Genomic DNA, 72,089 nt, shown 5'->3' on the forward strand with positions numbered 1-72,089 from the left:
TCGCATCAAATACCGATAGTAGGCGCTTATCTTACTCTCGTTACGAAATCTTTGTTGAAAATGTAGCTTATGCTCGTCGCTCACAACGCCCAAGTGAACATAAAAAAGTGTTTCTAAATTACCTTTTCTAAGCGAGCCAGTGTTGTTAACACCTCTTATTACATCTCCGGCACGTTCGTGTAATTGAAATTAAATATTACTTTTCGGTGAAGTTTACTTTTGCTAGTCATATAAATTCTATTTCATGTTTGCTTTTGTTGGGCGTCATTTTTTCGATTTGGTCGACCCTTATACGCTGAAATCGAAAATACGAATCCAGAAAATAGTCTTACATTTCCAGTTGCGTAATTTACGCCCTTCAGATCTTATTCCTACCTACCCTTATTGAATAATTTAAAGTCATTGCAGAACAGGAGAATAACCGCATCTTTCTCTTTCATTTTTGATTTCATCCAAAGCTCTTCGTAGTTCGGAGTTTTGCTATGTTGGTGTCTCAAAGTCTCTTTATGCCCTTGTTATTAGAGCCTTAAATGAGTTTAGTAAAGTCTTTAATTTATTGGGATCGATTTTTCGTTTTCAAAATATCGCCTTCTGAAATTTTTGAATATTTATTATATGCAAATAGTTTAATTGTACCTACTTTTTTCTTAATGCATATTAACAATAATTTATTATATTCATGGGCTTAATAAATAAATAAATAAATATAAATTAAGATACTAAATATTATCAATTATTTCCGAGGACTTGCAAAGTTACGGGGAACGCTGTGAATAGCACTTTAAAATTATGCCCACGCTGTCGTTTAGTAAATTTCACTCCTAACTAAAGAGGTTTATTCATTAATACTAGGTTGTTGAAAAAGTTTTGCAGTTCAATAAGAAAAACACAATTTTATGGTTCGAAATATACTTTATTATTCAGTATAGTCTCCCTGAACATCAATGCACTGTTCTAACGTGATTCCAGTTTATTTATTCCAACTCTGAAGCGAGGATCTGGAAGGGCTGCAAAATACGCTTCCACAGCTGTTATGGCCTCATTATTTGATAAATAAAAAATAGTTTAAAAAAACTAAAAAACACGCTTTTATTGCTAATCGAACTAAAAAGTAGATAATACATTTTAATGACAAAGAGACCTATAATGAAGTAATAGCAAATCGAACGATCAGTCATAGTCAACTACCTCAGAACAGAATTATAACAAAAATTAAGATACAAATAGAGTAATTCAAATTAGAGTTAAAAGCGTGGGATGTTTGATATAGTAAATATTACAATCATTCTATTGGCAACTACCTATGTACAGAGGGTTATGAAAGTGAAGCAAAATGCATCCCACGCTTTTAACTCTAATTTGAATTACTCTATTTGTATCTTAATTTTTGTTATAATTCTGTTCTGAGGTAGTTGACTATGACTGATCGTTCGATTTGCTATTACTTCATTATAGGTCTCTTTGTCATTAAAATTTATTTTATACTTTTTAGTTCGATTAGCAATAAAAGCGTGTTTTTTAGTTTTTTTAAACAATTTTTTATTTTCTACTTTTTAGTCCGATTAGCAAAAAAGCGTGTTTTTAGTTTTTTTTTTTTTTAACTATTTTTTATTATGAATGAAAATTATTGATATCATTGCAGCCAGTGAATAAATGATTCGATATATTCGTGTTATATTTAATTCCTTTCTTATCGACTGTGAGTCTAAAGATATGCAGTTATCGGCCGTGATAAGGAAGTAATCGGTATGAAGAACTTATTTCGTGGAGGGAGCCTGAGAAACTGATTTACAAGAATAAATAAAGATTTTTCATTTTACAACCAAATTCACCTTACTTTTTGCCCACAGTAAAAAAAAGAAAATATTAATCCTGGCAGTCCTAATACGGATAATGGAAAACTTTTAGTAAATTATTGCATTGTCATCGGTCCTTGATAGGTGTGCAAAATTTCAAGTCGATCAGATTTTTAGAAGCCAGTGAAAATTAAGCTCAAAGATTCCGTTACATACATACATACATACAACCCGACCTAATAAAAGTGTGTTAAAAACAAAAGTAGTTCAGTAAATAATGCAGAAATGTTAACTGCTAAACGACAATTGTTGTTGCAAAAGAGGGTTCAACTATGCTTACTCAAGAATGATAGAAATAAGATTATGCCCATCAGAGAGTGCGTGACATCACGTTTGCCAAGTTGTGCAGTGTTGTCAACCATTTGCTCTTCACAATAAATTTTGTGCTTTTTTATACCCAAAAAGCGAAAATTTTTAAGTTTGTTTCTTTTTATTTTTAATTTAAAGCTACCGAAGCTGTAAGTTAAAAACATCTGTATTATTAAACAAAAGAATGTTAAAAAAGGTCAGTCTGGGAAGATTTTAGTGCTAATGCAAATTTGTTGATTCTTATAAAGTTTGATATTTTGAAAGTGGAAAAATTTCATTTTTTGCTCCTTGTAAGTTAATGCAAGAATATTAAATGTTATTTTTTCAACTTTCCTTAACATTGAAAACCTTTTTACACATTTTAAAAAGCGTTTGAACTTACTGAATGCGAATTAAAACCATAGCGGTGTAATCGTTTCTTCTGGTCATCAATCCTTAGTGGGACTTAGGGCATTAAGAGGTGAAGCAAAAATAAGCAAATGAGCAATAAGCAAATAAGCGAATTCCAGAAAATACTGAAAAAACTATAACGACAAAGGAGTACCTTATTTTGTTACATAACCTGAAATACAGCAAATAAGTGGTTCCATTAACAAAAGAGTTTCTTTCAAAAAAACACTTATAAATTAAATTGTACATATCCATAACATATTTATTAAAAAAAAATTCAAATTTTAAAGACGATTTGTCACGCATACAAAGTTCTTTAAGTAATTCAATAAAAATTTGGTATTTCATTTTCTTTAAATGGGCATTTTAGTGCGTTTTTATATCCAAAGCTAGGCAGCACTGCAGTAGCGTGAGAGAGATTTGACTGCTGAAACGAGAAGAACACCAACAACAATTGCAATCGTGGGCAATGCGACCAGATGTTAAAAAAAGTAAAGCTAAATAAAACTGAGTGAATTATTGAACTAATTTAAAAAAAATGTAAATTTTACAAAATTATAAACATCACATTTTAATTAGAACAGGTTAGAAAAATGCCATGAAGAAAGAACTAAAGCCCCGAGACTAAATAACAAACAAAAAAATGCTAAATCAAGTTACGTAAATGGTAATCTGGCCATACTGGCGCTAAAACCACGTAACCCATTGTCAAATTCGCTGAGAGCAAAGTAACGGTACAACGATAGGCGCCATCTCATTATTCTTTCCATCATGCCCTCAGCTGCTATTTCGAATATAACCAATTATAATAGGAATGCTCTCTCGGTTTTATCGAACGCATCGGTGCTGTCACTTCTTTAAGTAGTTCTGCCGTTCTTGTCATTGCTGCTGTTGGTCTATCGCCTTCGCGCTCTCTTTACTATATGTATAGTAGCTGAGAAAGCTACACTGATGTCCGGCGCTGTTGTTGCTAAAGTTGATGTAGATAATGCTGTTGTTTCTGATTGTCAGTATACGAATGCTCTCTCGGCTTTTCGCATTTTAGTTCATAAAATCTACATGAACAGAATCGAAATAGTTGTTTAGGTATTTTAATCATGTGCGATAGTTTTTCTACTTTTCGTTGCAATTAGTATCTAAGAAGCTTGTGCTCATAGACTACTAACCAATAAATAAATAAATAGATAAATCAATCGTCCAGGATGGAGCGCTTTCACGAAGTTCTTTAATCAATACGAAGATGCAAATCTTTCTCCCTTAAGGGGCATAAAAGCAGACTTTATTCAGCCCGTTTAATACTTACTGTTGTATTTGTATGGTATTTGATTATCCCCAATGTGTTTTATAGGCATTCTCAGTGCATAATAAAGTAGCGCAATAAAAATAAAATATTTCAAGGCCTTGAAAATTACAGAATTCCTCATAAATAAAACACAATAATTAAAAACTCAACAACTCACATAGCAGCGAATTGTTTTTCCAAACAACAAATTCTGGAGCCGTGCCCCTGCCCACTTAATTGCCACCCAACTGCATGAGAATATAAGTGCGTCAGCGGTAATTAATTTAATTTCAGTTTTATTTATCATAATTATTATTAATAATAATAATTTGTTTCAAGTTTAAATAACAATCACATTTACTTTGTCCAATTTTTTGGTTTATTTGATTTTCCATTCACAAAATTAACCCTTATGTTGTTTGCTTACATTTCGCATTTCGCATTTTGCATTACGCATTTGGCATTTAATACATTTTGAATTGTGTATTTTCATTTTCTTTTGTTTTTGTTTCTGTTTTTTATTTGCTCAATTTTTTGTGCGAACTCATTATCGCCATCAAAATCATCCGTTATGAATTAATAACTACTTATTGTTAAAATTTAAAAATTTATGTACGTAATAAACACTTTTTATTTATTTATTTTTAATTTTTTTGTCATTTCTCACCCATTCTTGTAACATAAGAAAACGCCTTAATATGTAGCTGCGTTTGGAGCGAGTGAATCGCGCGGCTCGCCGTCTCAATATAATTTTGCTGTTGTATTTTTAAAGAGAATTCTCTCATGTCATAGCCTTGGAGATTTCCTTTTGCTAACGGGAAACGTTTCTCAATGTAACATTAATAGTTTTTTCTTTTTACGCTGAACAATTTTTTCTCCTACCTCTTTCTTGTTTCTCTTTTTCGAGTTTTTTTGTATGACTTCATTACTCTATTTGCTCTATTAATTGCCGTTTTTTTATTTTCTTTCAATATTTCTTGCTGCTACTTTTGCTTTCATTCGCTTTCCTTTTTGCAAATAAAATTGTCTTTAAATGTAAACTTTTTGTAAAATGTAAAAATCGGCACATTTTCATTCCTTTGCCTAGTTATTTTAAGTGTGTGTGTGTGTATATATATTGATTTGCTCATTTTATACTAATTTTCTGTTTAATATCGCCTAAGTGAATTATAAGTTTCCCCGAAATATTTACTTCATTTCTTTCATTCTATTTGTTTTTTTGTTTTTACATTCTATCAGTTAGCGGAATAGTACAATAGAATAGACATTTAAATAGGGTGTTATTCAAGTATTCTAAGGTGAGCTTGTATCGATAGATTGGAATAGCGGTAAGTCAATGGTTGCCTCCACTTCGGTGGTGCTTTTCAACATGACAGAGTCTTTCTACTAGCATTTCAAGTGTGAAAGCTTAGCTCTACACTCACTCTCTCGAAAGTGAAAGCACAGAACTTATTCTCACTATTCGAAGTTCCGCTGTCGTTTTAATAAATTTATAGTTTGGATTCAATAAATGGCTGACAAAATTTGGCTACTTTGTTTTGGTACTAACGTTCAACAAATGAACACTGTTTCACTTGAAAGAATTCCTCAGGTTTGATTTCCTCTATTACTAGACATCTAATAAATACTCGTATGTCCTCTATTTCGAGCTATAATATTTTGCAAATGCGATTTACGTAATCCCTAAGCGCAAATATAATGAAACTTGCTTGGAATTCTATAAAACTACTTGCCAACTTGCTAATTAAAGGTCTCACATAAGTAAGTATTGGTGTGTGGGTGTGTGTGTGTGTACGTATGGATGTGTAAGTTTGTGGCAATTGAGTGACAGAAACTTCTTTAGCGGCCATTTCTCTGTAAAATGTTTTGGCTACTGTGATTGGCATGCATTTTCTCAGTTCTTGATAAGATTTCTGGCTAAATGTCTGTATACTTTGTTTATTAATTATCAATTATTATTATTTCTTTTTTTTTTGGATTAGTATATGATTTTGATGACTGATTCTTTAATATTTGAGTATATCTAGGTGTTTATGAATGTGTATATTCCGTTACGACTATATATTGGCAATTCTCATTCCATCCCTTTTCATATTTTTTTGGGTATTTCCCCTCTTTAAACGGCTACTGCATGCATCATATTTTTATTGTTAAGCATTTTCTTCGGTACTGTACAGTAAATGCTTATGAACTGTAAATATCTATAAGTAAACTATGGCAAGCAAAAACTCGCGAGTCGCACCTTTCTTCGCGCTATAACTTGACTTAGTGGATCCTAAACAAATTCGTAACGAAATTTCCTCAGAGGAAATGCTTTGTGTCTGAAAATTTCTGCAATTATAAAAAAAATAAATAACTGGCGCGTACAGTTCTGTGAGGTATTTGACCTTCTCTTCGGTCTATCTCTTATTTGTGGTGTGCGTTTTGATGTGGGGCCACAAATGGAGAGACCTACAGTTTTAAGCCGACTATGAACGGCAAATGGTTTTTGAGGAGATTTTTAATGGTAGAAATACACTCGGAGGTTTGCCATTGCCTGCCGAGGGGCGACCGCTATTAGCAAAAAATCTCTTTGTTTAATTTTTTGTTTCATGTACGGAGGTTCAAATCTATGTTCTTCGAATGGTTGGGACCAACCCATTTGGCTACGACGGCCACCGACAATTATAGTAAAACCAAAATCGAGTCGCACTTCACTACGGAGCATCAACTAAATCGGTGCTTACCGACTCGCTGCATTCCGAAGCCTAATACCGTATTGTAAGAGAAAAATCAAACCAAAAATTTGAAGTGAGATATTATAAAATTAAAAAAATAGTGGTTTACAGGATGATGCAGCTGAAAGTTGAAAAATAGGTATAACTTTGTCTCGACGTAATTGTGGATGAATTTTATGATGGAACCAAAAAAACAATGTACAGTGTACGAAGTTTTAGTGCTCGTGTTTTTATTTCATAAGCTCAACCCCGCCTTAGCAATAAACAACAACAAATAAAATTGATTTATGGCTTTTACTTATGTCAGCGAGCTGGTAGCCCTGCAACTAGCTAGTGTGCATTGTGGCCTCGCCATATCCGAATTGCAGCGTCGGTCGACGAAGATATCTCCTGACAAATCGAGGAGAGACGAACAGAACGCAAACGGAGACGGTCGCCACACCAGTAGTGGTGTGCAACTAAGTTTTAAAGGATTTAAAACATATAGTAATACTAGTGTCAAATTGTACTGAGTATTTGTGTAACGAGTTTCATGTGAAAGCGTCATCATTAAGTGTCGTTTCTTAGTTTGCGTAATTTCGTCGAAGTGTAAACAAAAAATTTTTGTGCCTACAAAACTTCATTCGCGGGAAGCATTGCTATTTTGCTTCCATCTGAAGAAAAGTGCAGCGGAAAGTTATCGGATGCTGTGTGAGGCTTGCGGTGAGAATGCTCCATCAATTTCAACCTGCGAGTACTGGTTCCGACGATTCAAAAGTGGTGACTTTGACACAGCCGACAAGGAGCGCGAAGGAAGGCCACCAACTTTTGAAGACGCCGAATTGGAGACAATTTTGGACGAAGACCCGTGTCAAACCCAAGAAGAACTTGCGACAACGTTAGGCGTGACTCATCAAGCCATTTCAAAGCGGCTGAAAGCCATTGGAATGGTCCAGAAAGTCGGAAACTGGGTGCCTTACGAACTCAAACCAAGGGATATCGAACGCCGTGTCACTGCTTCCGAAATGCTGCTTCAACGATACAAAGCGAAGTCGTTTTTGCATCGCATTATTACTGGAGATGAGAAATGGATTCACTACGACAATCCGAAGCGCAAGGCAGCGTATGTTAAGCGTGGCGAACCCGGACCATCGACGCCAAAGCCAAATATCCATGGCAGCAATGGCAGCATGCTCTGCGTTTGGTGGGACCAGAAGGGAATCGTTTACCACGAACTACTGAAAAGTGGTCAGACGATAAACGGAGCACTCTACAGACAACAACTTATGCGGTTGAAGCGAGCAATTGCGGAAAAACGTCCGGAATGGGAAACCAGACATGAGACATTGATCTTTCATCATGACAATGCTCGGCCGCATGTCGCACAAGTGGTCAAAACCTATCTCGATGGTAGCGGATGGGAAGTTCTACCCCACTCGCCTTATAGCCCAGATCTTGCACCATCAGATTACCATTTGTTCCGGTCGATGCAGAATGCCCTTACGGGAGTGCGTTTCACTTCGGTTGAAGGTATCCAAAATTGGCTTGATGAGTTCTTCGCCTCCAAAAGCGAGCAGTTTTATTGGGACGGAATCCATGCATTACCAGAGAAGTGGGAAAAAGTTATAGCTAGTGATGGACAGTATTTTGGATAAAATAATTAGGTTGTACCAATTTTTAACAATAAATTTTTGAAATGGAAAAAAAACCTTTAAAACTTAGTTGCACACTCATATGTTTATATATATACGTTTATTAGTTATATATACTTTTAAATAAAATTTGGTGAAATCTCAGAAAAACCTTTAATTTTAGTATTGTGGACACTTGTGGACCTGACACTTATCTGTCGTTATTTCGACCGCAATTGGAAGTCATCTTCCTGAAGAAAACGAAATATTTGGTCAGTTTATAATCAATCAAAACAAAGTTTTGTAAACAATAAAAGTTGGAAAATAATATGTCGAAAAGAGGGTAGAAAAAAAGAAAAATCTGCAATGAGATGCGTCACTTCACCACTTTATTCTGTCAAATTTAAAGAGCGCTGAATAGGAGGTGACGAATGGGAGTTAAGCGCAATCCTCTCTATTCCCTCAACTAACTTTATTTTGGAAACTTTTTAGTACTTTTACCAGATTAAAGAGTTGTCACTTTTATGCAGAAAAGGGCATACATACATATTTTCTTAGAAAACTATGTATTGTTTTAGTGGTGGTGCCAAACCCTTGAGGAAAATAATATGCAATTACCATCGATTATTATCTGCCGTTTTCGGTCCGACGAGATTTTCGTTATATCTTCTGCACACAAGGCTCGAAATTGCAAATTCTACAATCCACTTTTGGAAGTTGCAACTTTATTCAGGCCAAAACATTTTCTCTAGGTTTGGCATCGGGTAATTTTGATAGCCAAATTAAATGTTCAGAAACTGTTTTTTTTAGATATTTTGGCATATTTTCTTGGGCACTTTTACGCAGGCTCAACGTTGGAGTTTTCAAAAACGGAGTGGTAATCAGTTTTACACCTTTTCCAGATACTTTTTGGCGCGCTTTGACGACTTACGAACGTCTGCTGACGAACTTCCGTCAAGAAATCGAAGTGCTCTATTTTCTTATGGTGAAAAGCACATCCTTTTATTATTTCATGCTTTTTTTGGAAGTGGAAATTTGCATTCTTGCCATTTAGTACTTTCCCATTTTTTTTAGTAAGAACCATTTTTTACTTCTCGCAGATCCCTGCCATTAGCTTTAAACCGTTACTTCCTAAAACCTCCCATTGGAATATTTTTTCTGCTTCTTAGGTCCTGCTTACGACTAGTGTTGAACAAGTTTTTCTCACAAAACTAAAATTCATTAATTTACCGGATCATGCAATTTTGACTAGATTTGCAATTACTTGATTGACATCATTCACGATGCAACTTTCTTCCATTTTTTCTTGCGGCAAATAAGTATGTAACCAATTTTCCGGATCATTCACTATAAAGTCGCTAGTCCCTATGAGTTCAATAGTCAGTTTTAATGATGTCAGTGTAAACTTTATACGATGACTAATACCCACTTGAAAATCAAAGCGATTGATTCCTCTTCTTCTATGCCTCTTCATCTACTCTCCATTCCATTATTTCATTCTCTGTCTGCCTACTATGTGTCCTTATTGTGGAAATATGCGCTCCTTAAATCTTAAATTTTGTGTTTTTTAATTTTCTATACCCCAGTTTTACCCATCTTTTTATTCATCGCCATTTCCGGACTAGCTTTTCTTGTGGAGAGTTCATACTTAAAATTGTTTGGTTTGTTATCGTTTATAAAAGAGACCACTGGCTTTTTGACTAAGTATCGTAAAAACTTACAGGCTAACATACAAATACGCGTTTTTACTTGCTAAATATTCTAAATCATTTTATTGCATACTTCCCTCCAACAGCTTCCCGCCGCCACTGCACATTGGCGTGAATGGCTCAATTGGTTCGTTCGTTGCATTGCTCGAGAAATTCGACATAACCGTTATGTGTTCCACGCATCCTTTGAAGTTCCATAAGCCAATTGTTGCCACAACTACGAGTACATCACTTGTAATGGGCAAACTGTAGAGTAACTTAGCTCATGGCCTGTAGAGAGTAGTTGGTGCTCAACATACGTATTAACTACCATTGACGTCCACGACAAGGGGTAGTGGACCACCGCAAATACCCCCGTTCACACTATTTATGCCGTTAATAGCACTAACGCCATTGGTGTAGTGTACGGGTGAGGAAAGCGGTGGCGATTCTGGTGGTGTGAGTGGAGTTTGTGGCACCTTTCTAGTACCCGCGCTGTCTTCGGTGTTGGGAGCCGCAGTTGGGTCGCGCTCAAAAGGAGCTGCTAGCATCTCGTCTCCATTAATCGTTTCGTGACCATTTACATCGATACCATCGGCACCATTCTCTATGATATTTCCATTGGTGGTGTCGTGGCCTTTTCCATTGGTGAGTAGTACTTGGCAATGCTCAGTTGCTGATGAATCTACGGGATTGTGGCTTAAGATCTGTTTCAATTTCAACTGTGCCGTTATGGACTCTTCTTCGGTGGTAGATGTGTTGGTGGTGGTTGTCGCGTTCTTTGTGGTAGCCGTGTTGTTGTCATTTAAGTCAGTGGCAATCGGTGGCGGGGGTGGCGAAGGTGGTGGCAGCGAGTCTAATTGGTTACTCTCAATACCGACAAGGTCTCCCAATTGTTTTATTTCTTCGGTGGATGGTGGATCAGGCAAGCTAATGATGCTATCGTAGCCATAATTGCAAACTATTGGCTGTGGAAATGCATGATGAGCTTCATCGCCTCCATTCATGAGCTCTTCATTGTCACTTTTTCCATCATCATCTTCTTCCTCACAGTTTTCTTCCTTTATGGTACATTCAGAAATGGGAAGAATTGTGCTGTGGTCTGTTTCATTGGGAGCTGGTAACTCTGCCTTTTTTATGGTATCTTCAGAAATGGGAAGAATTGTGCTGTGGTCTGTTTCATTGGGAGCTGGTAACTCTGCCTTTTTTATGGTATCTTCAGAAATGGGAAGAATTGTGCTGTGGTCTGTTTCATTGGGAGCTGGTAACTCTGCCTTTTTTATGGTATCTTCAGAAATGGGAAGAATTGTGCTGTTGCTAGCTTCATTGGGAGCTGGTAACTCTGCCTTTTCAAGCGCATTCTCTCCATTGTGGTCAATGTTAATGTCATTAGAGACTGACAACTCTGGCTCTTCATTCACATATTCTGATAAATTGTTGTTGTTTATGCACTCCTCACTTACCACCTGATTGGACATGCCACTTTCTATTTCTGCCTCTTCTTCAGTGTGTATGTCTACTGCTTGCTCTTTTGATTCTACTTTTTCTTCTTCCATCTTGACTTCAGCTTCAGCTTCTGCTTCGCCTTCGACTACTTCATTCACCCCTACTTCTGTTCCCAACGCAGATTTTTGTGTTGGTGACATCCGCTCAGCAGCAATTGAAGTCTCCGCGACAATATTACCTGCCTCAGCATCGATCTCACTTGCATGGGACGTTTTCATATCACTTTTCTGTATTATCTGCTCAGTGGGTTGCTCATCATTAGACAGCTCATTGCAATTGACGCTGTCCTTGGCCATCGTAGTTGCGGCATTTCCCTGGGAAGCCGGCGAATGTTCGAGACAATGCCCATTCTCTGACCTGTGGTCATCATCCTCGGTCGCATTATGGGCGGCGGAATGTGTAAGCGGCATATTTGTAGTTGGCAATGCCGCTGCGCACGTGGTCGACTCTATGGTGTACAGCTCTTGGTTGCCGTAGGAGTATCGTTTGTTCGAGTTAGTTGAAGATGTGGAACTCAAATCGGACTGCGACAGACCGGTATTAGAATTGCGTACGAGACTGAATTTCTCTTGTGCGCGTGCACCGGCTGCTTCGGCTCTAAAAGAGTGAGGCGAAACAGAGGGTTCTTCCAGTTCCACGATTTGGTGTAGGCTACGTTCGGGTATTTCTTCAATGCAGCTGGGTGGCTGCTGTTGTATAGATTCCGGTGGTGGTTGGTGGATTTGTATCTCCTCGAGATTTCGCAAAACCTTCTCATCCTCTGACCTCAAGGAAGTTGCGGCCGCAGCTGCCGGTAGTGTTTCATAGATAGGACGGGGATCCTCGGTAGTTGGGCTGCCCGGAATGCTTTTGGAGTCGACCCCGCGAGCAACCTCCACGACGAATACGCCATCTTTCTCGGAGGTATTGTAATGCATTGTAGTTTCGCGAGCGACTCGTGAAATATCCTAGAAGATGTAAGCAAACAAATGAAGACGTTATTGGGGTTACTTGACATGGAGACGGATTATGTTGCATTAGAAATAGTATTTCAAGGAAAAAAAGCATACACACTTACAAATGTTATGCAGTCAGGTGCATGCACACATTAATCAATACATTTTTATTAACTTTATGTATATTTACACACACACGAATAAATGGATAAGTGCGCCCGATAGAAGATGAGGAATTGAAAAATATGAATGAATGAAAAGAACTCTCAAATAGAACATTTTTGCATGTAATGAGCTTGAAAACTTAAAATGGTAATACAAAACACAAATATTGTTAGGATGAATTTTTGTATAACAATCTGGTAGATAATTTCATGAGATTTATTTTTTAAACATGATATCCCTCATACATATGTCCGCCGCCGCTGCGAATTACAAAGTTCATTCGTAGACTATTTTTTGCAATGAATCTGAATGATAACTCTAAGTGAGCAATATCAGCAAAAAATCCGACAAATTGTTAGAGTCTATTCTCTTCGGCATAACATTTCTTTGTCTGGATTATGGTTTTGAATCTGAAAAGTAAGATTAGTGTGAAAACTAGCAATAACTGCTCACTCAGAAGGCCGATTAACTTTTTTTAATTAAATTTCCACAATTTCGAAGCGTTGTTCTGGCGTTAAACGATTCATGATGATTTGCCAAATCTTACTCAACAAAAATTTCTTGTCCGAAAAAGATGGTTTTATGAGAAGATTCTACATTCCTCGTTGTTTCGACGCCACTCGATAGCAGTTTCCTCTTTATTATTTCCTATAGCTTAGGCGTTCGTGAGCTTACCTTGTGTTCGTACGTTCAGCTGCGCTCGTTGCTAGACGAACAATTTCCTTTAACATATGTGGCTTTTGCTAACAAAGCAATATTTTTTTAGGATTTATAGGATAATATGACATAACAATGTTCATGGAAATTGAAAAATGTCTGGCTAAGGACGTCGACAATATTAAATTTGACGAGGATGGTGGTGCGATGGACGAACTTGAGTCTTACTTGGGAAAGCAAAGTGAAGACGAAAATTCTTTTGAACACTTTTTTTAAACGATATTGATATTGTGGGCCGACTACAAGTTTTCAAAATTTTTATAAGTGACGTTATATGTAAATGGATAAATTATTCAGCGGAGGAATGTCGAAATCAACCAACGCTCGTGTATTAATTCCACTGATGTCACTCCTAAGTGGTTTCATAGAGGGCTCTAATGTGCAATTTGAATACAGATCTTGAGACATGATGAATGTATATGACCTCTTACTATTAATCTCCGAACTTGAATCCTTCTAGGGGTGAAACTGTTAACTCCAAACTGGGTACCTCACAAAGTGGGAAAGCCCAGTTGAAGGAAAGGGATCAAGAGAAGAGGGTAATCTGGCTCTCCTAGACGGGCTGGTTCTAAGGCTGATAACCTTGTACTAGTCGTCATTGTCGCGAATCCACAGAAACTGGTACTATTAAAATATACAGAAAGGAGAAAGTCTGCAAAGGACTGAAGTGCTAATGGTGATGCAGCTCAAAGGAAAGAAACATTCGCTGAGGAAATTGAAGCCTTGATTGTTATGTTAGTCCTAACAGCTCCCATGGAGAATAATCACCTCACATGCGCAGAGTTATTTGATGCATCCCACTCTGGGTCTAAATATCTTTCTACTCAAATCTGATTCAAGCGTACATACAGCTTACAGCAGACGGATTTGCTCCACTAAGGAATTTTTATTTAGAAATGTCGGAATAATTATACATCTGGGTTCTATATGACCATTGACCGGCACTTGGTTTTTTTCAGAGGCAGACGCGGTTTTAAAATATGCACGACCAACAAGCCAAATGCCAAAAAAGCTTGGGTGGTGACAATAAAATTGATGGTTTGGTGCGTGACTACCATTCGGAAGTGCGTTGGCTCGAATATCAGTGCATGAAACACAAAAATGGTAAAAGTTTTTCTAATAGCGGTCGGCCTTGGCCGGTAGCAAACCACCCGATTGTATATCTGTCTTCAAAACATAAAAAACAAGCATTTAAATGATTAAATAAATATTCATTTTTATTATATGGTGTGAGGGTCTAGGTGCAATCTGGCGTAAGTTTAAAGGTGGGTGTCACCGTTTCAGCGAAGAATGTTAAAAAAGCTTTCCACTCAAGCTTTCGAAACTCTTACACGTTTTACATTACTTCCTTTCCTTTCCGCAGTCTTATACTCGTCCTATTTTTAACGAGTACTCATCTATTCAAGTAATATTTATTTATAAAAATTTGTTCCAGCGTCTGCAATGCGGCCTTTGGGCTTCTTAATCCGTCATTTTTCACCTTCTCTAAATATTCATGGTTCTGCATGTATTTGTGTGCGTACCCATCCAGTAATGCTAGCACTTGAATGCTGAGATAACACAAATATACGTAAACACACTAATGGATGTCACAGTTTTCAAGCTCCGGAATATTGAATATTCGCATTTTCCTCGCACTGACAAAAGTCATTCGAAATCAAGAAAAAAATATGCAGGCAACTAGGACAGGGCAACAATGAATAAAATTATGTACATTTATGTATTTGCAAGCAACCGACTCTGGTAGAAAAGGCGCTGAACCACCCGCGTAGACACAAATTTACAACATCCAAGTGCAGAGAGAGGAAAAGAGATAGACGGAGAGTAGTAAAGGTAGCATAAATGACTTTGAATGTCAACAACGATATTAAGGACAAAGTCACCGACATCGACTACAACAACAACAACAATGAAAATGACAACAAGAACAATTACGGAATATGTTAAATACAATAACATTAACAAGCAAACAACAACGGCAAATACAGTACCAAGAAAGGCAAGAATAACAAAGACTACGATAACGACAAGAAGAGCAAACAAATAAGAATAAGTGCAGAAAAAGTATGTAGAAGAAGAAGTAAAACAAACAAACGTACGTTGTTGAACCGTTTGCGTGCATAGTTGGGTGTGAGCGTGCGTGTGTATGTATCTATGTACGTGTGTGTAGGTGCAAATGGGCTTTTTTTCCAAGCCAATCGACTGTCAATTGGCAAATAAACCCCAGCAAATCTTTTAATGCCCAACAATTGTTGCCGAGCATCGAGAACAACACACATTTTCGCCCTTCACCTACACAACACAACAACAATAACAACCACACGTAATGCTCAATACTCACATACTGAACACTCAACACCCTACAATCAACGCCCAACATCGAACACTTACGTGTCGCTCTTCAGTCTCAACGATCAAATGATTGTTTTTCAAAGTCATCTTCGTGACAGAACCATTTGGACGTGCAAAGTTGCCTTGGACGGAGTTGTTGGATAGATTGGCTTGAGTTTTCGATTTAATGTTGTCGCCTGAACTTAGTGTCGATGGTACAGAGTGTGAAGAAGGTGTTGCAACTGGCTCCCCAGCCAGCAAAAGCAATACTTCATTCGTCTTCTCATCGACACTGACGCATGTGGCATCACTGACGCCACTGGCACCATTACACAAAATGTTGTTTGCATTCATACTGGACGGTTTAATGGTATGGGACTCGTCAAAATTCGAGTGCGTAATTTCATTCTGCATCGCTTTAAAGCAGTCTCCATTAGAGGGGTTTTCGGTAGAGGACGGTAATTGTTGTTTTGGAATGGAAGTCACTGTGTCGATGTTGGACTGAAACGTACAGAGCAAATAGATGAAAGAGAATGAGATGAAGTTTTTTTTTTCTTTTTAATCATATGAATGAAGCATGAAACTATGGATAATAATGTGATGTATTAGTAGGAATAACAGGTTTAGGCCCCGCTTCCTCTCTACTTGTATTTTGTTTTTATTCTTACAACTGGAGGGATCTAGAATTTTAAGTCGGTTGTAAGTGGCACACGGTTTTAATGAGATCTTTCCTATGATGACAATACGCCTGATTGGGCCTCTATTATTACCTGACGAGGGGTGGTAGTTACGAGTGTTGAGAAAAACTTTTTAATTTCATATCCGCGCACACACTCGGCTAGTGTTGGCAAACTTTTCAGGGAAAGGGAAGCTGATGACGCAATTGTTTTACGCCATCTCATCTCTCATGCATGCAAATCACATGAACTGATTTATCATCGCGTTCTCACGAGTTATAAGCCTTCGCAGACGCTCAAAGCGAGAATAAGACAACACATTTTCATACCCTTGACCCCATTTATCTCTCGTTCAACGAAGGCTTACTCATTTTTCAACAATAATATCAATAACATTGGCCAACAATTTAACGAAGACAACCAACAACATGGCAGCCGCATTTGCTTTTGCTTCTGTCAATAACTCTAATTCTTAAAGAGAGAGGGCTGAATAGAGCTGCAACAAATTTTAAATTTCTATAACTTTCAGATTTCCAGAAATCGCTGCTGCAAATATACCAACTAACGAGAGTTAAAACTACAGACAGGCTTCTGTTAGAGCCATCGAACCAAAGCGCATCAGACAGAACTGGCAAAAACCCGCGCCTGCGGCAGAAATAGGTTTGGAAAAGTTTAGGTTCGAACCACATGAAATCTAAGGCAATGCAAATGGCAGCTCAGCTGAAAGTACGCAACACAACTTACAAACTTAAAAATTAAGTATTTAAATATTATTAACGCTTCTCTCTGCAAGGCTCTTTCGACCAAACTAGTTTTCTATTTGTGGGTAGTGTATTGATGTCGTATCATAAATCGAGCTTTTTAGACTAATTCACCTTCCAAATGGTACTTTAAATTAAAGAAAGTTTATTTTATTTTCAGTTATGTCATTGGCCGTTATGTGTGTACAAAATACATTCGACTACTGCTACCTAAAAGTGGACCCTTGCAATTCCAGATAGGACGCGGCCAGTTGCCGAATTCCGTCACTCAAGGAACAAAGTTCCCATCGAGTTGTTGTTGTTGAAGTGGCTGACCTCTATTTTACTACCGTGTTCATGTGTAATGCCTTGTTGTTGGATTTTTTCTTGTTTTTTGTTTTAGTCAGATCTATTTCGAGAGATTCAAGTATAATAGTAAATTTTCTGGGAAATGTCTGGGATTTCATTAATTTGCTGTAGGAAAGGCTTACCGAAAGAGCGAAGTCTTGCGCTAACTAAACCTGGCTATTCGCATAAATAGTGGAAAATACTTTCTTTCACACTCTCCGCCTGACAGCTTTTGCAGATAAGATTGCAAGGAAGGCCAAGTCTGACTGCATGATTCCCTACCTTCCAGTAACCTGTAAGGATTGCAGTGATATGTGAAATGTTTGACCGAGAGCATCCTAACAGATGATTTGTCCTCTAGATGTTGCACGACGGCCATATATTTCTTGTTGTACGAGTAGTGCATATAGCTAATTGCTTCCACCTTACTTCGGCTAACGCATAGTAGTGTAAAGCAATAGCTGTTTTTATTGTGTAGAATAGGGTACCCACTGCCACAGCCCCTCACGACGACAAACTACGACAACCGCGAAGGAGAGATCATACAAAATGTCAAATGGCTCCAAAAAGTCAAATCGCATGTTTATGGTAGCTCATAGCTACGACACTAAGGTTCGATACACAATACATAGTTCAGGAATATCCTCTGAAACGTGACTAACTAACAATCCAGTTCTAGAGAGAGGAAGTTTCAAGAACACCTTGCAGTGTCATCCACGGTTGTCAGATGCAAAAGCGCGTAACAACGCAGTAAGGATAGTAGATGTAGAACAGACCAAAACTTCAGGCAATAAAATTGGTATTGGGAATGACTTTAAAATCTTTTTATATTTCCATCAACCCGCTGATCAACCACTACCGCAGAGATCACAAGGTACGTTAAGCCAATTGGGGGCAAATCATGCAGTCAAATGTTTCGCAGAGCATGCAGATATGTTGGTTTTCCAAAGTCTGTAGATCTCAGCTAAACGCTGAATGACTTCAGTAAAGCTTATAAAGTCCCTTATCGAATTTCAAGCGACCAAACTCTTTGCGCATAATTGACATGGATGTATCTAATGGATCTTCGTGTTCCCCACACATCTCACACCAAGCCAAGTCTTTAATACCAATCCTTTTAATCAATAATTTATACACACATCCCGTTGCTCAACCTACGCACGAACTTGGCTCCGATTAAGTCGAGTATCATATGGATTTGTACTAAGAAAATTGTACTGCTCTTCAAACAAAAACACTTTGCGCTCTTGAAACTTTAATTGGGCCACCTTGTAAAATAGCGTGACGCTGTTTCGCGACTATAAAGCAGCCACTCGTGAACAATTAGCAACAAAATGTCTAGACCGCATGGAAACTGTACAAGTAACTGAAAACCGCAGCGTGAAAAGAACTTTCGCCAAAAATAAAAGTGGGCGCGCGAAGAAGTGCTGGCATAAACGAAACTATTCGAAAGAGCAAACTGGGTAGCCAAAAACAAGTTCAGAAAAACATTGGTCCTAGCAAATTGAAAGATGTGCACCAGTGTGGTGAATAAAACCACTACCAATAACAAAAGCAAATTAATGCAGTGAGTGTTGGCTGAATGTCCTTTAAATTTCATCCAGCAACTGTCAAGTATACACCAGGCGCTGGTAATGAATTTGGTGTCTGGTAACCGCAACCTGCGCCATTCTGCCAACAGCAGCAATCACGAACTCACAATCAGACCGAAACGGAGATTTAATTTGCGAGTTACGTAGAGATGGTGCAATCAGCTATTATGCTTGTGTGTGTGTATGTGTGTATGTGTTTGTGTGTGTTTATCGTTTTGACCGCCTGCTGCTTGTACGACTTGTCTGTTTGCGCGCGTCTGCCCCACACTTCGGTGGTATTTTCTATCTCCGTTTTAATTAAAGTTTCAACCTCCAACCAGCTGTCAGATTATGGTGGAACAAGAAGAACCACATAAACAGTCAGTAGTCGAAGTGAACTTTACTATAGCTGGAAAAAGTTAGGACACAGGCCGCCTGCCTGCCACCCTAGTCACTATAGACACACACACACATGCATACATACGGGAATATTTACATGTTGACAAAAATTTTAATTTTCTGCACTTCCTGGGCTTTCATCATTTCAGCCGAGCAGCTAAAGTAAATTGTAAAATATTTTTAATTTCGCTTCCCAAGATGTCAGATGGAGCGGAACTTTCGGTTAGCCACAATAAGTTGTTGGAATTTGCAGCACCACTTTAGAAAACTCACTTCAGTGTCATTTTTAGAAATCATTTTATTTCTATTTTTCAATATTAATTAAAGAATGTCGGGTGTTGAGTATCATTTAATTACCTCTTCCTGTGAGTTGCCACCGTCTCCGCCTTTCTTGCCATTTGCAACATTTCCATTCGTTTGATTGGCTTCTGGACTATTCGGTGAACCATAGATACTTATACAGAGGCACCTGTGCAAAAAGAGTTTACAATGAACATTTTTGAAAAAATTTTTAGTAAAATTGTTGGATATACTACTAGGTAATTACTTTATAAATACTTATCTATCCTAGGGAGCCCAAATACCCTTAATGCTTCTTATTAGAAAATTTATGCAAAATAAGTTTATATTCTAACGGTGGCTAGAAGCACCTACAAAATGCATTAGGACAGTTCATTATTAAACGGAAAAGACTCGTCATACATTTGCAAATTATGGTGACAAATATATGCAATTATCTGTTCCAAGGTTTATGCACGGTGATTGCACTTTGTTGTGGGTTGTCTTATTGCCTTAAATACTAATTTATCTTCAAATTAAAATATATCTCATTTTTTCAATTTCCTATTTCTATTTTTGTATTTTTTAAAAAGTAGCTATGATACCATCTTGATTAAATAGTTCCCGAAATATATTCAGAAAAGTTCACAACACGAATTTATAACTCAAAAATGATATTATCGCCTTCAACATACTCCCCGTTAACTGCAATGCATTTATGCCAGCCTTTGATCCAGCTCTGGAAACACTTCTGGAACTCTATTTTCGGTACAGCCATCAGAGCCGCTCTCGATTTTAGCATTACTTCTCGATCAAACAGAAAAAAATCTCAGGGAGCCATATCAAGTGAGTTCGATGGCTGTTGGATGATACTCGTTTCGTCCTTTATCGAAAATTCACGGCAAGACTGAAAACTTTATTTGAGGTCACTCTTCCGCGAAACTTCTGGATTCATTGATGAATCTTATGGGGTCCGGTGGTTCTTTATCCATACTCAGAACATCGCACCCCAATAGCCTAAGTCTGATTATAGAAAACGCCGCACAGCTACAAAGAAAATGACACCGAAAGAAACACCGCAGAGCCCCATTATTGCGGCAGGATAGGAATATTGGGTTGACAATGATTCCCATGGTAGCAATATGCAGACCACAGACGTTGTGCACTGTGATTACACCAACCAGTACTCTCAGGTCCTTTATAATCCTTTGGTTCCTTCACACAGCACTTAGCTACTCAGCAGGATCCCAACTCAGACCAACGTCTTCTATGGGTAGACCTCATTAAGTGGTCAATCCACAGTTGAATCGATGCAGAATGGAACCTAGTGGAATGCTTGCAGAGCCTTCATTAGCCAGTTTTTCTGCCAACTCGTTGCCTGTAATACCGCAGTATCCAGGCACCCAAATAACACAAACTTTGCTGTGCTTGGCAACACTGTCCAGATTTGTCTTACATTCACCGACTAATTTCGAAGAGCAGCGTGGCCAGTTAGCCAGTATGCAACATTCAAAATGGCATAGACTTCGGTTAACAATATCGTAGCCCTAGAACACGCCAAAATAATAGTCCTATCTGACATTTTGGCAAACATTTGTTGTGTATTCGTGTAGCACTGCTATAGTCCATAAAAACTGTGAGCCTCGCTTTCTTTTTTAACTGAAAATTGCTCTTGGTTCATTCGAAACTCTCCACTCACTCGCCTGGTGTCTGGATTGCATACCGTACTCTTAAACCCACGTATCGCCTCCAGTAATGATGCGTTTGATGAATGTCGGACCGCCTGATAACTGTTCGGCCTTGGAAATCGTGTACAGGGTGACAAAAAATAAGTGTATACACCATTTTTTAATGAAAACAATTTATCATTGATAGTAGCTCAAAACAAATTGTGAAATTTTAATAGACAATGTTTCAGTAACATTATATTTAGCCAGTTTCGAAGTGGCCACCTTTAGCACGAATACACAAGCTGAAACGTTTCAAAAAATGTTGGGCTATAGGCCGTAGTTCGTCTACGGTTATGCGATCCCACTCTCGACGCAACGCTTGCTTCAGGGACTCCAAAGTTTTGTGGCGTTTTGCAGAGGCCCTTGCTTCCAAAATCGACCACACGCTGTAATCTAGCGGATTCAGATCCGATGAGTAGGCTGGCCATTCTTGGGAAGTAATGAAAGAGCGGAAATTGGCTTTGCACCACTTTCGTATTGATTTTGGTCTGTGGACTGATTTTGACGATTTTCAACAATGGACGAAGGTCGAGGGGCTTCTGAAGACCAATTTCTGTCGTTTTGAAGATTGTGAGCTTGTTCAACGGTAAACAGCTTCTCATCCGTAAAGACGATTTTTTCCCAGCCCGTACCAGCGGCTTTGCTAGCCTCAGAAGTTCCCTAAAGTGTCCCCGATCGACCTGTGGGCAGAAGGATTTCGCAACTTTGCACGCTTGCACACTAGCCCAGCGCTCGCTGAGTTGATACGAGGCACATCTTCACAGGAGCAGACTACAGGTTCTCAAAGGAACCCTATGCCTATCATTTCGCGGGGAAATCGGCTGATCAGCCCAGCAGCTGGTACCTAGTCGTATTAATTTAGAATCAAAAAGTTTTATCTATCCGCAGTCATACTTTTAGAGCCTTCATGAATGGATTCTTCATTCATTTGTACAACAACACTTTAAGAATTTCAAAATTTCCCAGTCGAGTGTCACATTTCTTAAGATAATTTATTCATTTGGCAACGTAACTGCTGCCACATGCGTTTCGCATTTTACACAACAAATGTGAATGTCAAAAGTTCTGCCCTGACATCAAAAGTTTGCCCATTCACTGATTCAATTTACAAGCTCAAATAGCTGCCAACAATTGTTGCCACAAACCAATGTTGAAAATCCAATTTGGTGGCATTTTCTTTCGCTGGTATTTTATTGTCTTTCATTTCTTAAGCCCCGCACTCGCAATGAAATTTTCTAATCTTCTTAAAACTTTGCCTGTATGTAGAATTTTTGTCTGGCACTACCACAGCAAGTATTTCCGTCATTAGAATTGATTCGAGTGTCTTAACTGGAAAAACTACCACTTCTCACTTTAAACTGAGTTTGTAAGTGACTTTGCGAAAGATTCAATCTCAAACTCGCAACCCACAGCGGGTGCAAGAATGGAAATGTGTGGTTGGCTTAGCCAAGGTGGCACTCATGCGCTCCACCCCCACAAAGTAGAAAAAATATAATTTACTATGTATTTAATGTTCCTAAATCCTTTTTGCATGTGGCAAGTTTAAGTAGCTCACGTGGCAATGCATACATTAGCATAATGAAGACATTATGACAACCATCCGTGCTTGATGCTCGACATACTTGGTACTCGTTTGTATGTCTGTATATGTGAAATGAAATGAGAGGGTAGAGTTAATCTGAGAAAGCAAACCTTCTATTTCTAACTTTGAATTTTCCTAATGATTGAAGAGCATAGCTTCTATGTACTGACATTGCCAAAGCATTTAGTGCAGGGTATTTTCTGTTTGAGTATTGTTTTTTCTTCTTCTTCGCCTTCCCCATGGTTCCTTAGTTGGGGGCGGCCCTCCTCGCACGCAATCTCCACGTTACTCGGTCCTGGGTTATCCCTTCGTTGACTTCGCTTCGCTGCATATCGTTTTTAATAGTGTTTAGCCAGGATGTAAAGCGTGGGCCACGTCCCATTAATGGTAGCGGCTGTGTAATCAATTTCTTTGTTGCATGCTGTTCCGGTCTTCTATAATGTGCGCATACCAGCCCTAGCGCTTTTCTCTCAATTTCTTAATTATTGGAGCCACATGACAACTACCTCTCATGTGTTTATTGCTTATCCTATTCAGTTTTGTTACGTCCGATGCCCATCGTAGCATTCTCTTCTCCGCCACATGAATTCTTGGTTTCTGTTAAGCAGACAGCGGCCAGCATTCTGAGGCACACGTCATTGCAGGTCTAACCAGAGCTTTAGAAATTTTGTCTTTTAACTTATTAGCATCTTTTTGTCACTCAAGACTGACACTGAGCGCGAATTATCGATTAGTTCAATGCAGATGGCTGGTAGGTACGACGCCATAGACATAGCGCAGCGAATAATAATCCAGCGGCTACGTTGGCTGGGTCATGTCGTCCAAATATATACAAACGCTCCGGCTCTGAAAGTATTCGATGCGGTACCAGCTGGTGGTAGCAGAGGAAGAGGAAGGCCTCCTTTGCGTTGGAAAGATCAGGTGGAGAAGGACTTGACTCCACTTGGCGTGTCCAACTGGCGCCGGTTAGCACAAGAAAGAAACGACTGGCGCGCTTTGTTGAACTCGGCCAAAATCGCGTAAGCGGTTATCGCGCCAATTAAGAAGAAGATGGTAGGTAGGTAGGTTGATAGAAGTGGCAATTGGTATTCAAACAAACTCTCTTAGACCGTTGACGATCGATTGTGATGCCACTATCCCTAAGATCATCAGTATAACGATGAGACAAATGAATGATGAACCAAAGTGTCTACACCTAGTGGCATGCGACACAGGACAGTGACACAGAAGATGTCTGACGGATTCTTCCTCCTTTTACGGAGGGCGCTCCAACCTCTTAAATGTCCTTGGCGTCGTTTCCACGCCAGATAACCTGCTAACGCAAATGCTGAACTCAAAAGAGAAATGGGAAGCAGTAAAGTAACATAGAATGGGACCGCAAAGCGGAAATAATGTGAAAGCGAACGAGCTGGAGCATCTAACAGATGCGTCATCCAATAAAGCCATGTTGAAACAAATCTTCTGTGCGGTGACAGACGACAAACTCGAATGCCGGAGGTCAGTCTCAAGACGAACCCAAACAGATGACAAGTTGATTTCGGGCAACGATATTGCAACTTTCTGATAACCCAATGGTAACAAAGAAGTAATGGAGGATATTGAGAGCGTATAACCCCCATACGCAACTAGGATAGAAACGTGGGCACAGGTAACTGGTGTGTCTAAAAACCACAGACGCAGCTCCACCTTTATGAAATGCTTTTAGCAGAATGGATTCGGCCGCGAGGGGAGGAGTATTATAGTGTTACTGGGAGCATGCCCCTTATACTACTGGTGTGACAGCACCTTTGATGATGTTTCTGACGTTTTCGATTTGAAACTACTCTGAGAAAAAAAGAAGAAAAAAATATTCTTCCTCCTCCTCATTATTGCGGCTTCTGCAATAGACGAAATGAGATACTTTCAATCCTTGAGGATTTGACCTTGAAGAGAATAATTTGTGGTCTGTAACATAAAGACGTTTTTCTTTCATCGACTAACTACCGCCTTTGAGTGCTTGACATTCCATTCTGGCCAAATCGTTTTTGTAGCGTTACTTGTCAAACTATCAACTTATCAGTAACTTATCTTGTTCGAAGTCAATATAGATTCTTTCGTAGAAAACTCAATGTCCAGCTGATGGTCTAGCTGGGCTAGAAATCCCTTGACAGGTAAAACTCTTAACGCTTGACCGACTAAACTAAAGAACCAACTTTAAGGTGAACAAAGACTATGACTATACTTTGTTCTTTGCAGAAGCAAGATGTACTCTATTCGTAAGAGAGGTTTCAGCTAAACTGCTGACTGTTGCTAACTTTTCGTGTATGTATGATATATTTCTCCTATACATACATCTCTGTCTCGTGTATTAGTCGCATCCCTAATGAAAGTTTCATTGATATCTAATGCCTATTCTGATGTATCCTATGCATCCCAGGCTTATTCCGCAGTTTTCAGTTAATTTTCGTTCATAAAAATCAGCTAATCAGTGAAGCGTTCGATCGAGTGGGAAATACCAAAAATCATTTACATTTACATAAATAATTTATTTTTCAAATTTTGTATTTTCAATTTCAGCCATGCAAGTCCGAAGGCGTTTTAAATCCATTATAGGCCCATCTGAAAACGGACAATCTAAGCATGAATTGTATAGAATTATAATTTGAATAGAATGTAGAACTATAAATGACCACACCGCAACAACAGTAATACTCGGCATTAAATTGAGAAAATTACTCATCCAAGAGTATCCACCATCAACTCACCTCAAGGAGGTAAGCAAGAAAAGCAACTCGTCCACAACTGTATCGATGTGTCACAAAAGCATCAGTCGTTCGTGTGGTATCGCATTTCCTTCACTTTAATGCTTTCGTTTCCTTTTTTTATTTTTTCTTGGCTCGCACACTTTACCGCACTGTTCTTATTTGCTCTAAAGGAGAAAGCTTTGTTATGCCACACTTCTCCATCTGGCCTTGTTGCCATGCTACACTCCGTTATGGCTAATACAATGAACTTTTCTAATTTTATTTTTTTCATTGCTTCTATGCTCGACTTCGCGTTTAGCATCCCTTTCGGGCTGTTATGTGGCGTGAGGAGCGGACAGAGCATTAACTTACATCACTATCTGTTGCCTTCTATGAACGAGATGTCTTAACCTGCATTTGTTTGTGGTCGGTGTTCAGTTCCCACACTTGCGCAATACACTGAAGCAACGGTAACGACATTGTCCCGTAAATGGTCGTACTCAATGAAAAACTACCGGAGATTTATTGCAGAGGCAATCAATAAGCTGTGCCGGGATGAAAGAACAGATTTGTCAAAGACCAAAATGACGCAGCAGATTTGCCAACGGCGTGAGTGGACAGAAAGCGTACGAAAATGAATGGCATTTTAACTGACGAGATTTTGTACTGAAGACAATTCGACCCTGCCATGAATTGTGGAAGTGCATTCGCTCGAACGCGGATTTGAGCGGGTTTTGAAAAGTTTACGTAAAAACGTTTTAACATGACAATACCCAATTATGCAACGCCACAAAGTATATATATAGATAAAGGGTGGGCCATCGGCTAGTTTCTCATTAAATTGCAAAGAAAATTCAATATTTTACCTAAGTGGCTTATATGCACATAATTTTATTACCATCGCCTTTGCTAGAAAAGTGCGTTGCGGTTCGGGTTGTAAGGAAATGGCCAGGTGCTAATAACTAACCTTAGATCTCGTACTCAACAGAATCTTTGGAGTCTTTTGCTAATAAAAACGCTTTGAGGAAGCAATTGTATTTTTGTTTATTGAGTTTTATAAAGGGATTGAAATTTTTTCACAAATTCTTATACCCTCTTCTTGATAGGCGTGGTAACCGCTTAAGCGATTTTGGCCGATTTTCGTAAAACGCGCCAGACGTTTCTTTCTCGGTCTAACCAGCGCCAGTGAAACCAAGTCTTTTTTCACTTAAGGCTTCCTTTGCTACGACCAGCTGGTACCGCATCGAATACTTTCCGAGCCGGAGCCTTTGTATCCATTCGGAAGACATGACCTAGCCAACGTAGCCCCTGGATCTTTCTTCGCTGCGCTACGTCCATGTCGTAGTAAAACTCATACAGCTCATTGTTCCACCGCCTGCGTTACTCGCCGTTCCCAACGTGCAAATGTCCAAAAATCTTCAGTAGGATCTTTCTCTCAAACACTCCCAACGTCGCTCCATCGGATGTCCACACTTCTACGCCAGTTTTGTTCATCGAGAGAGAAATTTCAATCGCCTTACACATCGATGACATTGACATTATCGGCCGCTGTAAGCGAGATGTCACGGCTGCGCTTTCTGCTATCGAGAAGGAATGATTCCTTCCACGAGTGGGTCTGGCGGTGAACGAGGGTAAAACGAAGTATATGCTGTCTACGATGCGGAGCACACGGCGAGTAGGAACGCACGTCATTGCGGACAACTATACTTTCGAAGTTGTGCCAGAATTTATTTATCTTGGCACCGCCGTTAACAGCAACAACGATATCAGCCTGGAGATCAACGGAGAATCCCTCTTGCTAATAGGTGTTACTATGGGCTAAGTAAGCAATTGAGTAGTCGAGCCCTCTCTCGCATGACCAAACTGACACTTTACAAGACGCTCATCACACCCGTGTTGCTTTACGGCGCAGAGGCATGGGTAGTGTCACAAAGCGATGCAGCCGCTCTTGGGGTGTTCGAGAGAAAAGTTCTTCGTAAGATCTTCGGTCCTGTGCGCGTTGGCGAAGACTACCGTTCAAGAATGAACCACGAGCTGTATGAGCTCTACGCCGACATTGACGTAGTTCAACGCATCGCCATCCAACGCCTGCGTTGTCTAGGGCATGTCGTGCGTATGGATGAAGAAGCTCCAGCAAAGAAGGTGTTCGAGGCCGAAGTCCAAGGGAGCCGACGCAGAGGAAGACCATTGCTCCGGTGGAACGACCAGGTGGAGGGAACCCTATGCTCGCTTGGTGTACAGAATTGGAGAAGGCGCGCGCGGAGCAGAGGCGCCTGGAGAGAGCTAGTAAGATCGGCCGTAACTCGGTAACGGGTTGTTAAGGCCACCCAAGTAAGTAAGTAAGTACACATTGGATTTCAAGGCTGATATTAATTTCGGTGTTAAAACTGGTTCCAAAATAAACAAAGTCTCTTGCTATTTCGAAGTGAGAACTGCCATGGGTGACATGGGTGCTGATACACGAGTGTGCCGACTGTTTCTTTGTTTTGACAGGAGATACTTCGTCTTATCTTCATTCACCACTTAATCCGTAAAGGATGGTTCCAAATATGGAAGTCCCCGTAATTGAGGAAAGAGGAAAGCCTTAAATCGCCATGCACCTGGGACTGGCCAGGACGATTCTTCTGCATACGGTCCAAGCAGCTCACAACCTCCGAATTTCACTTCACCTGGCTTCATTTATAACCGAACTTATTTCGGAAGTTGCTTTTGTAGCAAAAAAATGGATACGTTAGTTTACCTGGTTGCATTGCTTTCAAAGTTTCGTTCCTTTAAAATAATGCTGAGGTCGAAGTCATCCTTCAACTGGAAAAGACTCTGCAAACCAGTGTTCAGCACCCCGTTTTACCTTGCCCAGCGCCAGATAGGAACTCGATTAAAATCTTAGAAATGTACTAGTAAAAGTCGAATAATACGCCCAGACTAGCAAATGCTAACTACTATAAACTTTGTAAATTGTTTTGGAGAAAAACTTCCTCCCATTGGCAGTAATTTGTAGAGGCAGCGCAAAATTGAAGGCCATTCACGTGCAACATCAGAAGATTGGTTGAAGCACCCACCAAGAATGTATATATGTATGTGCATCAACTAAATATACATCTACGTATTTGAATTCGCACACTCACAAGCATGAAGCGCACCTACAGACACATAAGTGCGAGTAATTGCTGTTCCTGTCAGCCAAATTAATAGTTTAAGTGTGAGATTCGTTTCGGCGTGATTGAATGTCGAAAACATTGCTCAGCATTTATTGGCGATTTGTTGCAGACTACTTAATCAGTTGCTACGGGCAGCATTGCCATCTAAATGGAAGCACTGAAGCGTTGTGACATGAAACCAAGCGTAGCATTTACGAGTAGTGGCACTCAGCCATCGGTTCAAATGTAATGCTTAGGCGGGAAGCAAAACACTCAGAAAGGAAAGCGAAAGCCAATCAATCGTTGAGTGGGAAAAAGGCGTAGAAAGCAGTATACCCTTGCACAAATGCTTTAACTCTTTCATTTAATTTAATTTATATTTAAATTTTCGGCCTTCTGAACTTAAATGGAGTTCCTGTGAAGTTTGTGTAGTTCTAGAACGACAATTTGCATTCAATGATCAACTGTGTTTTTGTTTTTTGCATTTGAAATGATTTGTAAATGGCTTGAGCTACAGAATTTTTGATATATCAGTATATGGTTTTCTTTATTTTTTTTTTTTTAATTAATCCATATTATCCCAAAATATTGTTTAAAGATTTCCAGTAGATCGATTAAAATTGTTGAAGTTATCAGTACATGAGGGTCCGTTGCTTTAGGCGGAGTTTTTATATCTGCTCGATTTTAAAGAGCTTTTCTGAAGGTTGTCAATTTTGAAGTCCGTGTACGCCATAACCCCAAATCAACTCGATCAATCGTTTGCAGTTCTGCACAGTATTTCTTCACATAATTCACCAGTTATCCCTGAAATTGACTGAATGTTTTGTTGCGAATACTACGAAATATTTAGAAATCAAAGAAATCATTATGTAACAAAATGGTTATTTGTTTCGGATGATTCTATTTGCGAGTTATGATGCACACCACTAAGTAACTTTTCTCCGAAGCGCTTCCGGAGATTTCTTGTTCCTCGTTCAATTTAAAATATTTTATTTATATTTACTGCAATGGAAATTCATGAAAATGTTCAAATTTTAAGTTGTTATAGGGATAAACTGAAACTACGTCAAATAAAAAATTCCGAATTAAAACCAAATTATCTGAAATGACATCGAAACTGTGCAAGATTTTGCGCTAAGTAATCAACTTTTAAGAATTTCTAGTGACTCCTTCTGCATATATCGAAGTTCTAAAGACAGTAGTGAAAGCCTGGATTGATAGTTTATGCAGTGACAGCCCATACAACTCTCAGCAAAACTCTGTTTTCTCATACAAAGCCATGGCGACACAAGATTGGATGGCTGGAAATTTCCTTTATCACGTAACACCGAAGTTATAGTCGCCTAACTCCCCAGCCCTTAACACAGCGTGATTACAAAAAGCATCCTCATGACACCATTTCTTCTCTGTAGGCTGGAATTAATACCGATATACTCAATAGGAACCCGAATCGAAGAGGTTATCGCAGCTAATGGAAATTTTAATGAATGATTTTATGGCGTATAAGAAGTTAATGTTGTTTAAACAATTCGTGATGCTTCATTAAGTTTTCTTCAAAATAAAAGGTAATAAGTTTTACTCTCAAGTTGTCCCAAATATCATACTAACCCTGTATATTGAAGGACTCCAAAAGTTACGACTGAATGTGTGGATTGGGACATAAATTTGGAATTGTACTACAAAAGTGCAAAGGAGTACCAGTAATAAAAAAAATGTATTATAAAGGGAAGCAAATAAAGAAGGTTGAATTCAGTCCGGATCGAAATTTATATATTCGCGCATATATTTAGAAAAATAAAATTTGGCTGGCTGCTAACTTTTGGAATTAATCAAACTCATAAGAGTTGTAGGTTGTAACATCAAAGGATGGGTGCAAATTGGGTTAAATCATTTAAAAAGTGAACGTGGTTTCCATCGGAGATCAATAATTTCTTCGTCAGTACTAAAAGAGGTGGGAAAAAATGGGCGAGCATGGGTGAATTCTAGTAAGTTGTTGTCGATGTATACGCGTTTTCTCAAAAATAGGGCGTGACACCGCGCGTTTTACAAAAATTTACTCGCGTCATAATTCTTATATTGGGTACTATATTTCAGTAATTTAACATTCTTAAATATTAAAAAAAATTTATTGTAAATTTTTATTCGAAATTGTGACCATTTGCTTTCACATGAGCCTTCAGCTATTGCAGCACGCACGATTTCCATGAAAGTGCGATCACTGCTCGAACGAAAGATTGTTTCAATCTCTCCAAATTTCTGCGAGGCCTTCAAAAGGCCATGTTCCCCATTTCTGTTCACAAATTGTAGCCGAATAGTTTAAGATCTGGACTTCCAGACGACCAATCTTCTGCGGCTATGATCCTAAAAATATTTTTTTTCAGCCACTGCTGGGTGGTTTTCGCCTATGGGCTAAAGCGGAACCTTGCTGGAAGACCCAACGCTCTCCATTGAAGAGAGTACTCCTCAACTTCTTCACCACGCCTACTGAGACATCCTCCTGGTACACTTTTGCCCTGGTCTTAACCCCATTTTCGCAAATATGATACATCTCTTCATCGCCTTTACAAGTCACTCCTCGCCAAACCATTACGGAGGCTGGATGGTGGCCACGCTGAACCCGTGAAAGAATATTTTTGCATCCTTAGAAGTTTTAGCATAGGTTTTGTTGTTTTACGTATTAAAAAACCTCTTCAATAGTGAACAATTTTCATCTGAGAAAAGAATATTTTCATGGCCGTTGACTGCGTGCCACCGAAGAAGCTGCTTGCATCTGTCCAGTACAATTTTCTTCAAGCGCATTGACAAAGGATCACCAGTTGAGCGACGGAAGGCTTCCATGCGGGGATCATCTTTAATTAGTCTTGACATGGATCTGGTCGATACATTCATTTCCCTGGCCATGATTTTGTGCTTTCTTATTTCTGGGATTTCTGCAAACTCTTTCTCGAACGGCTTACATGGCTGCACTGCGATTTTCCTTAGCTCCCCACTATGAGTAGGCAATACATACGAACAAAAGCAAAAAATAACGGAACTTTATTCTGCTAATTTGTTCCCGTTGATTGCATTGAAAAATTTGTCACAGAATTTATGGCAAGACTAAGTATGTGGGCAAAAAGTAAGGTGAATTTGGTTGTAAAATGAAAAATCTTTATTTATTCTTGTAAATCAATTTCATCCCCTTCAAAATAATCCCCTCTCGATGAAATACACTTATGCCAACGATTTTCCCAATCCCCGAAACATGCCAAATAGTCCATTTCCGGTATAGCCATCAGCACCTCCTTCGATTCAGCTTTTATCTCCTCAATCGACTCGAAACGCGTGCCCCGGAGTGGTCTCTTGAGTTTTGGGAATAGCCAGAAGTCACACGAGCCAAGTCAGGCGAATACGGTGGTTGCGGAATGATATGCGTGGAATTTTTGGCGAAATGGTCACGAAGAACGAGTGCAGTGTGAGACGGTGCATTATCGTGATGCAAAAACCAAGAGTTGTTGTCCCATAATTCTGGTCTTTTTAGACGAATTGCTTCACGTAAACGACGCATAACGCTCAAATGATATTCCTTATTAACAGTTTGGCCAGGTGGAAGGAATTCATAGTGCACCACACCACGAAAATCGAAAAAAGCTACCATCAAGACCTTTATTTTTGAACGTCTTTGACGTGTCTTTTTTCGGTCTGGCCTCGCCTTTAGCACGATATTCGCTTGATTGGTCAGTTGTTTCAGGGTCGTAAGTATAAATCCAAGTCTCATCTCCCTAATGATGCATTTGAGCTTATCCTGATAGTCTGAAAGCATTGTTTCACACACACATCAACGCGAGGACTTTTTTCCAAGAAATTGAGAGTTTTCGGTACCAAACGAGATTTGACTTTTCGTAGGCCCAAATGGTCTTTCAAAATGGTTTTCACAGATCCTTCTGATATTCCGATCATATCAGTAAGGTCTTTAACAGTCAACCGACGATTTTTGAGCACTAACTCCTTCACTTTATTGACGTGTTGGTCATCTGTTGACGTCGATTGTCGTCCGGAGCGCTCCAAGTCATCAACACGTTCTGGACCCTCTTTGAAGTCTTTGTACCACATATAAACATTTTTCTGCGACATGGACGAATCACCAAATGCCTTCTGCATGCTAAACGTTTCCGCAGCCGAAATTTCATTCCGCAAACAAAATTTGATGGCACTTCTCTGCTCAATCAAATCAGACATTGTAAAAATCGAAAAATGCACTCTTGGTCGTTTGGTAAACACAAGCGTAAATATATTACTGATAATGACATTCACATGAAAGTTGGCCCAGATGTTGTTAACAGTGCTGCCAAATCCCGCGAAGTTTGACAAATAAATTCACCTTACTTTTGCCCGCAGTATACTCGTATGAGTTCATTTAATTGCTCATTCTGCTAATTCGTTTAGACCAAAAAATAAATAATGCAAAAAAATATTTTTTATTATAATTCACTAATTATAATTAAGTTTGTATTTATACCGTTAAACTCATATGGAACAACGACGTCTGGTATGCATATACATATACATAAATTTATTGCTAACTAAGAACTGAGCCCTCACCAACTTAAGCCCTAACGGTGTTACCGGACCAATTTAGTCTAAGCGGAATTTCGCAGCTACTTAATATAAGAAAGTATCTAATTAACTTAGCTTTAAGTAAATCAAAACAATGCGATTATGTCAGATAGCATTTTATTTTCCGCTTTGCGCTTACCATTTCATGGAGATAGTCACCACAAGCGGCAGCAGCATAATGGAGATTCCAATTATCAACGCATAATTATTTTTAAATACTGCAAAGAGAGAAAACAATTGTGAGCTTGCGTATGGGGATGTTTAAATAAAGAAATAATTTATTTGCGTATATATAAATGAGTGCACATACAGATATGCATGTTTCGTTTCTACTCACCCAATTCGATTGCAGTTGGATCCTCCCTTACCGAGTAGGCCGTGGCGTTGCTCATACGCTCCGTAGACGTTCCAGCGTAACTGCCATTCGCAATCATGGACAATGGTAAGGTCTCGTTGCCACTGCGAGTTAAAAGCTCTTCCTCCAGACTGCTTGGCATTGCTGCGGCTGGTTGGCCAGCCATCATCTCACCGGAGCCCGCCACATCAACGCTCAGTTCATCCTTTCGCAGATTATTTACGCCATGGTTCACTGTGAAGTGTGCATAATCGACTACGTGGTGCGCCTTGTTGTGCAATGCCGTTGGATTGCCGAACGGGTAAGAGCCCTCGACTCCATCAAAGCCACCACCGCCGACGCTCTCGTCTATCAGATCGCCGCCATACTGCATGGAAGACTCAACGAGTCTGTCGACGTCATTGCCATTTTCATCCAGCATGTTGTTCTCGTACATGCCTGAGTGCTGCTGGTTTGCTTCGTCGGGCATGAAATCGATTTCCTTGAGTTCAATTTGCGGCGGTAGTTCACCTATAACGGGCACACCAATCGACATTTCTGGCAAAATGGCAGGCTGTATGATAACGTCTGGCAGCAGTGAGGACGTTGAAGGAATTGTGGTGGTGGCGCCTGTACCTGACAACTGCTCTACTTCCATTACAGATTCGCCAACATAGGTAACATCCAATGGGGGTGCCCCGTCACCTTGGCTCCGAAATATCTTCAGTGAATCGGCGGTGTTGCGTAGTGGCGAAAGAATGATGTCTTCTTCGTAGCGATTTTGCTGCGGTAACAGCTGTTCGTCCAATCTGGCTGCATTCGGATGTGTGCTGGCTAAATAATTTGCCGGAAAGAACTGATTCTCTAATCTAGTTTTCCGTATTTGCTGTTGCTCATAATTTGTGTTTGCGGTGGGAAGAGACTCACCCACTTTCACTTCAGTATTGGAAATGTAGAAAATTGTGTCTGAGTCCCGATCCATTGTCGGCTTACGTGGTGGAGGAGGCGGAGGCAATGGTGGCTTTGGCAACGCGTTCTCTTTTTTCAAGTCAGCCAGGAAGAGCTCGTCGGACATTTGTGGAGGTTTAACCTTAACCTCGGGTGGAAAATATTTGATGTCTTTCAACTCAACATCCGACTCGGGATCGGAACGAAAAGTGAATATCGGGTTGGGGTTCTCTGCACTCATTAAACTCTCAGTGCTGTTTTCGCCCGTATCGATTATCTCCACCACTAAAATCTCATCTCCTCGCTCGACATTTTCTCGAGTGCTGGACTCACTATTGCTCGGTGCAAGTGGTTTCATTGAAATGGCTTTTGCGGTTTTGGCCAACAGCTCATCCATGTGATTCGTTCTGAAACCGCTGCCCGTGTAATCTGGCTGCCGGTACGAAAACTCCAGATCTTCACTCTCATTGCCAATGCCCTCGGAGACGTTGATATGTATTTCAATAGCGGCTGGTTCCGGCTTGCCGGAGGCCACACTTAGATGTGGGGCTACGCTCGACTCCTGTGTGGCGTAATCGGCTCTATCCACAACATATTGTGTGAAACGTTCCTGTGGTGCGGCAGGTGGCTTGGTAGTGCCCACGTGCGTATCCAGCTCAGCTTCCAGCGGCAAAGCATAAAAGCCGTCACTATCCTTAAAGTTCGTCGATGCTACGATGGAGTCCACAGTAGAGTCGTACACCTCAACTTGAATGTCAGATATTTTCGACTCGGTGCGTACATTGCTTACACCTTTTGGTGGGCTAAAAAATGTTTGTTGTTGTTGATTTTGTTTATGTTGAGATGGTTTGTAATGCATTGTCGATTTTTCTTCACCACCACCCGCAGGTTTAGTGTTCAGCGGTAGGCGCGTAGTACTCATCATCGATTCCGGAACCTGAAAGACGGTCGTTGAAAGCATGGGCGTGCTCGGCTCTGCAGCCATTTGTACAAAGGCGGCCGAAACTGGTGCTGGCGCTGAAGTTGTTGTGGTCGCCGGATTTTTGTTTGCTACTACATCGAATGCTTTCGGGACCGCGGCGTTGTTTTGCTCCATCAAGGCAGTCGGGGCTAAGATTTCTACAATGCGGCCATCGCGCAGCTGGGATTCTATGGCGGACTCATGATGCTGTTGTGATTGCTTACTTGCATGTACAACACTGAAACGTTTCTCCTCCATTAGTATTGGGCCCAAGTAGCCATTATGCACTGGTTTCAGGGTGGGCGTTGCTTTAGCGAACTTTTCGGCATTTTTTAGGTAACGTGGCGTTGGTGGCACTTCTGTACTGCTGGCGACAATACTGTGCTCAACCATGGTCAGTGCTTCTACGGGGGGTGTGGTTTGCGGCAGCACGTCGCTTTGTCTGCTGTTTTCGTTTTTAAACAGTTCTGCGGTGTCAACAAGATTTGTTGTTCTTGCGCCGGCGGTGGTATTATTTTCGGCATGTAATTCCGCGCTCACATTTATGTCAGGAACCAGCAAGTAATGCTTATCGGTGAGCTGTTTTTTTCGTGTCTTTTTGACACCATCATGGCCATCGTCGTCGTCGACGCTGGTGTTATTGTTGCCGTTGCGAAGTTTCTTTGACTTCGGAATCGATTTTAAATCATGTTTTTCCAAGTCAATGAGTTTTATGATGCCCTCACTCCCACTGGTATCGTCTTTGTCTCGCTTGACGGCCTTAATGCCTTCATGTCGGCCAATAACGGCTTCATCGCGTTGTAACTGTGCCGCCACCTCCGCATCGGTCTCCAATTCGGCTTTCTTGCCTTCGCGGTTATCAGACACATCGTCAATAAAAATGATGCCACTATCCTTGTTCGTCACCCCTTGGGTGGGTTGCTTTGTTAGCAAACTTTTTGTTGTCGTTTCAGAAGGGTTCGCAGGTATTTTTGTTGCCACTGAAATTGAAGTAGTTGCTTTTTGCGCTGTTTCTGTGCTAGTTGTTGCTCTGCTAACGTTTATGGCCGGTTGTTTTGCGGCTATGGCTGCGTCGCCTGTAGGTAGCACGGACGATTGTGAAAGATTATCGCCAATGTTTGTAGAGCTCCTTTCAATTACTGTACTCAGGAGAGTGGAACTGTCGTTGAAAGATGTTGTTACTGTCGGGCCACTTCGACTGACACCATCAACTCCGACAGTTTTTGTGAATTCGGTGGTTGTTATTTTACTTGTTTTTGCTGGCTGATGCTCGATTATGCCACTGCTAGTAACTGTTTCGACAGGTGTTGTTGTCTCTTGTGGACGTTTTGTTGTTACTGTTATCGCTTTTGGCAGCGTTTCAATTTGGATTGCAATCAATGGCGCATTTTCTGTTGTCGCTGAGATTGCCTTTTTTGCAATTTCCATTACCGCTGCGTCTGTTGGTGCCGCCGTTGATGTTGTCTTTGCCGTTGTCCCTGCCGTGGTGTCGTGCGACTCGATGAATGTTGACGTTGCAGTCACTTTTTCTACATTTCCTGACGATGTTACTTTATCCTGCTCAACGCCATGAAAGTTTGTTGCCTCCGCAAAGTCCAAAGCTATGCCGCCCCCATCTTTCTGAATTGCGCTTTCCGCTGCTTCATTGGAGCTGCTCGTGCTGGATGCCGTTGCTGTAGGTGCCAAGGTGACTTCTGTTGCAGTCTCGGTTGATTGTGGCATGTTGCCAGCTGCTGCAGACACAACGGCCCCGGATGTGCTTGCCTTGTTGTGTGTGATACCCTCGCTGCCAAGTTGTGATGACTTGCGGGTGACTTTAACGCTTTCCGGGGCCAATGAGCCGACGCTCGAATTTGTAATATTTTCTTTGGCGGAAGGTGCGACTGCCAAGCTCTCCCCAAAGTGTTGTAAGCTCGTGTTTGTTGCCAACTTTATAGTTTTAGTAGTTTGCATAGGTGGAATGGCGCTAGTGGTGGTAGCTTCTACGCTCCGAGTTACCGGATTTGCAGTGGTAGTTGCCTTTGCCACTAACGTTGCATCACCCAACACGTCCTGTGTCTTTGAGACTTTTTCCTTACTCTTCTCTCTTCCTTTTGCCGCATATTGCCACTTCTTTCCATGTTGCAATTTATATGATTTACCTTTTAGTTTCGGTACGTTACCTTTGCTGCCAAACTCCTCAATGTTCCCTTCACTCGATGCCTTTGAGGCGCCTTCGACTGCTGGAACTGCAGCGCTCGGAGCTATTGTTGTGGCCGTGCTCGCGTGCACAATTTTTGGCGTTATGCCAATTTCCGCCGACGTTACAATCAGTGTGGGTGTATTGCCCTCCACGCTAACCGTCAAATGATGAGTAGGCGCCGTGTCGCCGTACTGCATCTGCAACAAAAGCAATGCACAAAGCCAAAGACTGGCTAATGCACTCATGTTTACTAACAGCCCCCTCGCCATTTCCCTTTAAAATGCACTTTTACTTGTTGTCCAGCTGCTCGCTCAAATCCAATGTTTCACAGATTCCCCCTCGTCGCTCCTACACACTTTATGAACTCATCCAAATTGTATAAAGTGTTGCATACATTGTGGCCCCCATTTTCATTGGAAGTAAATTACAAAAAAATCCTAAAGTATGCACCGCGCTTATGGTGCGCGTTACACGTGGCAAGGTCGTTGGCGTAGTGCGTAAATTGTGTAACTCCTGCCCCAACGATGGCTGTGCGCGCTGAGATAAAGTTTTCAGTGATGTAATACGCGACAATGGCACCACCAACAACGACCGCAACAACTTCAATGCAGGGCGTTTGCTTGTTTCTCCTATTTTGTTAATGTTTTGCGCCAAGCGAACGAAAATAGAAAGAACAACTGACGCATTTAGTGCTCTAGAAAAGTTTCCAAGTTCGTTATACACTCGTTTCGTTTTGACAATGGTGATGCGCGTGCAAAGACTGAGTCCGTCCGACTTGTTGTTGTACTACGTGCAGTGCAAACTTTCTCGCCAGTTTATAAAACACGGCGCTGAATGCTGACTGCGGTTGTCGATGAGGTCGCTCTCGAGGCAATGGTCTAAGTGTTGGGCTCCGGTGGGAAGCTGGCGTATTGTGTACGCTACTTTGTGTCTGCGAAGAAAAAAGAAAAAGTGTATTGAATAGTGCGAAGGGTACACAATGAAATTAGCAGCGAAAAATTCAATTTAAAGACATTTGGAAAACTTTCACAACTCTAGCAGGGAACTTTCAGCTGGGGAAAACGGGCATTGAAGGAATCTGTATGCGTTTAGGAGCGTACCAACACCTATCCGTGACGCGCTGGCAAGTTACAAAGCTGTTAACAACTATGTATACCAGGATATTACTATTTTTTATACATGTTTGTTTAAAAATGAAGGTATTTCTGCTCGCTTGCAAGATGTTTTGTGGATGTACATGTATTCATGTATTGAATTTAACATTAACACAGTGGCAAAGTGTCCAGAAATGCGAGGTGTGGCTGTTAAATAACAAACCTGATGTTGCTATATAAGAAGCATATTTATTTCTTTACTGACTGTAAATTAAAAGATTATTTAAAATTTATTATATAAAAGTTATTATTGTACTCGAAAGCTTAAAAAGAAGTATAACATAGCCGAAGTGCGGGAACCTGTAGTTTCACTTCTGTAAAGTAGTCGACAGCCTCCGTTCACAATGCAGTTTTTTTGTTTTTGTTGTAATAAAGCTACGAATCGTTTTAAAAACTACTGAAACTGATAACCTCGCTCGACACATTCTGAATTATTCTTTTCTCAAATGTCATATTTTGGTTTCTTTTACGTTACTAATGCAAGGAAAAATATATTTCCATCAAAGTTCGACTTTGTAGAAACCAGAGCAATTTTTTAAATATTTAAGACAATTATTTGCCTTCTCGATACCAGTAAGACAAGTAAGTAACAAATGAATCGCTTCTTTGTTTGCGGCTACCTCCGCTTGCAAGATACCAAGAGACCTGAATTTGAGCTTAATAAGAAGCTTCTTGCAGAATACTCTTCCCCCAACCCTTCCGCCACACAAACTCCGTGAGCATGTTTACAATACTTTGACTCCAAATGTTGTACACCGCTCACTCCTTCCTTGAGGAGATATAAATGGAAAGAGTTCCGCTCGAACCTAGCGAGGGTGTGCACTGGTCAGTCGACATGGGATGACCTCAAACTATTAGTCAACACTTCACTTTTGTCCCGAAGTCTACACCGAGGCACTTCGAGTGAATTTGTTAACTTCTCCGTGTTAACGTATGTGAAACGTTTTCAAGAAAGATTGGTTTCGAGGTTAGGGCGAAAAGTTTCCCAAGCGGAAAACTTATTTACTCTTTTTTACTTATTGTTTTTATTCCTTTATTTATATTTATCGAGCCCCTTGACTTTGTGTAGGTTTTTTCTTCATAATTTAATTTTTTTTAACCTTAAATCAATAATTTCACTACAATATTTTCACCGCATATGTATGTAATATAGTATTAGTTGACACGCCCAATAAATTACTATCAACGCACTGCCTGCGCACACACCCCAAGCAATTTTCCTTACGTGAAAGCTGCAACAGAGCCAGAAAAATTCGTCGGAAAAAATAGATTTTGATATGCAACAGCAAAGCCTGAAAAAAAGTCCTTAGTCTATGACAGTTTTTAGATATATTCGAAAAAATGTATTTAAAAAACTTCGGAAAAATGTATGTGGTGAACAAAGAATTTTGATAAAATCTGAATTCAATAATTAAAAGTCCAGTCAAGGATTTGACTTGATATTGCCTTATACAACCAATATTCTTTGTAATGCCATTTAGTACTCTTTCAATTTTAGCATAAGAGAATCTACTTGTCTTATGCAACCTAGTAAAGGTATTCCACACAAACATAAATTTAGTGTTTGTATACATACAGCCGCCGTAGCCCAGTGGGTTGGTGTGTGGCAACCATTCGGAGTTCAGAGAGAACGTAGGTTCGAATATCCGTGAAACAACAAAATGAATAAAAGTTTTTTTCTAATAGCGGTCGCCCCTCGGCAGGCAATGGCAAACCTCCGAGTGTATTTCTGCCATGAAAAAGCTCCTTATAAAAAATATCTGCCATTCGTAGTCGACTTGAAACTTTAGGTCCCTCCATTTGTGAAGCAACATCAAGACGCACACCATAAATAGGAGGAGGAGCTCGGCCAAACGCCCAAAAAGGGAGTACGCGCCAAATACGTAAATTCATACGGATTGCCAAATATATTTCCAGCCTCTTTGGCATCACTTAGCAATCGAAATCCAAAAAGAAAAGAAAAAATTGGGTGCACAGGGATTCGGTGTCGAACACATTGAGCCGAGTATGGAAGGGAATCTGCTACAATATGAGAAAAAACACAGCAAGGTGATTTTCCATTGGGACACTGCATACCCACATGTTGATGAAGTCCCAAACTCTAAATTAGGATACTGAAATGGGAAGTCTTAGTCCAACTGACGGTTGCCCAGACAATACTCCTTCCGACTATGACAAAAAGAAAAATGCGTGGATTCGGGGACCGCCTCATGACGTAGAGCTTTTAATATGTAGTCCATATAGACTTGAACAATACCTTCGAAAGTAAGTTTGTAAGTATGTGACCATTTCTTCAAGCGTTAAGAAATCAAATATTTCTATTTTCAGAATGGTTCGGAAGTTAGAGCTGTTGGCATAGTTCGAAGAACGTCCATAGATAGATGCAAAACAGCGGAGTGGATTTCGGGTTCTATGCAATTTCTGACCTAAAATTAGGAATGCTCCTTTTTGATGGATATTAAATCGTTGTGTCAAATGCGTAGCGGGGATGCAGTTTTAATGGAAAAACTTTTTAGGTTTATTTTGCTGCTGCTCACTTTTTAATCATGTTGCGCAGAACAATATGTAATTTCGTTTTTGTTTGAAGTTCGAAGTAGTCTTGCCATCTGTGGCTTAAGCGAAAAAGGTGTAGCACGAGTCTTAATCCTTTAATATGCCCACGGGCTTAACAAATTAAGGCCAAGTTTCTCCTGCAATTTATAGCATTTCCCTTAATTTTTCTACAAATAGAGAACCCTTTATCAAAAGCTGAGCAACGACCGCCGTAGAAAAATGTTGCTATTTTTAAAATTATGTTAATTCACAGATAGGGTTCGGACCCAAGCTTCCTAATAGCAAAAATTTGCAAAAATATTGCCCATTTCTGTCGGACTGTACATAAAACTTTATGGTCAAGTTTAATGCCCACAAAATCATCATTGCAAAAATGAATATATAAGCATTCCTGCAGGCAATCGGGCGGGTTGCGGATAGTGAATTGCCTTTAGATGCGGAGGTTACAATAAGTTTTTCCTAAGAAATTAGCAGTACGAGTATTCGTACGTAGTAGGCTGGCAGTGGGCTCTGTACCACTTTATAAAAACTAAAACGTTAAATCCATCACCGACAAGGCGAGGAAGTGCCGCCTTTTAATAAGGATTTATCCCAAAACAGCCTCTCGTTTCGCGTTTTGTAGCAAGCGGTTGAACACCGAAATGCTGCTTCCACCAGCTAAATATAGGGCGGCAGTTCTATGTTGTTTTATTATATATTAAATTAATTTACTAATTAGTAAACCGCTACAAAAAAAACATGGCAGCCCCACCGTATACGTAGATAGGGACCTCAGGCCAACAGCCTATTGCTTCTAATTAAAATTTGTTACTGAAAGCGAATCGGCGGAACAGGCGAATAACAACTAATAAACTAAGAATGATAGTCCATATATAGTTATTCCAATATGCGAATTATCTGTTCCAATAGGCCTCTTTAATATTTCAATAAGGCAGAGTTTACAGTACGTGGGACATACTCTTGTAATTTTTGTTCAATATCAACTATTTCAAAGTGCGTTAGGGTATCATTACTGGACGCACTTTTCGGGAAAATGTGTTGAGTATAAAATATTTTGGTTCTCAGTGGCAAATCGCTCCCAAATAGAAAAATAAAATAGTTTAGGTAAGCAAAATCGGCTGAATTTTTCTGCTATGTATAAACGTAACCATTAAAAATTATGCCAATTTTGGACATCAGAATTATACTAAGTAAAAAAATTAAAAAAAAAAACTCCTGTAACTTAGAACGCCATATAGCACAGATCTAGTCGAATAATAAAAACTGTATACTCCAAATCTGATGACGTTGCTCAACACCAGCAGCGCCGTCAGAATTGGGAAGGATCTCTCCGAGCCGTTTGATAGCAAACGAGGTTTCAGACATAGTGACTCGCTGTCGTGTGACTTCTTTAACTTGATGTTGGAGAGGCACAATATTTTATAAGAGCGTACAATTGTTGGCGTATGCCGATGATATTGATATCATCGGCCTTAACAACCGCGCTGTTAGTTCTGCCTTCTCCAAACTGGATAAAGAGGCAAAGCAAATGGGTCTGGTGGTGAATAAGGACAAAACGAAGTGCCTTCTGTCTTCAAACAAATAGTCGGCGCACTCGCGTATCGGCACCCACGTCACTGTTGACAGTTATAATTTCGAGGTTATAAAAGACTTCGTTTGTTTAGGAACCAGCATTAACAGCGATAATAATGTTAGCCTGGAAATCCAACGTAGAATCCCTCTTGCCAACAAGTGCTACTTTGGACTAAGTAGGCTCCGGCTCTGAAAGTATTCGATGCGGTACCTGCTGGTGGTAGCAGAGGAAGAGGAAGGCCCCCTTTGCGTTGGAAAGAGCAGGTGAAGAAGGACTTAACTTCACTTGGTGTGTCCAATTGGCGCCGGTTAGCACAAGAAAGAAACGACTTTCGCACTTTGTTAAACTCGGCCGAAATCGCGTAAGCGGTTATCGCGCCAATTAAGAAGAATATACTCCAAATTTTACTAAAATATGGAAGTTATGTACTGTAACGAGTGACCGTAAATTCCCCTTTCAGTGACATTCAATACTTAAATGGCTCCAGAAATATTGCAATTATGCGCAAAAGAATTACGAGCCCCCGAAAAACGTTTTTTTTTTCGAACCTAAGTCGCTATTTTGAGGGTGAATTTAAGTTTTTGAGTACAAAGTTTTTTACTATTCCACTAGACCATCAGGATCTGCTATATGGTGTTCCAAGTTAATTTTGAATAGAAGGCAGTATTACACGTCGTTACCAATTGTTAGCTGGGTTTTCATGCAGGACCGTCGACACAAATATGTGACGCTGGCTTAACTTAATTCAGTTAGAATTCCATTAAGTACAGATTACTTTGGTAAAGGCCATACTATTTTTACGGAGAATTTTTACAATAGTGTCCGCTTAGCCAAGTCTTTACATAAATATAAGACACACATTGACGGCACTCTTAGAAAAAGGGGAACCCATTGAGAGTTCTGTTAACCAAACTAAAAAAAGTAGAAACCGTCTTCGGGAGAAAAGTTCTGTTCTTGTACTAAAATGGAAAGACAAAAGAGACGTTTTGGTCAGTTCTACAAAACATAATGAAATAACATGCAAAAGAGGAAATATAAAGTCAAATTCTATTACCATAATTGATTATAATTTGAATATGTCAGATATTGAAAAGTGCGACCAAAGAGTTTCATACTAAAGGGTTTTCCAATAACAGGTGTTACAGGTGAATGGATCGCGCTGTCGAGAGATGATTAGGGATTTTTTTTATGGCCGAAATTGGATGGTATTGATCTGGACAACGTTTACTTGCAACAAGACGGCGCTACGTGCCACACAAGCAACGAAACCATTGATATTTTACGGAAAAAGTTCCCGGACCGTGTTATCTCTCGAAGAGGTGATCACAATTGCCCACTGAAATCTTGTGACTTAATACCTTGTGACTTTTTCTTTGAGACCACGTGAAAGAGAAGGTCTACGCCAACAGTTCAGGCTCGATTCAAGACCTCAAAGATGGAATTCGTGAGGCTATCGAGGACAGAGGGCAGCCACTTTGCAATTCGGTTATGGAAAATTTCATGAAAAGGATATTGTCCTTTAAGCGTGGTTTTCCACTATTAACGGCCTTCCTCTTTATAATGAAATAAACATCCGATCATTTATATTGAAAAATAGCATTTTTCTTTGAATATCAAAATAACACCTCTTATTGGAAAACCCTTTACTTAGCCCCACGCCAGTATGTTCGATGGTGGCTAAAAATATTTTCCCATATCCTAGACGTGTCAATCTGGAATGCATGCTGGCTGTATGGCAGGTTTGATGACTAGAAAAAAATTATTTACAATTCCGTGAAGATATTGCCCTGCACCTTATAAATATTGATACTCAGTCGTTTACGAGCTCAGAAGCACCTTAAGCGAATACTCATTTTCCGAAAAAACTAACTAAAGGAACCCATTACCTACTTTGGTTTTGAACTGAGTAGAGGCAATTCGACAAGTCTCACCATCGATAACGAAACTCTTCAAATCGAAACTACTAAACAGACAATGCAAAGTTATGATATACAAAACCATAATTAGACCAGTCTGATGCTTGGAGCTAAATCGTGGACCTAGCGTCCAGATAGCAGATAAAGCGAAACTGAAACCTTCGAACAAAAAATACCGAGACAAATTTTGGGAGCAATCAAAGATCCCTGCGAGTGCCGTGCAAGGGGGGACGACGAGCTAGACCGGCTTACAAATGGCAGAAATGTTATACGTTTCATCAAAGCGCACCGGTTAAGACGGCTGAGTCAATATCAAGAATGGACGGTACGAGGGCGCAGAAGAAAAGTGTAGAAGCCGGAGCGCTCAACACTGGAGCTAGAGGAAGACCGGGAACAAGATGGGCCGACGAACTAGAGGACAAGGAATTGGAAAAATGTTGCAAGCGAACGAGATGTATGAAGGCCCCATGTGCAGTAGGCCAAAGCTCACAAAGAGCAGTAGTGCCGAAAGATGATGTTATATTGATGATATGAAACTCTACAGTTTGCCCGTCGCATAAATGTGACCCTGGTCTGTAGCAAAAAATAGCTAGTATAGACCAGCTTAAAGAATATGTGGCAGTATTAAAAAATTACTTTTACAACGAGTTTAAGTTTCAAAACCCATATTACTAGACAAAAGCATATGTATAAATTTCAAGCTGGTCTGTGATGGCGGACTTCTTAACACCATAACTATTTTTCTCGAACTTTTTTTAATAGAATTTTTTGGGCTGTTCAAGGTGTTATTAAAATTTTCCTGTTCAGATGGTTCTTTAAACTGTGCACAAAGTTGTTTTGCTAATTAAACAAAAAATTGTTTCCTGATATATTTTCGCTGGATTTTTCGTTGTCAAAACCTATGCATTTCCTGCTCCTAAGTAGATAATTCTGAAAAATACCTGACTTCACACTATACTTTCTGACCATCTACCTCTGATTTAGTCTTCTTATTATTATTAAATTTAATAGTTTTTTTCTGTATTTTTCACTGTTTACTGAATTATTTTTTGAACTCAGTAGAAATACTTTTTTAGATGGCTTACGTTTATATACCGCCAAAGTACAATTATCGGCTTTATAAATTTCAGGCGGAAATCGCGGTGAATTATTTTTTTCTTCTTTAGTCGATTTCGGCAATCTTCTATTATTTCCACGAATTTCACCAACTAAATTAGTCGGCTTTTCTAATAATTTTGATGCCAGTGATTTGGGGGAAAAAAGCTATCAGTCGTTAAATTTTCAATCTGCCTTATCAAAGGATATATTGAGAACTGTTTTGTTTTGTCATTTCCCAAATACGAGAATCCATTTGCTATAAATTTACTTTGCATATCAGATGCCAACCAAAATTGTATTTCAAACTTGCCGTGTTTGCTTGGCATATACTGCGTGAATCGGCATCTCGCTTTGGTAGGAAAAATTTGTTCATCGATCGCGATATTTTGTCCCGGAGCGTAGCAATTTTCGATGAATGAATTGGAAGTATTTGATGTCAAAGCAAATTTATCCCTTCGCAATCGTAAACTCCGTTCATTTTCTATATCGAAGCGCCTTTTTTTTCCTTTGCGCATTTCAAATAAATACAACAAATATGACAAAAATTGTTATTATATTTCCAGGGAATTTTGATGCGCCGTCGCCGTAGTGGTGGCTTGAAGTAGTCCCTGATTGATTTTGTTTTTATTATTAAAGACGCTAAACATTTTTTAGAAGGTAGACAGTTGATGTGGAAGATGACCTGCGTTGGGTGAACGCACGAAGAAGCCATGCAATGAACCGTACCCAATAGTAAAGGAAACATTGGCTCACCGCGAGCTGTAAATGCTATGATGATGATGAAAGCTTGTCTTGGAAGCCCATTTTGATGATATAAATATAATATTTCTAACGTTATTCTGCTAAAAACGAATTTTGGTGACTGACAACTTAGTTTTCTTTATTTATTAAAAGTGTTTAAAATTATTAAAAAATAAATAAAAATAAAAGCAAGCCATTGACAAATGCTATTCTTTGTAGAGTTTAGAGTGTGTGCTTAAAGGAGATGTAAAACCACAAAACTACAGTACTTTTTCTTCTATTAGCGTTACAACCGTGGGGGGGCTATAGGTGCCGCAGCAATCTTCCTCCATTCAACACGATCCAGTGCTAGAGATTTCCAGTTTTTGGTATTATATCATCCTTGGTTGAGACTTGATAAATCTTGCAATATCTTCGCCATTGCAGAGCCTTAGCAGCTCCTTATTGTGCCTGGTTCCAAACTCGCCATCTTCTTCGCGTATTGGGCCAAATACTTTACGCAAATATTCTTAGGCGATCCTTGTCTGCAAGATTCATCCTTCAAATTTCTGCGCCGTAGGTAAACGTGGCCGAATGAGCCATTTATAATTAGCGAGTTTGCACCTACGTGAGAGAGATGTTGATTACAGGAGATTTATGCTAGTGTAGTATGCACGTTTCGCCGCCATTATCCTGCCAGATTTACAGTCATGCAAGCTGTTGTCGTTGCTTAATAGTACGCGGAGATATGTAAATATGGGCACGCTCTCTTAAAACTGAAGTCTTCGATGTCAATAACGTCAGACGCTTTCCTTTTCACTTTTGAGATCCTCCTTTTGGTTTTGTTTATGTTTATTGCCAGTCCTACCAATCTCGCATTTTCTATCGCTAGGAAGATGTGGTCTAAGTAGCATCTACCACAGGCGTCAATAGTTTAACGGGCGTGCTATAGTCTGAGTGGACCTGGCAAATAGATGCCCTGATCCCGTGAAGTCTTCGAAAGCATAATACAAAACTAGATTGAAGTTGGTTGTTGAAAGGGCATCACTTCGATTTACACCACTGTTGATATTAAATGAGCTCATCATATTTAGTTGCATAGAAACTCGTCCTTTCTTGCCTTTCAGCGTAAGCATCGCTGAACGAACCAGCTTTGATGGGATTCCTAATGGATTGCGTTGGTGATGGATTCTCTATGGATGCCATCGAACTGTTCTTTGAAGTCAGTGAATAGGAGGTGAACGTCATAACTCGATTCAAGGCAGTAGTTGAGTAACTCATAGTTAAATTCACTAAAGCTGTGAAATTGTTTAAGTAAGCAGTGCCCGCCCTTTGCTCCTATGTGGATCGATTATATGTGTATAGTAATGTTTTTTTATGTTCTTCTTAAAAATGTGATCTCAAAATATTTATAAATATAATAGCGAGGAACAAAAAAAAAAAAAGTAGTAAGCAAACTGCATGCAAGATTTTGTGGGCAAGCCCTCAAAAGTCTCACTTAGTCGTAGTGTTCAGTCACTCCCTAATAATGGTTACCTGACCTTATTAAGAGACTCGCATGCTAGGATTGCACAATGAAAATTTTACTGGCGACACCTTCAAAGTACAAAAATCTTCAATATTTCATTTGCTCTTTAGTGATCAACAAATGGTAGGTAAGTGAAATAGAAGAAACAGAAAGGGGCACACATAACCCCAAATGCGATGCCATTATAAGCACATATCCACATGCAGAAGCACCTATACATACATATACACGTATTGCTGTAATCAACACCAAAGATACCAATTCGTACTGGGTCCAAAACTTGAAATGGAAAAAAAGTACTGTGATTGGAAACCGAAGAATGAGTAAACAAAAAAAAAACTGCGCAAGAAACGGACAAAACTTGGGCTTACGACAGCAAACATTTTGCTTTTTCCGCAGCTTTTGCCACTTATAACCAATAAGCATAAAATGCGAACAAATGTGGCATCGCATTAGGATTCTGCACTGCATTCAAGGCGAAGCACAAAAGTAATCATTGAAAATGGTTCAAGAAAAGACCGGATGGAAGTGAAAAGAAAAAAAAGAAAAGCGAAATCCATATCCTTTGAAATAAAACAAAGCAAACTATAACGGATATAAAAGCACAATAATAATCGGCACGTAGGAGGAGGAGTAACTATTGCAAAGGGCATCAGCATTATTTCCGCTTCAGCAAGATTTCCCGATGGGCGCACCGTAAAATTGTAACACTTGCGGATTTCGTGCGGTGTGCAAAGCAGAATGTTCGTGAGGGTATTAAAGCAGCTCACATAGGATATGTCCGGGGGGAGGAGGGTGGACAACTCAATGTCCAAATAAATGCTTTTAAAGCAAATGATGGTGATAACAATGCAGTATTTGTTGAGGGCCAGAAAGGCTTAGCAGCTGTCATTGACTATGTGCGGGAGAAGAGTTTGGCAGCATTTTTGGGCTGAGATAGTTGTGGTGCGCCACTCAGGCGTGCCAAGGTATCAGTTTGTGCGCAATTTTAATTTATTTATTTACATATACTTGTATGTATATTTTCCTTCGCATATACCCTTACCTTACCTACCAAAAGCCGGGCTGCTGATCAGGAACCTTTTGAATCCCCGCATCGGCTTTACAAGGTAATCCGGGTCCTTGTCAAAGCAATTTCACATATTTTGTTATTTTTGTACACTACAATGCATTATTTTTACAATATTTCAAGGCTTTTCACTTTCTTCTCTCACAATTCTTTCGCTTCACCAACACTTTTGCGTACTTACAAATGAACTTTAATACTTCTCTTGCTTTCCAGCTGGCTCAAGCGCTTGAATGCAATACAACTCGTAGTCACCTATTTGATATTTTGCAATATTTTCTGGCTTTTTCTGCACTCAGCACTTGATTTTTCGCTTCACTTTCGCACTACAAACTGAGATTTTTATGATTTATCTGCTTTCCATTAGCATTTATTTGTACTCTGAGTTTATAATCGCGTCGGGGTTGAGTAAAAGAACGCACAATTAGTTTGGTTTTGGCACAATATTTGATGTTGCAAATCAGTGTTGCATTTGGCATCGAGTTTCAATTCTCACTTAAAGCTGCATCTACATACGTAGGTATATATTTGGCACTTCGCACTCCAACACCGATCTCATTCACTTTTATTATTCTAATATTTTCATACCTCCGGCCGTCTGCTTGCTCACACTAGACACTGATATTTGGTGGGTGTTTACCGTTATGCATGGAGTTTATAATCTTCCGCTAGTTGCAACCAATAGTTCCAAGAAACAAACGCGAACTGTGCAGAAGCGAATTTCATCACATCCTTTTGCCGCAACGTCGCTGATAAGCCGCGTCGCCAGGAGACTTTGGAGACTAGAAACGACTGGAGCCATGCGAATATACAACGAAGTGAACTTGTGAGTGTGAGGTGACAAAGGATGTTGTCGCTCAACTGCCAAACAAGATTCGCAACTTTCAGAGTGTACGAGAATAAAGGAGCGAGGCATCAATGCGCTCTCCGTTGTCCGTTCTCGTCAAAGAGCTTTCGGTTTGTTTACATTGCGCTCTCGCTACATTTGCCGGATACGGGTGTGGGTTTTTGCTCCATAAATGAAATACTTTCTTCTTCCTGCTTCCTCGCCTAGTTTCACTGTTACGCTGCAGCCACATCGCATTTAATTCCTAATTGGAGGACTGACTCACTTATCCTGCCACCACAAAGTGAGCGTCCATAAAAATTACGTGTTGTTTTCTTATTTATTAAACCAATACATCTGTATGTGCGCTTATGCTCACACGCATATATGTATGTATGTGTGCAAGTATGTGGCGTGTCGTAAACATGTTCATGTGCGGGTGTGCAGGAGGTTGTACTCTCATTTGTTTACAAGTCTGCTACACGTGACTGAGTTTGCAATGCGTCGCAACTATTACAACCTGCACTCCCTCCGCTTTGATGGCAGGTGAGTCCTTCCGTGCGTGTAACAAAGCGGCGCCCAGTCAGTGGAAAAAATATGAAATTGCTATGTACAACCAGATAATCGCTTGTTTGCATGGACGCAAGTATTGGGTGGGGCTTGGAATTCGCAACAGGAAGTTTTCATTAATATTCAAAAAGTTTGAAATTCTAACAAGCAAAAATGGGGTGATGAGGTGCCTAATTAAAATTCTTAAATGCTGATTAATTCAACTCACCCACAATTAGGCAGCAAAGTTAAGTGAATTTAGGCATGCAATAAAAAAATGAGCCCATGTGCTCATTTACATAAAAGTGTAGGTGTTAGGGATGCCCATATTAGCGGAACATTTTGATCACGGGATTGCGGGATATTTATAAAGTAATGCACTCCACTATTAAATAAGGCTCTTTTTAATTACTTATATATGTGAAAAATGATATCACTTAAATGCCCACCATGCGCACGTCTACATGCCGTCATGCAAGAATAAAGTTTTCAAGGACTCGCTCAAAAGTTGTCGCACTGAGCTCGACAATCTCGATCCGAAAGTTATGTTCCAGCTCTCGAATCATTGTTTGCTTATCCACATAGACTTTATATATATAAATTATTGGTACGCACATCCTTTCTGGGTGTTTGGCCGAGCTCCTCCTCCTATTTCTGGTGTGCGTTTTGATGTTCTTCCACAAATGGAGGGACCTACAGTTTCAAGCCGACTCCGAACGGCAGATGTTTTTTGTGAGGAGCTTTTTCATGGCAGAAATACACTCGGAGGTTTGTCATTCCCTGCCGTGGGGCGATCGCCATTAGAAAAAGCTTTTTCTTCATTTTGGTGTTTCACCGAGATTCGAACCTACGTTCTCTTTGAATACCGAATGGTAGTCACGCACCAACCCATTCGGCTACGGCAGTCACTGTTCAGACTTTATGTAAGTAGTAAGGTAAGATAGCAAGAGTACCCAGGCGCACTTCAAGTAGCACTTAAGTGCCGTTTTGATACCATAATGTGGACCACTATCTGTGAAAAGAAAAATTCTGGGAGGAGAAAACCGTCTACAGCCATCCGGTGCTGTTGATGTAGTGGAGGAGAGAAAAGGTATTTAGGCTGGAGAATTTCTTCAAGTCATCCCCAAAGGGCACGCTAAGGAATCTCAAGCGCCTAGCCACCAAAGCCGGACATTTGCAGAGAAAGTGTTTAACAGTCTCTTTCTCTGCAGGATCCCCACAGCTTCTGCAATAGAAGTTGTACGGAATTCCAAGCATATCCGCATGAGTACCGATCACCCAGTAACCAGTGAAAATTGAATGGCGGGGGACTCCCATCACTTTAAGCGTTCTGTTTATATCGTATTGAGGGCATAGTACTTTCGAAATAGCACACGACGAGACAGACCTCCATCTGTCTTGCGTTTTTTTTAGAAATAAATTGTGTAGTTTCCCTTTAACAACGGTCAAGAGGACCCCGATTTCTGAGAAGGGGACAGCTGAAACTGGTTCTATCGACCCCTTCCTGGCAAGCTCATCCGCAATTTCATTTCCCTCTTTATTCGGGAAGCTGTATGAGCTTACGACGACATAGACATAGCGCCGTGAATAAAGATCCAGCGGCTACGCTGGCTAGGTCATGTCATCCGAATGGATACAAACGCTCCAGCTCAGATGGAGAAAGACTTGGATTCCCTGGTGTGTCCAACTGGTGCCGGTTAGCACGAGAAATATACGACTGGTGCGTTTTGTTAAACTCGGCCAAAATCGCGTAAGCGGTTATCGCGCCAATTAAGATGAAGAATAAGCATGAACTTTGTAATAATGCTGAAGTGGCAATTCTTGGGCTGATATATGTAAATACGGGTCGTTACGGTAACATAAATCCTAAATGAGGAAAAAATCACAGTATGGTTTGCTTTTCCAAAAAATGGTTTAAGACCTACTCTATCTATGTAAATTGCTTTCAGACATCAAACAAACAATTTAATAGTTTGATTAAATATTTTAGATCACTACATCGGTTTTTGAACAATCTTAATACATACGACCCCGGAAGTACGCGTAAAAAAGGAATAGATGCCTCACTTTCCCTGATGGTAGTTAGAGATCTCCAACCATTAAGCCCACTAGGTGAAGGTTTTACCCGTTTAATTAATGTTTTGGATCCTCGATATAGCCTATCATCTAAAACAACCCTTAAAAACATAATTGACATACCAAACTTAAGGCAATAACATTCAGCAAGGTAATTTTGTTACATAAAAATACCGTAAGTACATCTGCATATCTCAAAAGCATGAGTATAACGCATTAAAAACTTTAATATATTGATTTAAATTTGGTTGATGGAGAGTGCGAATTCTAGCGGCAAATGTGGATAGTTAATTTGCTTAATGGTTTCCCACCTCTGGCATATAACACTAAGGCACCACAAGAAACAATTATTAAAAACTAGCGGAACGAACCAAATGGAGCTGGATCAAACATCACATCAACATAATTTTCCTTTTTATTTAAAATACAGGTAGCATGAAAATCTACTAACAATTAACCCGAATTTTACGCTTTTCCGTGCGTTGCTTGATATGAATCAGCGTCGATGAGTACGTTCTTCCAAGCGGCTTCCATAGTGCCATATTTTGGGCCTAATTTGTACGAACTAAGTTGAATACAAATAAAGGTGATTATAAATTAAGTATGTGCATGCATAAAATTCAACTTACCGGTGTCAATTTGACTGTATTTTACACATTATTTTCCACTATAAGTTATTAAAGCTTACCACAAACTTGTTGTGTTCTGAACGCGCGGCAAACTAATTTTATCGATTTGACATTCGTTCAATTTCTGTTATTGCTCTAATGTCACCACCTTGAATAGAAACACCTTGGTAAAAAATATAATTAAATTAAATAAACTCTCTCATTTTCACCCAGTGCAAAGTACTTAGGGATATTTCTGGACTCCAAACTTAGCTGGAAATTAAACGTAGAAGAACGTGTAAGGAAGGCAGAAATTGCTTTATATGCCTGTAAACGTATGCTTGAAAGAAGATGGGGTCTTCAACCTAAGCATACATTATGGCTGTATGAGGCGGTAGGGTTCGGTAGTTTGGTGGAAAGCCCTAGGGAGAGATTACAATACCAAATTACTCGGCAGTATACAAAGACGGTCGGTGCAATCAAATCATGTCCTAGAGAGGCTCTCAGTGCACTGACACACGTTATTCCAATAGACCTACACAATAAGAAGACAGCAACCATGAATGCATTTAGGTTAAACGAAGCGGGTCGCTGGAAAGAAAAAACGTATGGTCATGCCAGTCTATTATTGCGATAAACTCAGTTGACCTCGGTGAGAACTGACTACGTCGTCCCGACGGTAACATCCAATAGGAATTTTGCCACTCTATTTCCATCTAGAGAAGAATGGAATAAGTGATTCTCCCTAAACAACTTCGACACTACAGTCTATACAGATGGCAATAAAATGGACTGTGATGTTGGAGCTGGTATATATTCTCACAAACTTAAAATTAAGAAATCTGTGCGTCTCTCTAATACAGGGTGGGCCATATAGCGTTTGCTTTTTGAACCACCTATTTTTTGAGAATGGTAACACAAATGCCATGTCAAATGTGTTCATAATTTACTTAAGGGTTTGACATTTACGAAATGGGATGCTATACGCTTGAAAAAATTTGGGAAATATTGAAAACCTATTTCCAAAGTGGTGAGTCTTCTTCTTCTTCCGCGGTTACAGTAAATGGCGTAATGCTCGTGACATGCTCAACGAGTTTTTGTTTCGAAAAATTGAAGAGGATGACATGGACCACATTTGGTTTCAACAGGAGGGTGCAACTTGTCTCACTGTCAAAGTTACACTCGAACTTTTGGCTACCGTTTTTGAGTTCCGATATCAATTGACCGTCTCGGAGCTGTGATTTAAGCCCGTTGGACTATTTTTTGTGGGGAGTCGTTAAGGACAATTGCTATACAAACCATCCAGAGACGATTGATGCTTTAAAACACGAAATCGAAGTTGCCATTCATGAAATTGGAGCCCAGACAATCGAAAATGTGCTTAAAAATTGGGTTGATCGAATGGTCTACTGTAAAGCCACTCGGGGCAGTCATTTGAACGATATTGTTTTTCATTCATAAATGGCAATGTTCAATCTTCAAAATAAAAAAGTTTGAAAAAATATTGATTAGTTTTTTTTTATAGCCAATTAAAACAGCAAAATTTACATGGCCCACCCTATACCAGCAGTGTTTTCCAGGCGGAAGTACTGGCAATTGGCGAAGCCTGTAGGCTACTATTCGCAGATTTCTCTTTTAAGGGCAATATTGCTATTCTTTCGGATAGCCAAGCTGCAATCCAGGCACTGAGTTCGGCTACAACATTCTGTAAAGTGGTGGAACAAAGTAGGAATAGCCTCACCACCTTGAGAGTAAACCACAAAAGTTACCTTAATCTGGGTCCGGGACATCGGAACATTGAAGGTAACGAAAAAGCAGATGAACTGGCATTAGGTGCAATCAAGAATATAATTTCCCAAAAATACCTCCGAATCGCGGATTGTAGGTGGAAAGGCCAGACGAAATGCAAAATTAGCAGAACGTTATGGCCTACCTACAACCTCAAGCAATCGTCGACATTAATAAGCATGAAACGACGGGACGCCTGGAGACTAACGGCAGTCATAACTGGTTTTTGCTCTATCGGAGAACAAGCAGCCGAAATGGGTATCCCTCGCAGTTGTCAACAACTGTCACAGATGTAAATAACCGGAGAAAAAGGAAACAATCTTCCATTTCGTCTGTGAATGCCCTGCCCTATGGAAGGACAGAATATTAACCCTGGGCCAACCGCTGTTCGAGAATCTCGAACAACTGTCAGGCTAAGACGTCAACAACCTAATAAGGTTCTTAAACTGCACAGACTGGGTATAGTCATGCTGTAAATAACCTTTAAACAAGTTGGTACCGAGGATGTGGCAAAAAAATGGCGCGGAAGCGTTAGTTGGATTCTGGAAGAATCACCACTTTAACCAACCAAATTAATAAAAAAATTGCTAACTTTTGTAGGTAGACTTGCCAATTTTTGCATGGCAAATACAAATTTATTTGCTTCTAAAGGCGGCAGGCACAACTTAGTTGATCTCCTACCATCCGACATTTCAACATATTTAGTGCCGCGCCTCACGTTGTTATAAGACACCCAATATTTCCTAGAGTGCCACGTCACACAATAGTGCAGGGGTTGGACTTATATGGATATTTTTTTTTATATTTTTAGAGTGGGCTGATGTTAGACACATTTGTGGTCCAATTTTCATTGTGTCGTGAAGGTTTTTACGATTCCTTTTCCATAAAACAAGGCCATGTCTCCAAAGTACATAAAAATAGTTATAAAAATCAAAACAAACAACATAACAAAGTACGCGTAAATTTTGATTGATTGATTCCCAAGATGCAATAAGTAGGGCGAGTGAAGGTAACGATCGTTATATTATTCCAAAAATAGAATTATTTATTGTATAAATCTTAGTATTTTCATAATTAGAGACTATTCACTGCAACAAATATTTCAGTACAGAAAGTAGTATTTTTGTTTTATATAGAGAGTGAAATGTCTGAAGCAAAAAGAACTCGTTTGGAACATAGCATAGATCCTTCTGTTGAATGAAATGGTTAGATGAGCTTTCTCGTAGAAAGTAACGATCATCAAACAGACTCTGAACAAGAACTTTCTTCGGCTGAAGAAGAAGCTATTATAGAGCCAGAAGACTACGCAGAGAGAAAATCAGATGGCAATGAAGATGAAAAAAAGTTGTTGGATCTGATTTTATTGAAATGATTGCTTAGAAGCTAATAACACCTCAAATTGAAGAACGATCAACCATTCCAAACGTGTCAAAAGAAGTGCGGCGCCGAACCCAGCACTTACTTGGTTTAGAAGACCCCTTACCGCCTCCACAACCTGAGGTAAATTGTATTCGGCGAAGCTATATTTGCTCAAGGAATCGTAATAAATCCACTAGAAGAATTTGCCAAAAATGTAGTAGATATGCCTGCAAAGAACATATGAGAGATGTGTACACCGCCTGTTTGGCAGAATAAAATATGCTCTACATTTCAACTATGCTTACTCTTTTGTATACCCTTATATTTTCTTTACTGGTCAGTTTGTGTTATATATAAGTTTAGTTTATTATTATAAGAATGATATTGATTGATTTTTTTTAAACACTTTAATTCTGCAAACATTTTAAAAACTTGCCATTAAACAGCTCAAAAGAATATGAATTAATTGTTTTCATTTTTTTTATAACGAAAATTAAGTAAAAGTAAGTGTAAATATGTTTTAGGCGTTTAAAATAATATAAATAAACATTTATCAGCAAAAACAAAAAAAAAAATTTTATATAAAACATTAAAACAGAAAAATAAGTTGGACTACGAACGTAGTACACGCGCCTAACCGCGTGAGTAAAATTCTAATGGAGGGTTAAACATTCTTTAATCTTACTCAGCAATAATACATCAAAAATTAATTACATTACTTTTAAACTTATCGCCCTAAGCTCGAAATGGAGTTAACAGAACTTATACCTTCTTCTTTTTCGTATTCTTTTTTAAATAGCGTGTCTTGATTAGTTTATTATGATAATAAAAGGTGGATCAATTTCAAGGGCCGATGTTGAATGTGAATCACATCTTAACGTCAACGACACCGTTGGACTTCTCTCTTTGGCGTTATTTGAAAGAAAAGGTGTACGTCGATAAGCCAGCAATAATTCAAGAGCTAAAGGATGAGATAATGTGGCACTTAACGGCATAGAACCTCAATTATGCCTCAGCGTCATCGAAAATTTGGACCATCGGATGATGATGGCGGCGGCCATTTGGTCGTTATTTGATGCGTAATAGAGCCATACCAATATTATCATAATAAAGAGAAATGACAATAATTTCCTAAAAAAGTTATATTTTATTCAAAATCAACACCGGCCCTTGAAACTTAACCACCCTTTATTTACAATTTTGACTCTATCGGACTTCTTTTCACATTTTCTAGCGCCACGAAATTCCAAATAGGATTGGTCGTTTTCACTTTCAAGTTTAGTAAGCTTTCCTTATTTTTCTTAGCAGAGACTCTAGCAATGGTTTGAATGCCAAAGTAAATTTACCCTGCACTTCACTTTCTGCTCACACGCTTTCTGGTTCATTTCCGTGCTTATCTAAAATCTGTACCGGATATAACTCAGGCGCGTCAGCTATATGTCATGAACACTGTGAGAAATGTTAATGAAGTAGCGGCAGATGGCGCAACAGACGGCAGATGCAAATTTTGCCACAATAGGGTGGGTGCAATGCGGAATTTCGCGGAACAAAACCCAGGGCGCTCTCTGTGTGTGAGTGTTAATAGATGAAATATATGGCGCTAGAAGCGGTAACCTCTTGTAAACGAGTTTTGAAGCCAATTATGATGGCTGCAGTTTGTCTCGCTGCATTTGTGCGACTTGGATATTTAGTATTTTCTAGAGTGTTAATTTCTTAAAAAGGTGTAAAGCAAATCAAACTTACATATATACTTGACGAAATCATTGAAGGATGTTCGTCCTGTGGCGACATAATAAAAGGTGATCGATTGGAGGTACTTTTTACAATAGCGTTCTTTTTGACAGATCACGCGTGACTACTGCCAAACTAAATACAGTGCACTCGCGGTAACTCGAATAGCCGCCAAGTCGAACGACGTGCTAACTCGAACACATTTTTTCCCCTATTGACTTCTTTGTAACTCGAACAATAAAAAAGCGCTATAACTCGAACAAAACAACAAATTTATTTGTACACACATTCTTTTCAAACATGTACATTTTGTACATAGATACATATGTAATAGTATATGTATATAAATTATATGTATACTAGTGTATTGTCCATATGAATATTTCGGCGTTAATATCCCGTTAGTTTTCTGGGAACAACATCTTGCATTGACCAAATTGCTTTAAATTTGTCATTTGTAGTGTATCAATGCATGTGAGTAATGGATCGTAAAAGGTTGAAGTGTTTAACATTAAAAGAGAGGGCTGAAGTCCTTAACAAAATTAAACGTGGATGTAGTGTTACTTCTCTAGCGAAGGAATATGGGGTAGCCAGGTCCACCATAAGTCTTATAAAAAAGAAAGACAAGGCAATTTTAAAAGCAGTAAACAACACGTTTTTGGGTCCTGGGAAGAGGAGAACTTTAAAAGCTTCTGAGTTTCCTAAAATGAAAGCCGCTTTATACAAATGGTTTCTGTCCCAAAGAAAAAAGAATTACCCAATAAGTGGACTCATCTTGAAAGAACATAACATGAAAAACATAATTTACAGGTCGAATTTACGCTTTATGATGTTAACAAATGGAATGATGGTGCCGAATTTACCGACACAGAAGTAATAATTGAAACTAGTGATTCTGAGTCTGAGTTTAACAACACAACTGAGACATGTGAGCGGATATCATCTGAGGAGGCAGTTAGCTCTATCAATAAGGTAATTCAGTGGGCCACAACTGAACAAGTAAGCCCCGCAAAGGTTAACACTCTTCAATTGCTGCGTGAAAAAGTCATATTCAACATTGCTGCAGGCAAGAAAAGACAAACACACATTACAACTTTCTTTTCGGCCTAACTTTTCTGTTAAAGCTGACTTTTTTTGTGTAACTGACACAAAGACTGCCAAATATTTGATGAAAAATATTGAAACGAATTAATTATTTTAAACATATTCATGTTCATATCCATATGTAAATAAATAAATAAATTTAATTGAAAAAATCGATATCGATGACTGTTTTTTTAACATAGCACACTCAATTGATAAGTCGAACAAATTCGATAAATCGAACAGCGCCTGTTTTAATTAGTTCGAGTTATCGCGAGTGCACTGTATATAATTTTTTCAGTATTCATTGACATTTCATCATGGAAAGACTTTTGGTGTTCACAGTCATCAACGATAGTATCGTAGTCCCTTTCCGCAGCCCGTAGGATATACAAAATTGAGCAAAACTTATCCGGTAGAATTGCGTTTTTTTAGTTACATATTTAAACAATACATCGGTTTGTGTGTTGTTGTTTTTGTTGTTGTAGCAGCAGAAACATCCCCCATTCATGCACGGTGAATACTGCTGGAGTGACAGTCCTTGGCCAGATATAAATCCGGGTCGTTCCGGTAACGTGGAACCAACTGCCAAGCTACTAATTTTTCAAAAATTGACGTCTGAAAAGCAACATGTAGCCATTCAAGAACAGCCATTACATGCATAGAAAACAATCGTTTGGTGTGGCCTATGGGCTGGAGAAATCATCGGCCCATATTTCTTCACAGACGAGGCTGGCGCCAAGGTTACAGTGAATGGCGAACGCTTTCGCGTCATGATAAATGACTTTTCGATGCCGCTAATTGAAGCTCGTGATTTCCACAATATTTGGTTCCAACACGACAGCGCTACTTGCCATACAGCCCGTGAAATAATGGATTTACTACGTCATTCTTTCGGTGAGCAATAATATCTTGTCCCGCATCAGTGAATTGGCCGCCAAGATCACACCCTCGAACTTTTACTTCTGGGGGTATGCAAAGTACAAATGCTTCGTGGATAAACCAGCTTTCATTAAGGCATTGGAAGCCAACATTACAAAAGTTATTCACGAGATACCGAGCGAAGTCCTCCTGCGAGTCATTCAAAATTGGTGTTTGCGGATAGCCGAATTACGGCGCAGTTGCGGCCGATATTCGAAAGGGATTATCTTTCAAAAATAAATGTCGGAAATGGTTCTACACAAAATTAATAAAGATTGCCCAATCGATTGTAATTTTCGTTGATTTATTTCAATATAAAATCCAATGTTCTAAATTGATCACCCTTTGTCTAGTAGTTCGCACCAGCCGTATTATAATCGATTGAAGGCTTACTGCTTACGAGTACAAAATGAGAATCTTCTTCCATTTCAGACTTCTAATGCTTTGTTTATTCATTTATTTATTCTGAAATCAATAATAATTTCTTATACTGACTAAACTCATTACTCATTATTAAAAAGTTAAATTACAATGCATAATTTAATTGAGCAGAAAAAGATGGTTTAGATGATCTAAAATTTAATTCAATAGAATAGGAGATCTCATTGAGTTCATGAAGAATGCGTGCAATGGGAGCATTGCAGGCATAATTGGTTCTGAACCTATTCAAATAGAACAGATATTTTCCTAAAGGCCTGGTAGGGATCGAGAAGTTAATCATTTCTAAAAGGGAGGAACAGTGAGTTTTATCCTTGATAATATTAAACAAAAAATACGGCGACAAAATTGATCTTCTGCTTTCCAGTTGTTTAAGATTAATTAAAAGTAGGTGGAATTCCTATAGTAGGACAGGGTCAGAAAAATTTAGGGAAGAGAGGGCTTACTTAGGTTAGGTTAGGTTGAAGCGGTTGTCCCTTGCAGGGCGCACTCAGGCTCATTGCCCATTGTGATGCCGCGTGGGGAACTATCCCTCCTAAAACCAATGTTTACTTTTCAAAAATTTTGTAAGATCCTTAATTTCGACAGAGCCGAGATCTTCCAATTCATTAAATGATTGTCCATCCAAAATGGCGAGTCTACTTCTGGATAGAGCAGGGCAGTGGCAGAGAAGGTGCGGGATCGTCTCCTCCTCTTCCTCGTCTAGACAACTTCTGCATAAGCCATGTGTTTGCACACCCATTCTCTGGACGTCCCTACCGATTAGGCAGTGCCCCGTAATAACTAAAATCAGTGTTTTAAGACTGTGCTACTCTCTTCTTAGTAGAAAATCCGTGCGTTTAGCATTTAGAGTCGCCCACAGCTGTCGAGCGATTTTGGCTTCATTACGCCATCTTTCATTCGCTACTCTTACAAGTTCCTCGCGAATACGTAGTTTACATGTTTGCAAAGGTATTCCTATAACGTACCTACGTACTCAGCAGTCAATTTGGTACCGATTTTCACTACTTCATTGGCTTTGCAGTTCCCCTCAATGTCACAATGGCCAGGAACCCATGCCTTCATTAAGTGAAATGACTCAGCCATGTCATTAAGAGATGTGCGGCATTTCATGGAGGTTGTCGACTGTTTTGGGAGGGATTTTATCGCCGCCTGGCTATCAGTGAAAATGTAGATATCATCTCCAGGTATCGCATCACACTGTACCAGTGTCACGGCTTTCATTAGTGCCATCAGTTCAGCCTGAAAGACACTTCAGTAGTCGGAAAGTCCCAAACTGAAGGAGATTCCCAGATGCTCGAGCTTTGAGCCATCTGTGTATACAAGACAGGGCGACTTACCACTTCGCGTTTCCACTCTTTTCTCGAGGGAGGAGGGTCAGGAACGTTGTAATGGCAAGTATAGGCGGGACTGTATAGTCCACCTGTCCGGCAAGCCCCAACGCGCCATCCAGGATTTTACCGTGGCCATTGTCTGTATTTGACCTCTTACTTAAAGCTCAGCCTTATTGCTGCACTGCGCGCAATGTACTTTGTCAGCAGGTGTACCGGAAGCAAGTTTTATATCGCATACAGTGCTTTCGATGGTGTGGTTGACATTGCACCGGTTATAACAACAGATACAAGTCCTTGGACCTTGTCAACTCTTTTGATGTTCACGCCCTTCTCAAGGGCATTTCACCATATTGCAATACAGTAGTTGAGAATTGGTATAATTTCTGCTGTGTGCAACCACCAACCGCAGGAGTATAACGCCGTCGTAGCTTTGCGTACTCTATCTGCGACTGTGAGCCTCCAATTTAGCTTCCTATTAGTACGAGTCGCAGATGTTTAGCGCTTTCTGTTACTTTAAGGGGTTTCCCCACCAAAAATATTTGTTGAAGAGCAGGCGTTTTATGTTTTCTGCTGAACAGTATCATTTTCGCTTTTTCTGGAACACTTAAGGAACACTTTTTGTACTCTATCAATTCTGTCAATATAGAATCGGTGGTAGGAACGCCAAATAAAGACGTCGATGAAGATTGGACAAATAAAGTAAATAGCATATTAAGAGTATAAGGGTCAACAATGTGCTATTCCTTCTTATAAAGCCAAGAATGGAGCACGCCTTAGATAGAATAAAATCTATATGAGTAGAAAATGTAAAACGAGCATCAAAAACAACCTCTAGATCTTTGAATTCTTCAACGGATTGGAGTATATCATTACCGGTGTTATAGCAAGTAGGAATCATCAGCATCACCATCCGTTCCTGTTTCTCCCACTGAAACAACTACATATAGTACTCCCTGGATTATCCGTCAGTCAATGTAACCCAGGTATGACGGATAATCAAAAATGACGGGTAACAGAAACAAACCTCTAGATTGTGTACAGAATCGAAAAGTACACTGAAATTTTGAGAGAAATGAACAAACGGTAAAATTTACCTGCATTACATGATTATATCATTATTTTATTACGAGTTTAGTTTGTTTTTGAAAAGAATTCAGTTAGTGTGTTTTGCTTTTGAGTGACTTGAGTTTTATTCTTTGCGAAATGAAGAAATTGGCGCAAACGAATCGTGTCAGCCAAGCCGGCTTCATCTTGCATTTCATACCAGGCGATAAATTTCTCTAAATTAGATGCAGCAATTTTGGCTTCTTGTCATAGAAATGAAGCAGTAGGATTGTGACCATTTTCATTATTGTTATCTGTTCCATCATAATCATCATTATTTTCTTCTTCATCATTCACTTCATTAATTATTTGTTCGTCAGTCAAAAGCTCATAACCACAATCATTTTCGTCACAATTCAACCATTCATTGATCGTTTCACTATTTTCCAATGGCAAAGCCGAAGATGTACTAGTCGCAACATCAGCCTGTGAGACATCGTCACGTTTATTCGAAGGCGATTCTGTATTTGGCCATAGTTTGTTCCAACATTTTTCCAATGTTGTCGACGATAACTCAGACCATGAATCAGCTACATTATCAATTGCGTTTTTAATGTTGTAATTCTTCCAATAATCTGCCAAATCAATATTCTCTTGCGAAACGAGGTCCTGAATAAATTTTTTCCGATATCGACGCTTTAAGGTTTCAATTACTGATTGATCCATGGGTTGTAGAACTGCAGTTGAATTCGGTGGCAGGAAATAACAAAAAATATTACCATCATAACTTTTTAAATCTTCAACTGGATGTGATGGGGCATTATCCAGAACCAAAACTGCTTTCGGTGATAATCCTTCCGACATTAAATAATTTCGAACATTTGTTTTGTTCCAAACTGTTCATGAACCAGTCGCGAAAAATCGTTTGATCCATCCAAGTATTCTTTTGAGCATAATAAGCCACAGAAAGAGCATTCATGTTTGATTTTCTGTAACAACGTGGACGTTTAGCCGTATGAACTACAACTAATGGGAGCCTATAACCACTTGAAATTGCGCTAACCATCAATGTTATTCGTTGCTTTTGCATTTTCCATCCAGGTGCATAGCTATTCACACAAAAATTGGGTGTCTTTTTTGGCAGTGCTTTATAGTTCAGACCCATTTCATCAGCATTGAAAACTTGCTCACGGGTAAAACCATGATTTTCGACGAAAATTTTGAAATCTTTTGTGCATTTTTCGATTTCGTTGGCACCTATGAAGCTCATCTTTTCACCTTGTATCGAAACTTCCTTCACGCCATGTCGATTTTGCCAGCCATACAACCAACCTGAGCTAGCTTTGAAATCCTTCGGACCTCCTAGTTTTTCATTAAAAAATAATGCCTTTTCTTTCAATATTTGACCAGATAATGGAACGCCTTTGCTCCGAATTTGATTAAACCACAAGAATAATGCTTCATCGACTTTTTAATTTAATGCCTTTTTCATCGGTTTGCGTTTTTTTGACTGACCTCCCAAAGATTCCATCGACGCAGCATATTGTTTGATTTGAGTGGCATCTTTTATTAAAATCTTGAATCGTCGTGCGTGGAATATCATATTTTTCACTTAATGAAACAATTGTTGAACCTTTTTATATTTCCTCAATAATTTTTAATTTCGTTTCAATAGTGACCACTACTCGTTTACGCTTCGGTATTTTTTTGTTGTTGAAGGCTCCATTTTAAATGTCTGCTCATCATGAAATTCAAATCAAACTGAAAATCTCATTGTACTGAATGTCACATCGAAAAAGAGTTCCAAGAATTTGTTTTGGGTGGAATGGACAAAATAACAGTTACTTTGCTCTGCTGCGTTCACACGCATTTCTATCGAGCGAACGAAAACAAAAGAAAATCAATGAATAAAGTGAAAAACAAAAGTATTGCGCGAGGAGTTTTGTTCCAACATGATTTCGACCGTTTTATGACTATTATTGCAATATGTATTGTGGAAAATCTTAAAACGGTGACGGTTAACAGAGGTGACGGATAACAGAGAGACGGATAATCCAGGGAGTACTGTGTATCATTTTTAAATGAAATTTGCTGTTGGGACCCATAACAAATATAAACCATTATTTCGCAATTGGCTAAAAGGTATAACATTTTATTCCTATTCTCCGTAGAATCTCCTTTCCCTTCATTCCCACTCCGTAGAATCTTTCATTCCTCCTAATTTCTTTGAGTTAAGCTTTGCACTTCTGAGTGTTATCAATGATTGTTTTGTTCACGGTAAGGCTCACACTTTTGAATTAGATATTTTTTTAATCGGAGCTAATATTTTTATGCCGAGTCGCCGCAGAAAAGCTTTGCAATTCGGTCCCAAATTATCTTAAGTCCACCTATGCCACAATTTGTTGCTCACGAGCTACTGGCCGAGATGAAGATAAAAACACAAGTTCTCCAGCAAAGGCAATTCCAAGGCGCTGATTTTGGTAGAAATTATATTTCTTCTCCCCCAAAATTCTATAAACCTGTTTGTGCTTTCATATACAAACTTTGTTTTTAATAATTCCATATCCCACGCAGCTGCTCCTGTTGTGGCATAAAAATTGAAGTCTTTGCATTCGAGGATTACCATTCGCCCCCTTCTTTTTGGCTTAAACTCGCTCTTTCGACTTGCCCACCACTCCATCACAAGTTTCACATATGCACGAGCAGTGCGTTTATGTGTGAGTGTGCCGCAAAATTGGCTCGAGTCGCAAGCATCGACGCCTTGACACGTAGCGGCGAGCGCGAATTTTTATTTTATAGATCTGCCGCACACGCGTATCGATATAGGCGCATTAAAATTTAACAGCCTTATAGAACACAGCAACAACCCACACACACACACACACACACACATCCTTAACGCCGCGCTTAGTTTCGTTCTGGTGCAAGTGGGCATTTTAGCGCCTTTTTACTCATCCATTCTAAACAATGGTGACAAAATGTGAAACTGTTTATGTCACGCATAGTACCGCATAGCATATGCGACCAGGCACATGAGACCGCGCGCCTTCGTCTCCAATAAATATGGAATATACCTTTGTATGTATGCTACCTACGCGGCAAGAAAGCACTCATCATTGGGAAGTAGTAGGCAAAACGAAACTGTACTTGCTACGAGTATTAAGTAGGGAGATTTTGGACTTTTGCACGCTAAGGGCGAATGAGGAACGGAATCGTAAAGGACATTAGTGCATTGGGTACTGTTTGGTTTTATTTGAAGTTTTTACAATTCTAACCTCGCGTGGCATCGTAAAGTGACTTTACACTAAAGCCAAAAGCAATAGCGCCAATAACAGGTCGCATCTGATCGCATTTCAATTGGTTTTTAGTTGGCAACGCAGCCGCGTCGTAAATGTAGATGAGATGGTTGGTGTGGTCAAGTAGCTTGCATGCGCCAGTCCACCTACACTTGTCAAGGGAAAGCCAGGAAGAAAATATTTACAAATAATCGCTACAACTTTATGTAGGAATTTTACTGAAGTGACAGCACTTGGGGGGATCAAACCCCTTGTTGTTCCGTAGCGCAATGTCGGATCGCCTGTGGCCAGCGCTGTTGCCTTTAAATAAATAAATTAATAATTGGCGCGTACACTTCTGATGCTGGGCCGAACTTTTCCTCCTGTTTGGGGTGTGCGTCTTAATGTTGTTCCACAAATGGATGAACCTAAAGTTTTTAAGCCGACTCCGAACGGCAATGGAGCTTTTTCATGGTAGAAATATCTTCGGAGGCTTGCCATTGCTTGTCAAGGGATGCACGGAGATTCGAACCTACGTACTCCGAATGGTAGTCACGCACCGACTCACTCGGCTACGGCGGCCGCTATTGTCATTGCTTGTGCATAAATCGGGGGCACCGAGTAACTAAATCCGAAAAAGCCGGTTGCTTCGTTTTGTTAAACTCTTCTCAATCTACAAGAACAAGAAAGCAAGAAAACGATAACAACAAATACCAGAAATGCCCATAACACTCAAAAGTCATCATTAACATATCCCATTTTTTGATCCTTTCGCTTTCGGTTTGTTTGCTCAGACGAGCTGCAAAGTTTTTCACTTTCTGCCGCGTGGAGCGTGCAATCGCCTACACAGGTCACCAACAACACAAGCATCAACAACAACAAAATAGAAGTGGGCATCCCTTTCAGTTCAAATGCGTTTAGGGGTTGCTAACGGCCCCCCAACCGCTTTCAACTAAACACTTTGCTTACTTAGGCAAATGCATGTGTGCATAGACCCGTACGTATGTATGTGTCAACTAATATCCATATGCGCACTTAAGTTCCTCCACTTTCTCTTTCTGCGACACCTTGGCAATGAATGCACTTGCACTATCAACCCTTTGGCGGTTGGCTGCAACATACATTTGTGTACAGGTTTAATGAGCGTATCATGCCACAGCAGACATGTCTGCCGCAACGTCTGAAGGACATTCAGCTAAGGATGCACAGCGCGTTGCTGATTGCATGCAAGACGAACGAAACCCCAAACGAGGGTAAACCGGGCACAATGGCTCCCCTCGTTGGCTGATGGAAATGCAACGCAGCGCATTCGTTCGCAATGTACGCCTGCTTTCAAGTGGCCTCCGTGCGCTTGCTTGCCGCCTTGCACTTTGCTCCTTCGATCCTTGCAGGCACCCTTTCAGATTTTGCATTGTTCCTTCAGAAGAAACTTTTTCTTGCCCTTGTCCTATGATGCGCTGTTGGCGCTGTGCACTGCTCACTGCCTACAAGAAGTGCCGTCCCCGTTCGCAAGCAGCCATTGTTTCTGGGCTACGGTGCCACTGATGAGCAGCTCTGTCCGCGCGCAGCTCAGCAGACTGGCCTGAGAAGGTTTTAGAGTTGTATTTTTCGTTTTCAAGTAGTGAAAGAACACTTTGGCATCAGCTATGGAACTGTGGCCCCGCATCCTCTGCCCACCACCCGCTTCCTCAAACTACTCACATGCTGACGACGATGTCTGTAGTAACTGCAGGGACGTCGTTTCACTTTCAATCTGCTCTTTCCGACTGCAACTGAGTTATATGCAACTGCCCCCTCCATTTCTCAACCGTGTGCTCCCCTAAGCTCAGCCGTGACTTACTATATTTCAGTAGGAGTGTTGGTGTGCCTTTGAAATTTTATGCAATGACTGCGTCCGTCCGTGATTATAATTCCACCGCTGCCAGTGGGTCGGTAGCGTTGACGACGCTGCAACTAGGTTTTAGTAGCGCTGCCTCCCACTAACACAGCGTTGCATTAGAAAGCAGCAAGCAGCAGCAGCAGCAAGTGACGTTGCAAGCACTACAGTTACGCCAGCACGCGCGTATTTATGTAATTCAGCAGTCAGGTGTGCAAGTGTGAGTTTTTGCGAGGGTGCCGTGCACTCTAGAGTGTGAGTGGTGTGTGCGTGTGTGTATGTGTTTCCTTTTGTGCACTCAAGTGCATGTCGCCGTCGTGTTAAGTGTTTTTGCCTTTGCTAGGGTGTTTTTGTGTGCAATTAAACTTGACGCAGGAGGTGATTTTTTCAGCAACAAAACAACTCGAGCCTAACATTTCTTAAGATATACACACATGAATTCTACTTATCCTAGTACGTGTAATTATTGCAAATGGTTTGAGTACTCATTTACTTTTAAACAATTTGCGATTTTAGATTTTTAAAGAATTCGAAGATTCGTATGAAAGAAAGCTACATAATTTTCTAGGTAAAACAGTTTTCTCCATTCGTATGAAAATAGCAGGGACGTGCACTATACAAATTGGAAAAGAATATAAACAGAAGAAGGTTAGAAAAGATTTGTTTACCATTGATATATACATATATACTTAAGTACGAGGGTTGCTTGAAAAGTCTTTGAAATATCATAGAAATGACAGTACTGGCACGTACTGAAGTTACGTTAAGTTAGTAGAAGCTCTTGGAAGAACACACAAAACGTTTCAGCCAGATCGGTCCATTCCTTCGGGTTCGGTATTCGTTTGAATCGAGGAAGTCGAGTGGTTTTCCTTTTCCATCACCGCAACGCACCAGCTCACGCCACAGCCTTGTGGTCGCAAAATTAATGGAACTAGGGTTCGAACTCGATTCATATCCCTCCTATTCTCCAGACTTGATTCCCTCAGAAACCTGGGACTACTATTTGTTGGGTGGCGGGGAAAATAATTTATTCAAACGAGGAGCTGATTGCCGAAACGAATGGCTATGTTTCAGACTTGACGCGCTTGTTAAAGTCGACGAAAATCGCTAAGCGGCTGTCGCGCCAATGAAGAAGAAGATGAAGAAAGCATATTTCAGAAAAATTTTAAGATTTACGTGAGCTGGGCTGATTTGAATGTACCTAAAAAAATTAATTACTCTGATTAGGTTGATTAAGTTTTAAAAAATTGTTATGCGGTCCTTTAAGCTTAAGCTGTTTTAAAATCTCTAAATTGATTTTTTGGGAAAATATTTTTAAAACTAATTTTATTTTAAGAAACTGGATTTTTAGGAGTTCTTTCAAATATGAGCCAAATCTTAGCATTTCTCCTAAAAACTTTGGCCGAGGCCCTGAAATGTAATACATTTTATAATCCCATTTCTTTTGGTGACGCACCCAATATATCAGAATATATATAGAAATATCAGCGTATACCTACTTTGGATATTTTTGGGATTTCATCTACTCTATGTGAAGGCCAACACTGAAAAAAAGTGTGTGTAACAGAAGTGAAACTTTCAAGGCAGACAAAGAAAGAGGGAGAGACCCGAGAGAGAATGAGAGAGAGAGAAAGAATATATGTATATCTAAATAAATTTACAACATTTTCAGAGAATACAAATGGATAAAATTTACAAAAAAAGGACCGGTGTAAATAAACGCCAGACACAAACCGTGGCAACAACGCGCACTACTCCGAGAGGTTCTCACCCGCACAAACGCAGCGATTCCAGGACCGCAGCAACAGCACAAATTACCGCTAGGCAATACCAATAAATCCGACGCCGAAATGGATAGCACTTTATAGTACGCACAAGCACTAGCCAGGAAACGGAAATAAGCGCCAAAAAGTACGCACTAAAAAAAGCGCCAAAAAAATTGGGACCAAAAAACGCTCCAAACAGTAGGCACCGAGGAAATATAACGCCAAAAAGTAGGCACCAAAAATATAGTTCCTACAAGTTTGCACCAACAAACAAGCGGCAAGAAGTAGGCAGTGCTATTTCTCACTAGAAATTAGCAACCGCAAGGAAAAACTCAGAAAAATAGCCTAAAGTGTATCTAAAATACTATATACAGGGTTGCCCATATTCGACGGACCCGACGGATTTCGATGACACTCTTGGCCCATTCCAATCGACGAGGCTTGTAGGCAGGCAACAATCTTTGCACCAATTGAATCTTATACTTGAATAAATGCAAATCAATGCGGATAATTCGTTGTAAAGTGGTCCGAGCAATGCCCAACATGATGAGAACGGCGATTTTGGGATGTCCTTGGCGACGCCTTGGTCGATTTTGATTTGGCCTCTTTGAAAAGAGCATCACCAGTCGAAAACCTTTCGTTCAAACGTTTAATGGTGTTCTTAGAAGGCGCACTTTTCACATTATTTAATTTTTTATACGCAAGTTGAGTTTTCACAATTGACTTCTTTTGTTGAATGTAAATTTCAACAATTTGGGAGCGCTCGCGGGGCGTGTACTGTTCCATGGTAAAAATCTGCTTGGACTGTCGCTTCCAACGCGGTATGTCATTAACCGATCTGACGTCTGTGTTAAAAGATACAGGGTTGCCAGATGGGTCCGTCAAACATTGGCAACCCTGTATAAGGTATAGCTCTCTCCCTCTTTTTCCTCTACGTTATATCTTATTTTTCTCTCGCGGAACGAAAACACCCAATACGTTGCATGGCCTTGAAATTTTACTCTCCATTCTCGCTCGCCCATCGACGCCTAAGAAGTTTCACTTCAAAAATTTTAATATTTAAACCTAAAAGTGTGAGACGGAGTTTAATAGAATTTTTTCAAACTTTGACTTTATTATACTAAAATGGAAAAAGCTATAAATATTTTGTTTAGAAATTCCAATTAAGAACCGCAGAATTGTGATACAAAAATTTTGGTATTGAATTTGTATCAATTATGAAGTTAGAGTCTTCGAAAATCTCTTAAGGCAATTTGTAAAAACAAATTTTGAATGAATTAAGGTCCGTGCGTGTAAATATGGTAATGCTCCTTCCAAAGGCTATCGAACTATATTCCAGCTTCTTATTGAAGCTGTAAAATGCAATTTAGTAACAAATGCAAAATAGTAACAAAAAGTAATATCACCTCGTTGCTTCAACCAGTCGTAGCTGGTTTGTAGACAAAGGTTCCTACAAGGCTCAACATATCCTCACGGAAATTAGTTTTCATAAATTTATCTGCATCAACAAACTAGATAAATTTATCTATAAAATTTACGACTTGACCTTGGACCTGAGTAATGAGTTTGAAGGTTTTTTTATTTTTGACTTACGAAAAGGGGCCGTGATGGTTCGCAATCTTTTCTAATTACAAATAAAACAAATTACTTTTTTTTGTTTGAAGAATAGCCCGACAATTGTGTCCAACTCTTGATGCTAAATGCGGAGAATCTTTGTTAAGCCAAAATAAGCGCAGTCTTATCACACTGAACTCCGTTGTAACGAAGCACTGCGTAATAGCCAGTCACGCCCAGAGGATAGGCGTACAAACACATGATTTCTGTAGAAGCTGACTAGATGAGGAAGAGGGCGAGACGATTTCCCAGTTCCTGTGCCATTGTCCTGCTCTATCCAGTCGTAGATTTATCAATTTAGGCAAAATATTTTTTAATGAATTCGAAATCTCAGTACTGTGGAAATCTTCTAAAACGTTTGAAAAGTACACACTGGTTTTAGGAGAGATAAGGAGAAGTTCCCCTCACGCCATCAGTGTGATGTGTGTCGCACAGTGGACAACCGCTTCAACCTAATCTAACCTAAGACAAAACACGGAG

The 72,089-nt window shown here is 39.7% G+C and overlaps 1 protein-coding gene across 2 annotated transcripts; it reads right to left on the bottom strand.

Moving 5' to 3' along the window:
- Positions 1-4,097: 4,097 nt before the first annotated feature.
- LOC128856876 (uncharacterized) lies at positions 4,098-38,678 on the bottom strand. 2 transcript variants are annotated; one of them, XR_008453870.1, is made up of 5 exons: positions 33,626-38,678; positions 33,428-33,506; positions 19,599-19,710; positions 9,594-12,305; positions 4,098-9,529 (listed from the first exon to the last, which is right to left on the bottom strand). XR_008453870.1 is itself a non-coding variant. In XM_054092294.1 (4 exons), the coding sequence occupies exons 1-4, from the start codon at positions 37,980-37,982 to the stop codon at positions 10,176-10,178; spliced, it is 6,678 nt and encodes a 2,225-aa protein (XP_053948269.1). In that variant the 5' UTR covers positions 37,983-38,678; the 3' UTR covers positions 4,098-10,175. The 2 variants fall into 2 exon arrangements, 1 of the variants encoding a protein (XP_053948269.1); XM_054092294.1 differs by having other exon boundaries at positions 4,098-12,305.
- Positions 38,679-72,089: the final 33,411 nt, after the last annotated feature.

This window comes from Anastrepha ludens, chromosome 3, assembly GCF_028408465.1.
Source record: "Anastrepha ludens isolate Willacy chromosome 3, idAnaLude1.1, whole genome shotgun sequence".
NCBI classification, from domain to species: domain Eukaryota; kingdom Metazoa; phylum Arthropoda; class Insecta; order Diptera; family Tephritidae; genus Anastrepha; species Anastrepha ludens.

Excerpts from the sequence above, each read along its gene's own strand:
- LOC128856876 (XM_054092294.1), bottom strand. The coding sequence starts at position 37,982 with ATGGCGAGGGGGCTGTTAGTAAACATGAGTGCATTAGCCAGTCTTTGG. Across the intron at positions 19,711-33,427 it reads GTGACTATCTCCATGAAATG|GTGCCTCTGTATAAGTATCT; the intron begins GTAAGCGCAAAG and ends CTTTTTGCACAG. Across the intron at positions 12,306-19,598 it reads GTGGCAACTCACAGGAAGAG|GATATTTCACGAGTCGCTCG; the intron begins GTAATTAAATGA and ends TACATCTTCTAG.